The 72,089-nt window shown below is 37.1% G+C and overlaps 1 protein-coding gene across 4 annotated transcripts; it reads right to left on the reverse strand.

Annotated features, from left to right (window-relative positions):
• Positions 1 to 30,127: 30,127 nt before the first annotated feature.
• On the reverse strand, positions 30,128 to 57,611 carry Manea (mannosidase endo-alpha). 4 transcript variants are annotated; one of them, XM_006979243.4, is made up of 5 exons: positions 57,474 to 57,611; positions 50,070 to 50,651; positions 46,273 to 46,382; positions 34,919 to 34,995; positions 30,128 to 34,144 (listed from the first exon to the last, which is right to left on the reverse strand). In XM_006979243.4, the coding sequence occupies exons 2-5, from the start codon at positions 50,611 to 50,613 to the stop codon at positions 33,487 to 33,489; spliced, it is 1,389 nt and encodes a 462-aa protein (XP_006979305.1). In that variant the 5' UTR covers positions 50,614 to 50,651; positions 57,474 to 57,611; the 3' UTR covers positions 30,128 to 33,486. The 4 variants fall into 4 exon arrangements, with proteins under 4 accessions (XP_006979305.1, XP_076420131.1, XP_015853400.1 ...); XM_076564016.1 differs by having other exon boundaries at positions 50,262 to 50,651; positions 57,474 to 57,602; XM_015997914.3 differs by having other exon boundaries at positions 57,293 to 57,589.
• Positions 57,612 to 72,089: the final 14,478 nt, after the last annotated feature.

Raw genomic sequence — 72,089 nt, forward strand, 5'->3', positions numbered from 1 at the left:
GAGGTGAAATTAATAAATTAGAAACTAAGAGAATAATACAAAAAATTAATGAAACAAAGAGTTGGTTCTTTGAGAAAATCAACAAGATAGACAAGCCCTTATCCAAACTAACCAAAAGACAGAGAGAGAAAATCCAAATCAACAAAATCAGAAATGAAAAGGGGGACATAACAACAGACATTGAGGAAATCCAGAGAATTATAAGGTCATATTTCAAAAACCTCTACTCCACAAAACTGGAAAACCTAAAAGAAATGGACATTTTTCTGGATAGATACCACATACCTAAGTTAAATCAAGACCAGATAAACTATTTAAATAGTCCAATAACCCCTAAGGAAATAGAAACAGTCATTAAAGGTCTCCCAACCAAAAAAAGCCCAGGACCAGATGGTTTCAGCGCAGAATTCTACCAGATCTTCAAAGAAGAGTTAATACCAATACTCTCTAAATTGTTCCACATAATAGAAACAGAAGGAACATTACCAAACTCCTTCTATGAGGCTACAATTACCCTGATTCCTAAACCAAACAAGGATGCAACAAAGAAAGAGAACTACAGACTGAACTCCCTCATGAACATTGATGCAAAAATACTCAATAAAATACTGGCAAACAGACTCCAAGAACACATCAGAACAATTATCCACCATGATCAAGTAGGCTTCATCCCAGGGATGCAAGGGTGGTTCAACATACGAAAGTCCATCAATGTAATACACCATATAAACAAACTCAAAGAAAAAAACCACATGATCATCTCACTAGATGCAGAAAAGGCATTTGAGAAAATCCAACACCCCTTCATGATAAAAGTCTTGGAGCAATCAGGAATACAGGGAACATACCTAAACATAATAAAGGCAATATATAGCAAACCAACAGCCAACATCAAATTAAATGGAGAGAAACTCAAAGCAATTCCACTAAAATCAGGAACGAGACAAGGCTGTCCACTCTCCCCATACTTATTCAATATAGTACTTGAAGTTCTAGCCAGAGCAATAAGACAACATAAGGAGATTAAGGGGATTCAAATTGGAAAGGAAGAAGTCAAGCTTTCCCTATTTGCAGACGACATGATAGTATACTTGAGTGACCCCAAAGATTCCACCCAGGAATTGATAAAGCTTATAAACACCTTCAGCAACATAGCAGGATACAAGATCAACTCAAAAAAATCAGTAGCCCTCCTACATACAATGGACAAAGAAGCTGAGAAGGCAATTAGAGATACATCACCCTTTACAATAGCCAAAAATGACATAAAATACCTTGGGGTAACACTAACCAAGCAAGTGAAGGACCTATATGACAAGAACTTTAAGTCCCTGAAAAAAAGAAATTGAAGAAGATCTCAGAAAATGGAAAGATCTCCCATGCTCATGGATAGGCAGGGTTAACATAGTAAAAATGGCAATCTTACCAAAAGCAATTTACAGATTCAATGCAATCCCCATCAAAATACCAACACAATTCTTCACAGACCTGGAAAGAACAATACTCAACTTCATATGGAAAAACAAAAAACCCAGGATAGCTAAAAGAAACCTGTACAATAAAACAACTTCTGGAGGCATCACAATCCCCGACTTCAAGCTCTACTATAGAGCTACAGTAATAAAAACAGCCTGGTATTGGCATAAAAACTGACATGTGGGCCGGGCGGTGGTGGCGCACGCCTTTAATCCCAGCACTCGGGAGGCAGAGCCAGGTGGATCTCTGTGAGTTCGAGGCCAGCCTGGACTACCAAGTGAGTCCCAGGAAAGGCGCAAAGCTACACAGAGAAACCCTGTCTCGAAAAAAAACCAAAAAAAAAAAAAAAAAAAAAAAAAAAAAAAAAAACTGACATGTGGACCAATGGAATTGAATTGAAGACCCTGACATTAACCCACACACCTATGGACATATAATTTTTGACAAAGAAGCCAAAAGTGTACCATGGAAAAAAGAAAGCATCTTCAACAAATGGTGCTGGCATAACTGGATATCAGCGTGTAGAAGGCTGCAAATAGATCCATATCTGTCACCGTGCACAAAACTTAAGTCCAAGTGGATCAAAGACCTCAACATAAATACAGCTACTCTGAACCTGCTAGAAGAGAAAGTAGGAAATAGTCTTGAACGCCTTGGCATAGGAGATCACTTCCTAAATATAACATCAGTAGCGCAGATACTGAGACAAACAATCAATCAATGGGACCTCTTGAAACTGAGAAGCTTTTTTAGAGCAAAGGATACGGTCAACAAGGCAAAGCGACAGCCTACAGAATGGGAAAAGATCTTCACCAACCCCACATCTGACAGAGGACTGATATCCAGAATATATAAGGAACTCAAGAAATTAGACATCAAAAGGACCAACAGTCCAATTGAGAAATGGGCTTTAGAACTAAACAGAGAATTCTCAACAGAGGAATCCCAAATGGCTGAAAGACATTTAAGGAATTGCTCAACTTCCCTAATCATCAGGGAAATGCAAATCAAGACAACTCTGAGATATCACCTTACGCCTGTCAGAGTGGCTAAGATCAAAAACACTGAAGACACTTTATGCTGGAGAGGATGTGGAACTAGGGGAACTCTCCTCCACTGCTGGTGGGAATGCAAGCTTGTACAACCACTTTGGAAATCAATATGGCGCTTTCTTAGAAAATTGGGAATCAATCTCCCCCAAGATCCAGCTATACCACTCCTGGGCATATACCCAAGAAATGCTCAATCATACCACAAGAGCACTTGCTCAGCTATGTTCATATCAGCATTGTTTGTAATAGCCAAAACCTGGAAACAACCTAGATGCCCTTCAACTGAAGAATGGATAAATAAATTGTGGCACATATACACAATGGAATACTACTCAGCAGAAAAAAACAATGACATCACACGGTTTGCAGGCAAATGGATGGATCTAGAAAAAATCATCCTGAGTGAGGTAACCCAGACTCAGAAAGACAAATATGGTATGTACTCACTCATAGGAAGATGCTAGATGTGGAACAATGATTACTGGACTGCTACTCACATCACCAGTGAGGCTACCTGGAAAACGGGACCCCCAAAAAAAGACACGGAGAAATGGACGAGGTCTACATGAACAGCCTGGTCATGAGTGGGAACAATGAAGGGCGACAGTCGAGGGAAAGAGAGTGGGAGATCCTAACTGGATCAAGAAAAGAGAGGGAGAACAAGGAATAGGAGACCATGGTAAATGAAGATCACATGAGAAGGTGAGAAGGGGAGGAAGCAGAGAGCTAGGGAGGCCCACGGAGACCCACAAAGATACCCCCACAAAAGACTGCTGGCAATGGTCGCGAGACGGCAGGAACTGACCTACTCTGGTGATGGGATGGCCAGACACCCAGATAGTGGTGCCATAAACCCCATCCAAGGACTGAGGAATCTGAAGGCAGACATCCACAGCTGGGCCCCTGGTGGAGCACTGGGAGTCTAATTAGTGAGAAAGAAGAGGGTTTATATGAGTGAGAATTGTTGAAGCCAAGGTTGGATAAAGCTCCAGGACAAATAACCAAATGAATGGAAGCACAGGATCTATGAACCAAAGGCTGAGGGGCCCCCAACTGGATCAGGCCCCCTGAACGGGTGAGACAGTCATTTGGCTTGATCTGTTTGGGAGGCAGCTGTGCATTGGTGCCAGGTCCTGGGCTCGTTGCATGAGTTGGCTGTTTGAATCCTGGGACTTAAGCAGGGACACTTGGCTCGGTCTGGGAGGGGGGAATGGACCTGCCTGGACTGAGTCTACCAGGTCCACCCCGTTCCTCGAGGGAGACCTTGATCTGGAGTAGGTGGGAATGGGGGGTGGGCTGGGGGGAGGGGAGGGCGAGAGGGGGAGAACAGGGGAATCTGTGGCTATTATGTTGAACTGAATGGTGTTGTAAAATAATAATAATAAAAAAAAGAAAATAAATAAATAAATAACTAAAGGATATATAGGAAAAAAAAAAAGCACCTGGGATCACTTCCTGTAGTAATCGATATCTTTAATGACAATACTGTGATTGGAAAATTGCTATCACTTATTAAACTCTTTTAAACATGTAAAAAAAAATAAAAAAATAAAAGGAAGACATTGCGGTGGTTCATTTCACTGAAACCTGAGAAAAGTCTTCTTCAAGGAGCACCTGATCAGCTCTTTCCCTGTTTGGAGTTTAAACAGAAGATAATAGTCTGGTGGTCATTAGGAGTCTTCAGAAGACACTCTCAGTGTAATAGTGAGGAAAGATCAATAAAAATAAATGTAAAATAGCCAGAAATCTATGAGCTATACAGCAATAAGGTTTACCATTATGTTCTGGAAGGGTAACCAATAGAATTGACCATACCCTGTAAATATTTGAAGGTCTATGGCAAGTAACTAAAACTACAAATTTTTAACCCATTCGTTGCACTAGGCTTTTAATTCATTAGCCCTGGTGCCTAGTATGCTAATTGTACACACACACACACACACACACACACACACACACACACACACACACAAACACATCCTACATCTATCTATAATAAATATAAATATATAATATTTGTATATTTATATGTACAGAAGGATGTTTCCATATGACTTTTTTGAAAGATCTTTGGTGTTATTTATCATTCCTCATATATTCCCATCTTCCTTCACCTTCTGATCATCCACCTTATTGGCAAAGACCATATACTTGAGTAATAGAATATGAAGAAATCAATCTGGTATTCATTTAGTATCTTCATGCCTACTGATTAGCTCCCATAGTACTGGAAGGCTCTATGCACAGTGCCTGAGGGAAAAAGTCATCATCAACCTTATCCAGCTGTGAACCCTGTGAGTTATAACAGTAACTGGCTTGGCAAAACATTCCATCAGTGCAATAGTGGCACAAATTTGATAACTTTTTATTGGACTTAAAGTCTTCTCCAGTAGATGGAGCCCATACATGCCACTGTCATAGGGGACAATAACCTGTGGCTAAGCAAGTCATTGGCTTTGGGGGACAATGTACCACTAATAATCTGCTAAATGGTTATAGTATTAAACTGACTCTTAACTTATCCTTATACCCATGAATTAGCATATCTCTCAGTCTTATCTTTTATTTGCAGTGATTCATCCAGAGAACCTGAACTAGTCAAAGTATAGAGAATAAGAGATTGAGGAATTTTCAGTCATAAATGGGATGTCTATATCACTCCCCCTCCTATCAGAGCTGAGGGATCATTGCAGAAGAGGGGTTCGTAAGAGAGTAACAACTATGGACAATAAAAGATTACAAAGAAAAAACGTATTCCAGTCAGACACAACAGTATAGTGGCACATATGGCCTCAAAGCAGCTGTGACATCATGTATAAGTAAACAGTTAATTCAACCCAAGTCCCAACACAGAGAGGGAACATGTAATAAAGTTCTACCCCTAGCAGAGGAGCTAATAGCAATTGGTAGATGTGGGAGAGAGTCCATTTTCTTTAAGGATGAAATGGCCCTTGGGTTCTGCAGTAAAGGCCACATAATGAAGTGCAAATTATGTCTGATGAGACTAAAGAAAAAAGAAAATACAAAGTTACGTAGAGTAGGGAAAGGCAGATGGATGTACAGGAGGAGCTCGATGCAACAAAAATTGTAGGAAACTCACAAAGAACATGTAGTCATGTGTGTGTGTGTGTGTGTGTGTGTGTGTGTGTGTGTGTGTGTGTGTGTGTGTGTGTGTGTGAGTGCGTGCACGCGCTGATATATGATTGGATTTGTGGGTATACAAGTAAAAGTTTGTAAAACATCTAAAATCTTGCAGGGCATCATTAAAGATGATCAATGCTCTCTGTGTTATGTTAATAATATATTATTTCAGAATGCTGAACACAAAGAAGCAGCTGCCAATTAATGAAAGATGCCTTAATTAAAGGGGAAAAAGGTCAGGCATTTCTTTAGCTATAGAGATGGCTGAGCAACTTACGGCACTATGATCACATTTGCAGTAAGTCAGATAGTTGAATAAAATGAATGGATTATTCTATAGGCAGACTAAGTCAAAGTTAAAGGATACTTAGTACATTGAAAAAAATTACATCAACTAGTGTGAGGTGCTATTAGTTTTTGGGAAGCAAGTCAAAATGTTCTAAAATTCACTCAAAGCTGTCAGTTTTCACAGGAATGCCTCAACATTTGCTGCTTGTACCATTTGTAAATTGATAAAATTTCTGTATTATCAAAACAAAACTACTAAAAAGGCATCACTTAAAATGTTTCTCCATTATTTTTTCCTTGTTTAAGTTGAAATTTGGAAACATCCCAGTTCTGACTCCACATTTCAGAAACAACAGAAGAAATACTGATTATCATAAACATCTGTACATTCTTGTACTGCTCCATTCAGGTGTTAGAAGCCCACTGAATCCAGTTAAAGTTTTTCATATATGTTTAGAAATGACCTCTTGGGATTGGATAACGTGTCAGGTGGCTTGGCCCATGGAGCAAACTAATTCTCCCTCTTTCAGCAGCTGTTGACTAAATTCTATTTAGTATTGAGTATGTCTCTTAAGTGTTTATCCTACTCTTCATCCACAGTGTCTTAGATAAAATCCAAGACACAGTATTCTTTCTCGTGATCCATTATAATACCTCAACTATTTCATTGTACCTACATCATTGCCTAATTCAAAGTGCTCTTTAACGCAGAATCTATGTCATTCCCTTGCTTCAAGCTCCTTCAGTGACTACCAAGTACCCACAGAATAAAGCAAGTAGCTTCAGGGGACATGCTCTCGAGTATGATTGTACATATATACCATTCTTCTTCCTCTTCAACTTTGCTGCAAAAATAGTATCTGATTCTCTACAACTCACCAACATGTTCATGTTACAACAATATGAAGATTTCTTGTGTAGTGTCATCATATCTTTCCACTGCTCTTCAGTTTATTTATTTCTATTGCAAAGAGAAAAACAGTAACATATGAACCAAGGGAAGAAATGAAATGAGAATTTTAACAGGTACAGTTTATGTATATCAAATAGGACATTAGGTATCATACACATTATTTCACTATGATGACTTTTTTGTTTGTTTTAAAGCCAGGGAAATCATACATAGTAATTTATCAAAGGACTATGGTTCAGACAGGAAATATTTGAACAAACTATGCTCTTACACTACCAGATTAACTTATAGAGAACTTTTTTTCTACAGGTACCCTTCTTTGATGACATCACAGACAACCGGAGTAAACAATGCTTTAAAACTCATCAGTACTTTGCAGTGAGATAGACATTATTTATGGACATACCCATTTCAAATCTAAACACTAAGATCATTACTTTTGATCCATATTCCTTGTGTTAAGGGAGGGTTAAAAGGCGTGTGTGAGTGTGTGTGTGTGTGTGTGTGTGTGTGTGTGTGTGTGTGTGTGTGAAGTCACAAAGGTGTGGCAGTGCTCTGGTGCAAGTCAGAAGACAATTTGCAAAGTTAGTTCTCCCCTTTCTACTATATGAGTCCCAGTGATCAAGCTCAGGTCATTTGGCTTGTGAGCAAGTGGCTCTCTCCACTGCACCATCTTCCGAGCCTGTACCTTTTTAAATAGGGACCCAACACCAATTTTAATAGACTGCACCTTGAAAACCTGGCTACAACTAGTGACAATGTCATCCACCTGATATTCTCAGTGCATGAAGCAGAACAGGTTATAGATTAAATGCATGTTGAAGTGAAGAAGGAGTCATATAATACTTTACATATAAAAAATGTCACACAGAAGATTCTTTATTGGTATTTTTACTGTTATCTCCTTAATTTTTAGCTAAGTATAAGTGTATTCTGTATGAATTCCATGATTTAATGTTTCTAGTTAACTGCTACACTGCATGGACATTTTCTTTTTATATCTGTTTACTAAAATATTAAAAATAAAAGTAGTCTTATAGAGCCGGGCGGTGGTGGCGCACGCCTTTAATCCCAGCACGCGGGAGGCAGAGCCAGGCGGATCTCTGTGAGTTCGAGGCCAGCCTGGGCTACCAAGTGAGTCCCAGGAAAGGCGCAAAGCTACACAGAGAAACCCTGTCTCGAAAAACAAAAAAAAAAAGTGGTCTTATTTCATGAGTTTTCTTAATGGGCCTTCCATATAAAGTCAATACCAAGAAAAGAAGGTTCTGTAGATAAAATAAACAGACAAAGAAAAAGCACAAATATCATTGCATTTTTGACAATAAGCCAATTATGTTGAGTTAGGATCCAAGTTATATAAACTCTGGGAGCAGTCCCTTATTTAAGCTACTTTTAATCAGTCATACACTGAGTTACTTACTCAGATCCTGTGCTCTGTTTATGCACACTTTTGGTAACTTTAGTAAAGCTATTAGAATAACATGTGCCAGAGACCCTTTTTTTTTAACAACCATTATGTTTATTTTATGTGTATGGATGTTTTTCTTGAAGGTATTCTGTGTGCCATGTATGTGTCTGGTACTCAGGGAGGCTAGAAAAAAGGGGGTAGATCCCCTTGAATTGAAGTTATAGACAGTTACTAGTTGCCACATAGTTTCTGGTAATGGGATCTGGATCCTTTGGAAAAGTAGCCAGTGCTCTTAACTGCTGAGTCGTCTCTCTAGCCAACTTTTAAAAGTCAGTATAAATGTTTCAGTCAACATTTTGTGGAATATTAGCTTCATTTCTCCATAATGACCATCTTTTAGCAATCAATATTTTGAATAGAAGAAAAAATCCTTTCTTGTTGATGACAGATTCCATAACTACTACTCACAATATTTGTATTTGATAACGGGATGGCAACGGGTTGGATAAACCATTATCTTTAATGCTTAGAAACCACACAAATTTTAAGCACTTACTTAACATCAAAAAAGTGTGTTCTTTCCTATCTATTTTGTTCCCTTTCCCATTTGCTGAAGCCCGAACATCCTTGTCCTCAGTTCTCTCATCTAGCTGATAATCTTGCTGCCTACTTAACTGAGAAAGCTGAAGTAACTGGAGATGGCACACTACAAGCCAGGCTTCTGTACATCCCCATCACATGCTGGGCAAGAAAAAAAAACTTTAAGCAAAAAGTGAATAATCCTGGGAGGTGAGGTCTGTAAAAGTGTCATAGGCATTAAAGATTGAAAATAAGTCTTTCCTTCTAGCTTTAAAGGAATGGGCTAACGATACTACTGTAGTTTAGGGGAAAGTGTTCTATCGACACCAGTGTAGGCTTGGAAAGAGGACTACACCAGTCACTACGAGCCGAAAAATCACCTGAGAAGAATAATTCAGAATGGGAAAAAATTTTAATTTGGTTCATTGCTTTAGAGCCACTGGCTCCCTTCTTGTAAAACAGGATGTCATGACAGAACCGATGTGATGTAGCAGAGCTTATCAGATTACAGCCAAGGAACAGAAGGGACTAGGGACAAAATATACCTTCTCAGTACCTTCCCTCAGTGACCTACTTCCTTCATCCAGGCTTGACTTACTCATTTCTACCATTTTTTAATAATTCCATTAAATAGTAAATGCGTATATGGATGAATTTGTTGTTGAAATCAGGCCCCTTCCTGCATGATCTAATCCCTTCCCCCAAACTCCACCTATCACTTATGGATGTTGCTGCATTGGCAACTAAAGCCTTCAATATATCATCTTTTGGGGAGAATTCATGTGGAAATCATGCACTTTTCTGAAGTCATTAGTACTTGCTGATATCAGAAGTATTGTCATGTAAGATCATCAGCAGAAGATTCAGTTGAGCCAGACCTGGATACATGGAAACTTTGAAAAGATAAACATACATTGATCAAAGTTGTTCAAATTGTAATAATTTGTAACTCATACATAAGACAAAGGAAAAGGCATTCAAAGCACTCCTTGTGTTTTCTCCCATGGTCTGTATTCATGTGCTCTGCAAGCCTTCCTTCTCTGTGAATGAACAGTCTATTTTCATCCAGAAGCAAGACCTCCCCCTGGGTTCTAAATCCTATTTCCTCTTTTCTGCTTGAAAGCATTTTGTCCTCTCTCACTCTATCATTAAGTCACCTTTCTCTGGTGAACAATTCTTACCAGAAACAAGATTTGTTTTCTCCTGCCTTCGTATAGCCTAGCCAAGTTCTCTCTCTCTCTCTCTCTCTCTCTCTCTCTCTCTCTCTCTCTCTCTCTCTCTCTCTCTCTCTCTTTTAAGATTTCCTGCTGTAATACTCTTCCCCAAACACAAATAAAACAAAAGCAAATGAAAACTTCAGTCTAGTTACACTCAAAATAAAATAGAATATTCAAATTAATGAATGTTCCAGAATTGGTCTAAAACAAGTGCACAAAAATATCCAGATCCCATATTAAAGATAGCTTGAAAAATGGTCATAGACTAGCTTTAAGCTATAATTGGTCTCCTGACTTAGGGCATGGTGTTATATGGTTTCTGTGTATTGATCATAAGCAACCAAAAGCCAGTAAAGGAAAGATGCTGGTATCTGAATAAAATCTTAATGATTAATGTTGGCTTACTAGTCTTAATTTGCCAGAGTAAACCAGCACTTTCCCCAGGTGTTTGCATAATTTCCTTGAATCTTTTATGGTCACTGGATCTGAAATAGTTAGTGTTTCTATTGCAGTAATAAAACATCATTGATCAAAGCAACTATAGCTTATAGTCCATCATCTGTGGATGTCAGGGCAGGATATAAGACATGAATCTGGAGGCCATGGTAGAGAAAAGTGCTGCTTATTGGTTTACACTCCATGACTTAATAAGCCTGTTTTCTTATACTATCCAGTACTATCATCCCCCTTAGTGGGCAGGGCCCACCCACATCAATCATTAATTAAGAAAATGGGCTGAGGGCTTGCTTACTGGAAAATCTAATAAGGGTATTTCCTCAGTTGACATTCGCAATTCCCAAATGACTGTAGCTTATGACAAGTTTACATGAAACTAACAAGCACAATTGATGCCTTGTCCACTTGACACACAAACACATCGCTATTCAATTATAACCTTTCATTTCTCAGTTGCTCCCAATGTGATATGTTTATATTTATAACACTATATAAGACATTGTAACTTTTCAAAGACATGGATTTCTAAAAATCCAAATACATGTAAAGTTCAGTCTTTTTAAAAAACATTCAAAATCTCTTTCAAAGTTAAGAGCCTCTCTAAAATATCCAAATTCTCTCTAAAATTGAAAAAAAATCCCTAAAATTTCAAAGTATTTTTCAAAGTTCAAAGTCTGTCAAGTGTGGGCTCCTATAAAATCTAACTAAATAAATTAGATACTTTCTTATTCTAAGAAGGAATAACTAGGGCACAGTCACATTCAAATCAAAGAAAACATGTAGTCCAGCAGTATAAATAACTGTGTCCAACATCTGGAATTCACTCATGAAAGGGCTTGGGCATCTGACTTATCTAGGTCTGCCATTTACAGCATACAAACATAGCTTATTCCATAGGCTCAGGCAAGCTCCTCTCCATTGAGGCTTCTGTACTAAGTGGTCATTCTATGGTGTTAGCATCTCCAAAATGCTGAGGTCTCTACTGCAACTGGGTAGCAACTTCACCAATGGCCTCTCCTAGGTTTTCTCTGGGACTCTAACCCTGCCACATGGTTCCAGGCCTCAATTTCTTTTCATTATCTCTTCAGTGTGGAGCCTGTACTGTAACTTTAGCTGCCCCTTCACCAATGAACTCTCCTGGTCTGTCATGCTGCCAAGTCCCATCTGGTTTCCATGATCCCTTCAGACCTTCAAAACCAGTACCATGTGAGTAATTCTTACACATTAGCAAGTTGTGCTGCTCTCATGAGGTACAGCCTTAGCCACCTCTGGAACAAAGCTGTGTGCTGATCCTCTGGAAACTGTTGCCAGAAAATTTTCCCTCAATGCTGCTCTCATCTTATTCACAACTGATTATTAAATCCCAGCTGTCAAGAAACACAGATTATTCAAAATATTAAATGGCCCCAAAAGAATCTTTATGGTACTCTCAAAACTTCCCCCTGAAGCATCACAAGACATGCCTCCATCTGTGATGCTCTGGGTGTTATCTTCCAAGGTCCTACAAAAGCTCATAATCTCAGACCATCCAACAGCTTTTCCAGCCAAAAGTTCCAAACTCTGTCCACAGTCACCCCTCAACATAACATGGAGCCTTTACTTTCATTTAACAAGTAAATTAAACACATTGTGTTCATTTTTTGGAGTTTTAAGTTTAAATACAATATTTTCTTTGTGAGGTATCTATTGGTGTTGTTTATTAAATGTCTCCTAGCACTTTGACACACACACACACACACACACACACACACACACACACACACACACACAGAGAGAGAGAGAGAGAGAGACAGACAGACAGACAGACAGACAGACAGACAGACAGACAGAGATCTTTTAACTTTTGCGGAATCACATTTCTCAATTCAGTGAGATGGTTGGGTTTGTTAAGCCTATGTCCTTGGGTTTGGTGCACAACTGTCTGACAAATTGCCCCACTCCCTTTGTTGTGGAATGGAATCATGGTTCAGCCTGAAAAATCAAGCCTCACTTGAAGCATTTCACAGACACTTTCATCTAACATAGAGACCAAACCCCAGAGGGAGACAAAAGCATGAGGGAAAGAGTTGAAGCTTTGATGGCATATTTTGAACACTCACGTTCTGTCCTGAATATGTGTGTCCTTGGGAATTTCTATTTAACCAGTAAACTTTTCTTTTGATGAAGCTAATAGGAGTTGGGTTTGTGCCCTGGAACTCAGACAGTTGTGATTAATTAGGTGTCTGTGAGGACACATGACAAACAAAGGAACATGGCAGTTACAGAAATATTCTGAGTGCCAGACACTATCTCAATTCTACATACATTATGGAATAGGGTGTAACATTACTTCCAGTGTCCTGCTTCAGAGAAAGCAGTTAAGATCTAGGCCAAGTCAACCCCTGAGAATTCCAGTCTTGCCAACTTTACCCATTATGCTTTTTCCAGAGAAGCTATTTGAGAGCTACTTGCCATTGTGTGCTAAGATCTCATTACACTAATGTCCAAATTCTTACCACAGACTGAGATTTCTTACAAATGGATGTAATTGAGGCCTGAAGCCTTCTTACTTGGGTCTAATGAAGATAAAGAATGTTCTAAAGATCAAAGAATAAAACAGAAATATGACATAGTTTAGAACAGAAGGAGCTATTTAATTTACCCTCTGAAGGGTCCTAAGACCTGAATGGAGCAATCATTACTGAATGTGCACATCATACACAAATAATTAGGAGAATCAAGTATTTCTTCTTGTGTTTCCAAAATATGGGGTGAGAACTTGGGTATTAATCATAATTTTAACCTTACTATGGAAAGTATAATGGAGAAATGTTTGGCTGGTACATTTTTAGTAGTTTGGTTTTGAGTAATAAAAAAAATTTTACAAGTGATATATTAATTTTTATAAAGACAAGCAACAAATGTTGAAAGGTGAATCCTACTACAAAAGCTGACAAATTTGAGAGAATTCTAGAACATTTTTACTTGCTTCCAAAAACTAATGGTACCTCATACTAGTTGATATAGATATTTTCTTTTTCCCCCTTTATTGAAAGTAATTCTTTTCTCATACAATATATACATTCTGATTATATTTTCCCTCACCCTGTTCTTTCAGTTCCTCTTCACCTCCCACTACCTCTAGATTGGCTCCCTTTCTATCTCTCATTTCAAAAGAACATACTTTTAAGCAATAACAACCAAATATGACAAAACAAAACATAGTAAATGAAGCCAAAACTATCATATTGAAGTTGGACACTGCAGCCCAACAGGAGGAAAAGAGTCCCGAGAACAGGTACAAGAGTCAGAGACCCACTTGTTCTCACAGTCAGGAGTCCCATAGAAATACTAAGCTTATAGCTATAATATATACATGAAGGACCTGGTGCAGATGCATGTGGGCTCTGTGATTGCTGCTTCAGTCTCTGTGCATCCATATGCACCTTGTTTAGTTGATTCACAGGGCCTTGATTCCTTTGTGTCCTCCATCCTCTCTGACTTTTAAAAATCTTACCTCCACTACTTCCTCCAGTTTCCCTGAGCTCTGTGCAGAGGGATTTGATGGAGACCACCAATTTATACTTTCTCTTTGGGTAATGTCTGGATGTGGGTCCCTGCACTGGTTCCCATCTGCTGCCAGAGGTAACCTCTCTGATGTTGACTGGATAAAGCACTCATCTCATCTACCAGTACAGAAGAATATTATTAGGAATATATCTATATCCACCTATTTCATTCTCTTTTTCCGTGTGTGTGTGTGTGTGTGTGTGTGTGTGTGTGTGTGTGTGTGTGCCTGTATCAATAGTGTTTAGTTTTACCTAGGTCTCTGGGTAGTTCTCTATTATGGTCTCTGCTCTTAGTTACCCAAGACATGTATGTATGGGGGGTATGGTTCCTTCATGTATAGTGATCCTTAAGTAAAATCATATATTGGTTGGCTACTCCTACAAGTTCTGTACCACCACTGACCTAGCATATTTATAAGCATTGTATGTCAAAGGTTTTATGGCTGGGTTGGTGTCCATATTCCTCTTTTGGTAGCCTTTAGAGTACATTCATGAACCAAAAAGACAAAACTGTAAGGATAAAGATTCAGTGTAAGCATGAGCTTTGACTTCTCTATGTTCAATTAGTTGTATGGTGTTGTCCTTGGTAATGGGGCCCAAGTGTTGGTTTGTGGAGAACAATCCTTTGTCTTAGCAACAGCCTGGGTTCTTTGGAAATTTCCATGGGACCCCTTTGGCCAATAATTCAATTGAATGTAAATCCATTCTATCATTAGAAGCCTTGCCTAGCAACAAGAGGTGGCCAGTTAAAACTCCATATCCCCTATTAATAGAAGTCCTCATTAGGATCACCTTCATATATTGCAGAACATTTCCACTACACTATTTCCACACTGCACCCCAGATAAAGCCGAATTCTAGTCATCTCTTCCATATTATCTCCCTACACTCTATTTTCCCTGGCACCAGATTCCACCCCACTGTTTCTCCTTTCCACACCCTATCCCAATATGCCCATAAAAATCTATTCTATTTTCAACTGCTAGCAAGATCCATGTGTCCCCCTCAGATTACTCCTCCTTACATAACTTCTCTAGGTCTATGAATTTTAGTTTGGTTGTCTTTTCCTTAATGGCTAATATCTGTTTAAACCAAATACATACCACATTTATATTTCTGAGTCTGGACTACCTCACACATGATGATTTTTTGTAGTTCCGTCCATTTGCCTACAAATTTCATGATGTCCTTTTTTTTTTTTTAGCAGCTGAGTACCATTCCATCATTCCATTGTATAAAGTACATTCTCTTTATCCATTCATCAATTGAGTGACATCTAGGTTGTTTCCAGTTTCTGGCTATTATGAATAAAGCTGCAATGAACATGTTTGAACAAGAGTCCTTGTGGTAGGAAGAAGCATCCTTTGAGAATATTCCCAAGAGTGGTATAGCTGGGTACTGAGGTAGATCAATTCCCAGTTTTCTGGAAAACTGTCATTATTGATTTCCATAGTATCTGTACATGTTTCTACTCCCACCAGCAATGAAAGAGTGTTGCCCTTGCTCCATACCCTCACCAGGGATGAGTTATCACTTGTGTTATTAATCTCAGCCATTCTGACAGGTGTAAGATAGAATCTCAAAGTAATTTTGATTTTCATTTCCTTAAAGGCTAAAGATATTGAACCTTTCTCTAAGTGTTTCTCAGCCATTTGAGTTTCTTCTATTGATATATTTCTGTTTAGAGATGAACCACATTTTTAAATTTGATTATTTGGGGTTTTTTGATATCTAATTTCTTCAGTTCTTTATATATTTTGGATACTAGTTCCCTACATAATATGGAATTGATAAAAAAAATCTTTTCCCATTTTGTGGGCTGCTACTTTGTCCAAATGTCTCTGTTCTTTGCTTTGTAGAAGTTGTTCAGTTTGATGAGGTCCCATTTATTGATTGTTGATATTAGTACCTGAACTAATTGTATTCTATTCAGGAAGTCTTCTTTGCCAATGAGTTCAAGAATATTCTCCTCTCCCTTCTATTAGCTTTAGTGTATCTGATTATATGTTGAGGTCTATGATCCATTTGGGTTTGAGGTTTGTACAGAGTGATTAGTTTGGATTTATTTGCATTCTTCTAGAAGTAGACATCCAGTTTGACCAGCACTGTTTTCTGAAGATGCTATCTGTTTTTTCCAGTGTGTATTTCTGGAATCTTTATAAAAAAATAGATGTTCATAAGATGTGTGGATTTATATTTGTATCATCAACTAAGTTCCATTCATCATGCTTGTTTTATGATAATACCATACTGGTTTTATTAGTATACCTCTGTAGTACAACTTCAAATATGGAATGATGAAACCTGCAATTCTCTTAATGTTCAGTATTGTTTTGGCTCTCCTGTTTTTTTTTTCTCCTACCAACTTGAGGTTTTTCTTTTCAAAGTCTCTGGAGAAATGTGTTAGAATTTTTATGGGGATTAAATTAAATCTGTGGGTTACTTTTGGTAGGATGGTCATTTTTACTATTCCTACCAACCATGAACATGGAAGTTCTTTCTATCTTCTAATATCTTCTTTAATTTCTTTCTTCAATGACATGAAGTTTGTATCACACATGTCTTTCACTTGCTTTGTTAAAGTTACGGAAAGATATTTGTATTATTTGAGCCTGTTGTGAGGGTGTTGTTTCCATGATTTCTTTCTCAGTCTGTCATTGATATATAGGAGGGATATAGATTTTTTTAGTTAATTTTCTATTCTACTATTTTGCTAAAAGTGCTTATTAGCTCTATAGCTTCCCTGGTAGAATATTTAGGGTCACTTCTGCGTGCCATCACATCATCTGCAAATAATAATACTTAGAAAGTCTGGTAGACTTCTTTGGTTTCAATTTTTATCCCTTTGATGTCCTTCAATTGTCTTATTTTTCTATGTAAGACTTCAAGTACTTAGCTATAGAAAATAGATACAGAGAGGGTGGAAAACCTTGTCTTGTTCTTGATTTTAGTTGAATTGTTTTGAGTCTCTCTACATTGAATTTGATGTTGGTTATAGGCTTGCTGTAAACTGCCTTTATTATGTTGAAGTGTGACCCTTATATCCCTAATGTTTCCATGATGTTTTTCACAAAGGAATATTGGATTTTGTGAAAAGCTTTTTCTGCATCTAACTAGATTATCCCTTTTTTCTGTCAGTTTGTTTATATGGTGATTTATATTGACTAATTTTCATATGTTGAATGATCTCTGCATTTCTGGGATGAAGTCTACCTGATCTTTTTGTTGTGTTCTTGGATTCAGTTTGCAAGTGTTGCATTGAGTCATTTTGTATCTTTGTTCTTAAGAGAAATTGGTCTTTAATTGTCTTTCTTTGTAAAGTCTTTATGTGGTTTGTGTATCAGGGTAAATGTGTCTTCATACAATGAATTGGGAAATGCTTCCTTCTGTTTCTATTGTGTGGAATAATTTGAGGAATGTTGACATTAACTTCTCTTTGAACGTCTGGTGGAACTCTATGCTCAAACCATCTGTCCATGGGTATTATTTTTTTATTTTTTTGACTAAGAAACTTTTAATGTCTGCTTTTATTTTACTAGAGGTTATAGATCTATTTAAGTTGTTTATCTGATCTCAATTTAACATTGATAAGTGTTATCTATTGAGAAAATTATCCATTCACTTTAGATTTTTCAAATTTGGTGAGGTCTTGTATTTTCTTGGTGTTCCTTGCTATTTACCCTGTTCTTTTCTAATTTTTTTACTTTGGATATTCTCTCTACTTTCCAGTTAGTTTGGATAATTTTTTTTTATATTTTGTTGACTTACTCAAAGAACCAACTATTCCTTTTATTGATTCTTTGTATTGTTCTGTTTCTATTTTATTAATTTCAGCTTTCAGTTTGATTATTTCTCCCTATCTACTCCTCTTGGATATGATTACTTCTCTTTGTTTTAGAGCTTTGAAGTGTGCCATTAAGTTGCTGGCATAAGAACTCTCATTTTTTTCATTTATTCTTCTCCAGTTTTATATATATATATATATATATATATATATATATATATATATATATATATATATATAGGCACATAGTGCAATGACCTTTCCTCTTAGCACTGCTTTCATTGTGTCACGTGAAGTTGGATATGCTGTATATTCATTTTCATTCAATTTTAGAAAGTCTTTAATTTCGTTACTTCTGTCTTAATCCATTTTTCATTCAGTAGATAGTTGCTCATCTTCCAAGAGTTTGTAAGCTTTCTATTTTTTTTCTGTCAGTTTTGATGTCTAGCTTTATCCCATGGATATCTGATAGGATAAAGGGAGTCATTTCCATTTTCTTGTATTTGTTTTTTGTCCAGTTATGTGTTAAATTTGGGAGAAAGTTCCTTGAGATTCAGAGAAGAAGGTATATTCTTTTATATCTAGGTGAAATGTTCTATAAATATCTGTTAGGTCCATTTGGTTTATAACATCTTTTAGCTCTAGTATTTCTGTTTAGTTTTTGTCTAGATGACCTATCAGTGAGGGTGGGTATTGAAGACTCTAATTTTCAGTGAGTGTCAATATATAATTTAAGGTATAGTGACATTTCTTTTAAAAACTTAGGTAACCTTGTGTTTGAGACATAGATGTTAAGAATTGAAATGCCATCTTGGTACATTTTTCCTTTGATGTATATGTTCTTCCCCTCCTCTTTTGATTAGTTTTAGATTGAATTATATTTTGTTAGATATTAAAATGGCTATTCCAGCTTTCTTCTACTGTCAATTTGCTTGGAATATCATTTTCCAACCCTTTATTTACCCTGAGGTAATGTTCTATTCTTGATGTTGAGGTATGTTCTTGGATTCAGCAGAAAGATACATCCTGGTTTTTTATCCATCCACTTAGTCTGTGGTTTTTAATTGGGTGATTGAGACCATTGATATTGAGAGATATCATTGACCAATTACTGTTGATTTCTCTTATCTTGTTGTCCTTGTTAGTGGTGTGTGTAAAAGTGTATGTGTGTGTTTGCCTGTATGTGTGTGCCTTCCATTTTCTTTTTCTTTTTCTTTCTTTCTTTTTTTTTTTTTTTTGCTTTTGCTGTGTGAGGTTATTTATTTCCTGTGTTTTCAAGGGTATAGTTATCTTCCTTAGCTTAGAGTTTTCCTTCTAGCATTTTCCATAGATAGATACTTGTAAATAGGATGTATAGATAGAAAATTTTCAAATTTGATTTCATAATGGATTACCTTGTTTTCTCTATCTGTGGTGACTGAATGATTTTGCTGTGTATAATAGCCTGGGCTGGTATCTTTGAACTCTAGAGTCTATAGAACATCTCTCCATTTCCTTTTGGCTTTTAGTCTCCATTGAGAAATTAAGTATAGTTCTAATAGGTCTGCTTTTAGATAGATTTTTTTCCCCTGGATTTCTTTAGGGAATTATTCATTTCCTCTGCAAGGTTCTCTGTCATCTTCATACAGGTTGTTTTAGCATCTTTTTCTTGTGCTTCAACTGTATTGGAATATTCAGGGTCCGCTGTCATAGTGCTCTGATGGTGCCATATTGCCATGGCTGCTGATTGTGTTTTTATGCTGGTATTGAGGCTTCAGGCTTCTGGTTTGGGGATGATTACAAGTTTTGCTGTTTATTTCTCAGTTTGTCTTTGTTGGGTGGGTGTTATAATTTCTTGGTTTCTGTTTCTTTGAGTGTGATAGCTGTGTGTTGCCTGTTTCCCTGGCTTGCTCAGCTGCTGTGTTTACATGAAATGCCTACTGGTGTTGGAGGCTGGGATACTCAGATGAGTTCTAAGAAGGAAGGCTGGGGAAGATCTTTGTGATCCACTGGGGATGGGCTCAGAGAGGAAAGGGGAATTGCAATGGGTTTAATACAACAGATTTGAGGACAAAACTAGGCCTCAGGAGTAGTAGGAGACGTGTGGGTCCACCTTTAGCATACTTGTTACCCTGGGAAAAGCAGCCCATAGGTTAGTAGGGTGTTCCTCTTTGGGTTGATGGCTGGGATAAAGTGACTGACAGGGGATGGTAGGATAGAAAGGGATGGATTTCTTGGGGTCCTGTTTTCCAGGTAGCCTCACTGGTGATGTGAGTAGCAGTCCAGTCATCCTTGTTCCACATCTAATATCCTCCTATGAGTGAGTACATACCATATTTGTCTTTCTGAGTCTGGGTTACCTCACTCAGGATGATTTTTTTCTAGATCCATCCATTTGCCTGCAAACCTCATGATGTCACTGTTTTTCTCTGCTGAGTAGTATTCCATTGTGTATATGTGCCACAATTTATTTATCCATTCTTCAGTTGAAGGGCATCTAGGTTGTTTCCAGGTTTTGGCTATTACAAAAATGCTGATATAAACATAGCTGAGCAAGTGCTCTTGTGGTATGATTGAGCATTTCTTGGGTATATGCCCAAGAGTGGTATAGCTGGATCTTGGGGGAGATTGATTCCCAATTTTCTATGGATGAAATCTACATGAACAGCCTGGACATGAGTGGGAGCAATGAATGGTGAGGGTCGAGGGAAAGAGAGCGGGAGATCCCACCTGGATCAAGAACAGAGAGGGAGAACAAGGAATAGGAGACCATGGTAAATGAAGACCACATGAGAAAAGGAAGAATCAAAGTGCTACAGAGGCCCACAGAAATCCACAAAGATACCCCCAACAATAGACGGCTGGCAATGGCCGAGAGACAGCCGGGACTGATCTACTCTGGTGATGGGCCAGAAACCCCATCCAAGGACTGAGGAATCTGGATGCAGACATCCACAGCTAGGCCCCCGGGTGGTGCGCTGGGAGTCTAATTAGCGAGAAAGAGGAGGGTTTATATGAGCGAGAATTGTTGAAACCAAGGTTGGATAAAGCACAGGGACAAATATCCAAACGAATGGAAACACATGAACTATGAACCAAAGGCTGAGGGGCCCCCAACTGGATCAGGCCCTCTGAATAGGTGAGACAGTTGATTGGCTTGATCTGTTTGGGAGGCATCTAGGCAGTGGTACCAGGTCCTGGGCTCGCTGCGTGAGATAGCTGTTTGAAACCTGGGACTTATACAGGGACGTTTGGCTCAGTCTGGAAGGAGGGGGCTGGACCTGCCTGGACTGAGTCTATCAGGTCGATCTCAGTCCTCGGGGGTGGCCTTGATCTGGAGGTGGTCGGAATGGGGGGTGGGCTGGGGGAAAGGGGAGGGGGACAGGGAGGGGGAGAACAAGGGAATCTGTGGTTGTTATGTAGAACTGAATAATATTGTAAAATAAAATAAAATAAAATAAAATAAAATAAAATAAAATAAAGGAATGGATTGTGGGATCCACAGATGTGAGCAGTGGGGAACAAAGACTGCAGTTGCTGTTCTGTTTCAGCCCTGGAGATGAGACTGTGTGATTGGATCTGGGGGAACTGAGAGGTGGCCTGCAGTCAGTCTACCTTGTTTCCTGAGATATATAATTTTCAATGTACTAAATATACTTTAATTTTTATTGCAATCAGTATTCTGCTTATAGATAAGCTGTTCATTTCATTCAAATATCTGATTTATTGCAAATGTGATTATAATGACTTAAGTTGCTTGGTCATCTCTTTATCATTAATGGAATGCCCAGAAATTTTTCTTTCTTTAAGGCATCTTTCATTAATTGGCAGCTGCTCCTTTGTTTTCAGGATTCTGAAATCCAATATTATTAACATAACACAGACAGCATTAATCATCTTTAATGGTGTCCTGCAAAATTTTATAAGTTTTGCAAACTTTTATAAGATTTTTTTTACAAAAAAAATTTTTTTATAAATCCAATCATATATCAAGTGAAATATTTCTTTTTATTGTACCCCAATTTCTAAGAATTCTAGAGTAATATGTTTACATTACAATTTGGAAACCTCACGTGCCTTGTCCAGTCATCATCAGAGAGGCCTCCCCCGGCAGCAGATGTGAGCAGGTGAAGAGTTCCACAGCCAGATATTATACAGAGAGAGAGTCTAAACTGGAGGTCTCTATCAATTTATTCCCCTCAGATTGAGGAACCCCACAGAAAAGGGGCAGGGAAGATTATGGGATTAAGGGGAGATGAAGGACACTAGGAGAACATGGTCTACTGAATCAACTAAACAGTCCTCACATGGTCTCACAGAAATGAAATGGGCAAGCACAGGGCCCGTGTGGGTTTGTACCAGGTCCTCTTTATATAAGTTATGGCTGTTAGTGTTTTTGTGGGACTCCTCACAGTGAACAATTTTTTCTTTGACTCCTTTGCAGGCTCTGGAGACTCGTTTCCTTCTTTGGGGTTTCCTTGTGTAGCTTCCATATGAGGGCTTTTGACTTGTTTTATTGTATCTTGTTTTGTCCTCTTTTCTGTGGTCTCTTAGATGCCTTCTTTTTTTTTGAAGAGGAAATGAAGGGGGAGTGGATATAGGGGAGAGGAGAGGTGAGGGGGGGCTTGGAAGGAGTAGAGGGAGTGGGAACTATGGTTGGGATGTATTTATGAAAAAAGAATCTATTTTTAATAAAAGTAAAATTAATTAAAAAATGAATATTATTCACAATGATCAAGTCAACTTGAACCCAGTGATGCAGGGACAGTTTAACATATATAAATGAATAAATATCATCCATCATATAAATAGACCAATAGGCAGAAACTACATGATCAACTCATTAGATACAGAATAGGCCTTTGAAAAATCCAGATCGTGGTGGCCTTTAATTTCAGTACTCAGGAGGCAGAGGCAGGTGAATCCCTGTGTTTTTGTGAGTTCAAGGCCAGTCTGGTCTACAGAGAGAGTTCTAGGACAGCCAGGGCTATACAGAGAAATCCTGTCTTGAAAAAATTTTAAGAAAAAGAAAAAAGGAAAAATCCAACACCCATTCATGATCAAAGTTCTAGAAAAAGGAGTAATATTTCTACATAATAAAGATATTGTAAAGGAAGACCACAGCCAACATTATTTTAAATGTAGAAAACGTCAGTGCATCTCCACTGAAATCAGTAATAAAGCAAGAATGTTCACCCCACACCACCTCTGTCTTGTTCAGCTTAGTACTTGATGTCTGTGCTAGATCAATAAGCAAAGTAAGTGAAGGACTGAAGGGGATAAAACAGGAATGGAAAAAGCAAAACATCTTTATTTGCAGATGATGTGATATCCCACTAAGGTACCCTAAAGATACCACCAGGAAACTCTTGAAGCCAGTAAAAACCTTCAGCATATTAGTAGGATGCAGAATTAAAACACAAGCATCATAGCCTCATAATATATTAGTGATGCATAAAACAAAAAAGAAATCAAGCATCCATAGACATACATAAATAAAAATTAAAACTACTTTAAGGTTTAACCTTAAATCAGATTTACCCTTAAGGCCAAATTTTCTAAGACAAAAATCAAAACAAACAAAATTAAAGCAAAGCAAAAGAAAACACAACAACAACAACAAAAAGCCCAAATGACAACAAATGTTGACATGGATTTGGGACAAAGAGAACACTCACTGACTTCTGGTGGATGTGGAAACTTGCATACCATTATGGAAGTCAGTGTAGAAATACCTTAAAAAGTATGGAAATGTATTTACCACAGAATACAACTATACCATTTTTGGGAATGTACTCAAATCCATGTTCATTGTTGCACTATTCATGGAAACCACTTAGATGTCCTTCAACTGATGCATGGATTTTAAGTAATAGAATATTATTCAGCTGTTAAGAGAAAGACAAAATTTTGAATCATCAGTTAAATAGATGGAGCTGGAAACAAACATTCTGAGTGAGATAACCCAGAGCCAGAAAGACAAACATTACATGTTTTCTTTCATTTGTTGGTGTTAGTTTTGATCTTCAGTGGTACATAATGTAAAAGAGGAATAATGGATCAGAGAAGGTAAAATTGATGTGGGTGATGGGACGGAAGGAATGATGGGAGAAATAGATAACACTAACTATCTTACCAAAATGTCATATGGAAATCTAATACATTAGAAGCTTCCTAAAATACTTATATATACACATGAAAAGCAACTAAAATGAAGTTATCTTATAATTGGGGGCGGGGGGGGGAAGGCAATGACCTTACTAGGCATCAGAGGCTTACAAATCCAGGCTTAGTGCCAGGATTAAGTTACTTCTTTTGAAGCTGCTGGCTAGTGAGGTCCCATAAGTCCCCAAACATAACAAATTATTGCTAATGCTATTGGTTACTCCTACAACTTGATGGTAAGTCCTATAAGTCACTACATACTTGACTTGTAAAACACTGAGAATTCAAGCTGATAGTGACTTGGAAGTTTCATCACTACTGGTTAGCTTTCATAATGCTGGAAGGTCTCTGCATGTTATCAGAAGGGAAAGGCAATGATCAGCCCAGCAACCAACCGTGTGATCTACAATGCTGACCTGTCTGTAAGGCATGCTGGTGGAAACATTGTGGAAGAAACCAATGACTGTCTGGATATAAGGCCCAACCCAAGTGATATAACCCATGTCTGATCCTGTTGGCAAGGCCAAGAATTTCAGACTGGATGGGCAGGGTCCTAGGGAGATAACTAGTATGATTGTTCTATTAAAGAAAGGCATCAATACAATAACTACTGGTGACATTCTGATTCATACCTAAAGATCAGTTCATTGCAAATCCATCATTATAGAAGCTTCCTCTTGCAACTGATGGAATTAACACAGAGACCCACAAGGGGACAATGTTCAGAGAGGGAGAGATTTTGGAACTCAGAACTAAATGGGATGTCTCCATTAAACCCCTCCCCTCAGGGCTCAGGGAACTATGCAGAAGAGGAGGAAGAAAGACTGTAGGAGCCAGAGGGGAGGGATTGTTTAAAAGAAACAGTTCTTCAAGATGCAATAAAGGTTTCATGCACATATGAACTTGCATAAACAGTAGCAGCATGCACAGGACCTGCTCAAGTTCAAGCTAGAGGGCCCCAGTGCTGAGTGGGGAGGGAGTAGATAAGAGCTCACCTTCCTCACTAAGAAGCTTTCTGCAACTGATACCAGTTTGCAAAGAACAGTTAGCTTTCTCCAATGGCATCTCACTGGGTATATTAACCACACTTCAGGGTAGCCCTAATATCCAATAGTTGTTGGCCAACAGAAAACAAACTCAATGAATATTTTTGTAGATTTTCTGTATCATTTTTCTTTGTTTAAGCATGTTTTGTCTTATGGGTATTTTGCTGGTATATCTTGGTTTCCCTTTTTGTGAGTTTTTATCTGTGTGCTTCTTGTTTTTTGCTTTGTTTTGTTTATTTTTAAAGAGAGAGAAGAGAAAGGGAATGGAATTAGGTGTGTTGGGAGGTGGAGAGGATCCAGGAGGAGCTGATAGAGGGGAAAGGAATAATCAGAATATATTTTTATGAAAAATAAAATTTTCAGCAAAAATAAAAAGATATTAAAAACTTTAGCACTGACACACTGAGACATCATTCATCCCAAAAGACTTTGTGATCACCTACCATATTTCTATAACACTTGGTATTCTAAATATAGCTTGTTATTTTAAAGGTCATATAAATAAAAAAAACATTTGGTGTATTGAATTTTGTCACTATGCAAACACCTATCATTCATTCATATTATTGTTTGTCTTATTGGTTTGATATTGGTTTGTTTGTAAAGGTCTTAACACAGCCCAGTTTGGCTCTGAACATTTTGCGCAGGTGAAGATAACCTGACCACATAATCATTTTACCTCTCAACTCACTTCTGGGATGACAGGCGTGTCCCACGATGCTCATCTCAGCTTATTTTATTGTTATGCAGTTTTCCATTGCATATCAGAAGTCATTCATCTGTTCATCCATTGAAAGATATGTGCTTTAAAATGATAATAGCAACATTTATTGAAGAATATCACTGCTGGGAGGTTTTAGATCTTCTTCTATTTTTGTTAACGTATTTAATAACCACAACAATGGTATTTAAGAGCTAGAGATTAGAGAAATGATTTCTGATCGAATTAGACGTGTGATTCTCACTTGGTATGATATTACTGAATTTATTATTAATTTACTAAAATTACTTTATAAATATATATGGGTAGGGGGCATTTGTTTGTACAAGTATGCTTTTGTATATGGGTACATATGCATGTACTTTCATGTAGAGGCCAGTGGACAACCTCATCTGTCATTCCTCTAATGTCATCTACATAGTTTTTGAGAATCTCTCGCTAGCTAGCTTGGAACTCTTCAAGTAAGTCCCTGCCTCCCTGGCACTGGGAATTCAAATGTGCATCACCATGCACAGATTGTTTTTACTGGGGTTCTAGTGTTCAAACTCAGGTCCTCATGCTTGTAAGGCAACCAATCCTTTACCAACTGAGCTGTCACTGAAAGTTGGCCCTAGTGGATTTTAGGACACTTTATAGGAATAATGTCCAACCCCCCCCCCCCCGATTCCACTTTTTGTATCAATAGCAATAAAAATGATTTAGCATTAAATAACAGTCTCAAAAGATATCCAATTCATTCTCCTCATATTAAAAAGTTAGAAAGCATCCAGTTCTGAGTCCATATTGTGGCTTCCAGACAAAGGATGAGTTCCAGCTAAGAGGTCCTTTCAGCAAGTGTAAACTATTTGAAGTATAACAGTCTAAGCAGTACATCAAACTTCATGTTCCTGAAGTACTGAGCACTACATCTAAGTTCATGTTCCTCTGTGGAACTAGAATATATTTGTCCTACTTGCTCTTCGTCTCGATTATTTATGAATATTCTGATACAATCATAAGTAATCAAAAGAAGCATGCATAAACTAGAACATAATACTTTCCTGATTAAAAAAAACAAAACTATAACCATATTGAAAGCAGAGAGCCAGTGTCACATCCACTACCAAACTCAAAATCCCAAGACACGTGTTTGCATTATCACATTATCAATGAGCACTCCACTACTTATCACCATCATCTATTATCTACATCATCTACTTATCTATCTGAAATCTATCATTTGCCATCTCTAAGGATGTATGCATTATTGTGAATAATATATTACTTAGTTTTATTTGAAACAAATTTTGTTATAGTATCGTCATGAAAATCCTCAAGGGCCCAGGTAGATGGATTGATTGGTAAAACGATTGCTCCATTCCCCAGAACCATGTAAAAAGCCAGATGTGGTTGTATCTGTACCTGTAAATGTTGGTGAGGTCGATACAAGGATTCCTAGAGTTTGCTATCCAGCTAGTCTTGCTGAATTAGTGAGCTCTTGGTTGAGTGGGCAGTCCTTTCTTGGGCCAGCAAGGTATGGGGGAAGACACTTGACATTGACCTCTGGTCAACACATGCACACATACAATTACATGTGCCTCTACTTGTACATGAGCATGCATACACACACACACACACACACACACACACACACACACACACACTAGCTAGCTAGCTAGATACATAGATACATAGATACATACATAGATACACACACACACAAAGACTTGATTCAGAAGAAATTCTCTATTGACAAGGGACTCACATCATTCTTGGTAATTTCTCCTATAGCTGTAAAAATTGTTCAATGCATGAATTACATTTTTCATACTAGCTATGCAAGTTTAGAAGATTTTGTGACCATCAATTAACATCGTATTACAATAGAGCCGACTTTTTATATTGGATTCAAAATGCATCTTCCTATTATTTTCCTGTTTCTGAGACCAGATAGCCATGTCCTATGCATTTTAATGAATCATTGACGTGTTTCTAAAACAAAGAGCATTGAAAAAAAATCCAGTTAGGCTAAGACTAAGAAAGAAAGACAGGTAAAGGTGTGGGCAGGAAGTGACTGGTGATGCAAGATTCCAAGTAGGTTGCAAAAGTGAGGCTAAAATGAAATGTGTATGTCTTGTTTATCTCCTTGCATCTTGCAAAAATAGGTGTATATCAGATTGCATGTTGTATATAAACATGTAACAAAACCATGCCACATGATCCTCAGTTGAACAAAAACTTAAAACCAGCTCCCCAAGTCAAAATTGTGAGGGATATTAGAGAATTAGAGACTGATAAGATATATAAACCTAGCTAATTTGTTTTAATTTCTGAAAGTACATCAGGTTAGCACTTGGGCAGGCTATAATAAATGCAGAACCCTTCTTGAATTCTGGACTTTTCTTCTATTGCTATGTCTAAATTATCACTTTAAGTGATCAGTCTTTGGGAACTGGTGAGTACTATGTATTGATGTGTGTGTGTGTGTGTGTGTGTGTGTGTGTGTGTGTGTGTGTGTGTATGTTTAAATTGCTCAATAATCTTAAGCATGCATTAGTGGCACACATACCTAGGTGGTAACCAACAGGTCTCTAATAGAATTTAAGACTCGCTCAACAAAAGGATGATGATGAAAGATACTGGAAACCTATCCAATTACTCAGTGCTAGTCTAGTCATTGTTACTGAAGAATCTACAACCACTAATTTATGACCTTTCCTTAGAATTTTCACTTAATTTCCTTCAAAAGCAACAGATATACACATATGATGTGTTACAGAATACATAATATACATTGAAATATGAGCATTATCATCCCATGGCAATCCTTGCTTTGAATCATGAGGTATTTGTTTCAAAGCATTTTCTAAAGGCCATTTAACTTTATAGTTGAATTATACTAGCTTTATGTAATCTGTGCAACCTGAAGTTTATTTTATATTTTAAAATAAAATCTAGAACATGCACTTTGCAAATGCCATTATATATTGATTTTAGTAAATTTTAAACTCATGACTTGCTTTTATCTTTGTATCATAATTTAAATAGTAATTATATAACAACAAAATCCTCAGTTATGTTGAAAAATGCTCCTCCTTTCATTGGTGGACTAGAACAGGGCTTAGCTCATTGATTTGCCTAAAGCTGAGTCTCTATAAAGTAGTAAATGAAAACAGAGCCTGCATTCTTAAGGATTAAAAAAAATAGATTAAGCTCAAGAATAATATTTAGACTTTAAGTAACTATACAGCAAAGTGGTTTTAAATTTAATTTGAAGTACATTTTTCTTTCAAAGGAATGCACTAAACCATGAAGACCTTTTGCCTGTACTTAAGTAATTTTATTCTAAAATAGTATTATATAAATACATTTTTGCTGGATTTAAGTAAAATGGTACTTTTCTACATAATGAGACTAATTTTCTACATAATGCCTGTTAATTAAAAACCCCAGCATCTCTGTATTTATTAAACATAGTAAGGTAGTTTCATCTAAACATGAGTCAAGAGAAAGCATATACAAATTGAAAATTAAACCGCCACCATGGGCACATGGAATGATACAGAGGTGACTCTTTTCCTGCTAACTCTACCCAGAACTGCTGGAATACATAAACCCAGCAGTTGTGGGACTTGATGTTAACATACAAAACCAGTACTGTTTCTACATGGCAGTACTGAATTATCTGAAAAAGAAATTAAGAAAGCAAGTTTATTTACTACAGCTACCATATTTTGACAATTTTTGTTTGTTTGTTTGGTTGATTTTTTGAGACAGGGTTTCATTGTGTAGTTTTGGCACCTTCCCCAGAACTCACTCTGTTGCCCAGGGTGGCCTCAAACTCACAGAGATCTGCCTACCTCTGCCTCCCAAGTGCTGGGATTAAAGGCGTGCTCTTATAGAGATTGTAAAGTCACCATTATTAAAATGAGTACCTGTCACCAATTTACAAAGCCTATGGCTATAGGTGTGGTCATTCTTTGGAGGCCTATTACTTCACTATTTTAGATTAGTTTTCATCAGAGGCATTGTATTATTATACTGAAGCAAAAATTACAGAATTTTTAAATTTTGCAATAAAATTTTAAAACTTAAGTTTTTAAAATTTTGTAAGAATGTAAAAAATTAAATTTTGTAATAAAATTTAAACATTTTGTAATGAAACTTAAAAATTTTAATTTTGTAATAAATTTTTTAATTTTGCAATAAAATTCTAAAATTTTTAAAATTTAAAAAGTCACATCTCCACAATTAGACAAAATTTGGCAATTATGTGAATATGAAGCAAAGTTAAATATGCCTAACTTGTAACTGAGGAAATATTACCTTTCCTATATTAATAAGAAATTAAATAAAAGAGATCACAAGTTACAGATTTTCAGTTAAGAATATTATTTATTTTTCATTTATGTTTTTATTAAACAAAATTAACATATTACAAATCATTTTCCAAATTACACACATAAATAAAAGAAACAATATATAACTCAGATAAACATTAATAAGAGCAGCCTTTTACAATTATGTCTTAAAAGCAGAAATAGACCTGGTTCTTCTTTACAATTTAAACAATTAGATGGGCTAATTCACAAAAACAAATACCTTATAAAAGAAGATTTACAATATTATAATCCAAACATTACACATATTATATCTCTTTAAGTTTACTGAATTCAAACATTCAGATTTTTTAAAGTAAAAACTGTATCGTTTGATTAAATTTACTTGTGATCATTGCAATCCCAGCTGTGTTTTCAGTAAGACAGCAGAGGTAGCCCTAAGGAACATCTGTGGGGTGGAAGATGCTCTGAAGGCTTTCCTCTAACAAGCATTAGCAATAACTGCTAATATAGCCGTCCCTCGGAACTAGTGTGGAACTGGCTCCATGACCCAGAGATAAAATGACTGAAAATGCTCAGGTCCTTTGAAAAAGTGGAACAGTATTTGAATATACCCTAGAATGACCCTCAGCTACACACCTAATCCTCTCAGCTTATTTATAATACATAGAATAATGAAAATTGTGGTTATACTGTATGGCTTACATGAATAAAACACCCTGAACATGGTTGTTATATACAAATGGATTTTATTTTCTCATAGAGTATTTCTGTTCTTAGTTGGTTGAAACCAGAGGGGTGACTCTGGTTATTTATATAATTATATAATTGTCAACTAGTAAGTTTTATAGAAGGATACTTCAGTCATTTGTTAGAGAGTGATTCTGTTGAGAATTTAATTTTTTTTTTTTTTTTCGAGACAGGGTTTCTCTGTGTAGCTTTGCGCCTTTCCTGGGACTCACTTGGTAGCCCAGGCTGGCCTTGAACTCACAGAGATCCGTCTGGCTCTGCCTCCCGAGTGCTGGGATTAAAGGCGTGCGCCACCACCGCCCGGCCGAGAATTTAATTTTAAATTAAATCCCGACTGGGTGCTATCGATGGGTGGCGATGGACCGGCAACATTAGGAGCTAGAGTAAGCTGTCCCGAGTGGGAGTTGAACTCTTACTGACAATTGTTTGGCTTTAATTCTGTACTTTCCATTAATCTCAGAATTGTTTATAAAATTCATTTTCTATCATGGCAGATTCAAATATAAAATGCAACATAAGGAATGAAGAAAACAACATATAATTCATTTCTAATGTAGCAGAAAAAAACTGCAGGTTTTATTTCTGTTTATTCCAATGGAGAAACCTGGTAATATTAAATATTACTATATTATTATTCTTAGAATTTATCCTGGAAAATATCAGATTATTCTCATAATTTTCTATGGGCTAATAATCAATAGAAATTTTTAATTTTATACATAAGGTTACTATAACTCTTCAAAGAGTTTATTCCAAAAGCATTATTTAAAAAATAAGTTTAACACATTTCTATGTGTCTGCAAACATTGCTAAGTAACTGTGGGACTAAATGTGACATGGAGTGGCTCCATGGAGTGTGTTGATCCTTCCTCCCACCATTTTTGATCAGGCTCTTGTTTCTGCTGGCTCCCACACTTTAGGGCTCTTTCCTGTGGACACTGTCTAGCTCTCTGCAGGAGCAGTGGAACCGAACACATATGCTATCTTCATGTGAGTGCTGGGTGTGCAGATGCAGGGCCTCATGCTTACAGAGCAAGCACTTTACTCCCCCATTCGTCTCCCTCACCCGAAAAATGTCTCCTCTCTGCTACATATTCTATGATAACTTCCAGAAGCAATCTGTTTCTGAATGTCTTTATGCTCTGGAGATTGGGTGTGCATTACTTGTTAACATGACTCAACTGACTCTCTCAGGAGAACTAAGATTTGTGTAAAACTAGGTAGACTAGCTGTTTTTCTATTACAATTATAAATTGTATTAGAAATATTGAATTCAGCCGATTTTCACTCTTTTTCATTTTTAAAATAATTTATTTTTAGCATGAAAGTTATCAATTTGTAACCCTATGACAGTGATGGATCGCTGATAATTTCTTTTTAACCCAATAGACAACATAAAAGTGTAAGACTTTCATATGAGCACATAACTCAAAAAACATGGTGTTACTTTAAAAATAATTTTTGATCTATCTCTAGTTTTGAAGTGGTAAGTAAATTTTCTCTATTATTTACAATAAAATTAAAAGGAAAACAATTCTAATATTAACATTATCCTTTCTTAGTTCAGTAGTCTCTGGTGAACATTTAATTTTAAGATATGAATAAGAAAACGAGACCTAGAAAGACTGACAAAATGCCCTCAAAACGGAGTATGTAAAAACAATAAACCTTATGACTGAGAAACAATGGTTCCTCATAGCTGAGAAGCAGTCATTAACATTTACCAAGCTTCCTCCTAAGGCTCCTAGTCTTTAATTCAGCAGAGCGAACCATGGGCATTAAACACGCAAAGGCACTCTGCACCGTAGGCACCTGAGTCTTCAAAAGATGACACTTACAAATGCTGTGCACAAGGCCAGTCTTTAACAGAACACGGCTAACAGTCAGAATAGAAAAACATAATAAAATAGCCTGTAATTTAAACAAGTCTGTGCTCACAAGAAACTTGAGAAGTGAACTTGATCACCAGGGGAAGCCAGCCAGAATCTAAATACTAACAAATTTCCTAGTCACTGAAGTGTTCAGAAATGAAGCACATCTGTCCTTTGTCCTTAGGTTTGTATTTTTTTTTTTTCTGGCTTTTTGAGACATGGGTTCTCTGGTTCTCTGTGTAACTTTGGAGCCTGTCTTGGAACTTGCTCTGTAGACCAGGCTGGCCTCGAACTCAGAGATCCGCTTGCCTCTCCCTCCCGAGTGCTGGGATTAAAGGTGTGCGCCACCACCGCTCAGCTGTAGGTTTGTATTTTTGTTGTCAGATGTACCTGACATGTATGCACTCCTTGGTCTTTGGACCCAGAATACAAGTACAGCTGACCTGTATGTTAGATGCTTCATGTAATGCAAGCATTTTCTTTACTGTGAAACAAAAACCTAAAGGCAATCCCATTAAAACTTCAATTGCAGTCAGAAATTCAGAAAATTATGCCATCAGGAATGTTACCAACATGACTTTTTTCATCAAATGTTTTCTTTGGACAGTACCATCCATTGTAGAACAAGTAATATCATCTTTTAAAGAGTAAAAATGAAATAGTCGATAAAGGTAAGAGTAGCAAGTGCTTGTTGATTTTGACAGTTTTCCTTCCGTAACATAAAACACAAGGCGTTGACTGAAGCTGGGCGCTTTGCTAAACTGAGTGAGACATCACGAGGCAGGTGGCTGTTGATCCAATGCATACGTCATCCTTTCCTTACTGTACTTCTCAGACCACTTCCGTGTTAGCTCTAGATAGTAGCTTGGTTGATGAGGCCGGTAATCCAGGAACACTGTGTTAGTGGTTCTTTTGGGGACAGCCTTTTCAATTTGAGTTCCTTCATGCCACTCATTGAAAGAGGTGATGGAAATTAAACTGGGGTGGGTCTGGAGTGCAGCACTTAGACCAACTTCATAATACTTCCCGTTGATGCGGTTCCTAGTGTTTTGAGTGTTCCATGGACGGATGCTTGTATCTATGTATCCTGGGCCTACACTGGGGATAAATATCAAGTTGTTCTTATCACAAAATGATTTCAGGTTAGCCCAATTCTGATGTGATGAGCCATATGTAAAACCATTTGTAGCAAAGTATGTGTAAATTCCATCAAATCCACTTTGAAGAATATCATCTTTATGCTTTTCTTCTACTAAAAGTGCAATAAACAATCCATCATAAGGAGAATTGCGAACACTCTGAGATCCTGAAGGTGTTAACAGATTGGCCCATACTTTAGGCTTTGTGATATAGGAATCATAGACATAAAACATAGGCAGAGAATGCCCAGTCCTTGTCTTGTATCTATAAAAGGCTGGATGGCTTCCATATCTACAAAAGAGACACATTGGAAAGTGAGATGAACACTCAAAATATGTCAGGATAAAACTATGCACTGGAATTGAAAATGATTCGTGAAGCTGAAACACATTGTTCCCAATCTTCAGTGAGTCAGTTATGTAAGAATAATAATGCTAATGCAAACATACTTTTAATATTGTACATTATGCGACACTGGTATACTACCAAACAGGTTAATTATCTTATGCCAAAGTTAACAAATGGAGATTAAAACCATGAAAGTCTATTATGCGCTGCACAAACAGAAAAACCAGTTTATCTTACCAGTGGCAGGTATCTATTTGCTGCTGACATGATTCTTTGTAAAATGAAATACCTCAGAGTATCTTATCATTAAAATATTTCATCAGAATTAAACTAATTATAAAATTCTTTATTTTAGTCATTCTAGAAACAAATGATGACAGATATGGAAACACTGCTATGAACACATTCATTTCATCTGAACCTTCCTTTAAAAGACAAAAATGTATACTCATAAGATTTTAAAAACAGAAATGTAAAATGAATATGAAAGGAAATCATAAGTAGCCTTTAAAGTATAAAAAATTAGCAAAAAGCAGCAACATTTATTCATGTAAAAACTGAACTGTAAGAAATCTGAGAATGTTCTTCAGCTTACTTGTGGTAAAATTATCAGAAATGACAGATCATAAACCAACTCTCAGTTATCACATCAATGTACTCATAACAGTGGTTATCACTAAATCATACAGTATAACTATGAACATTGAAGAAACTCACTTGTCTATAATATATTTGACATTTTTATGCATGTTTTGATCATCTCGATTGCTATATGGCTCTATGTGAAAAGTGACCTAAAAAAAGAAGAAAAAATCAATTAAAGAAAGCATAATCTATGAAACTATACTTTGCATAGTTAATAAGTTGCCAATTCAACAAAATTAAGATGAATATTTAGAGAGCCCAGTGATTACAAAATAAATCTTAGTAGATAACACTGACTTTCCTGTACTAAATGTAAGGGAAGCATTTCATATGCATTAACTCAGCCTCCTTTACTACATTAGGTAGCCACTGACTCCATTTTCTAAAGAAAGAAGTGGGCACAGGTCTAGTAAATTGCCAATAACTCCCCAGTTTGTTGGATACAATGTGTGGTAAGGACTGAAAGCTTGTCTAGGAGATTATTTTTCATGACATAGATTGCAAAGGCTATATTCTTTATAAGACATAAGAATATACTCTGTATTCAGACATAGCTTTCTAAAAAAAAAAAAAGAGGGGGAACTTCAAAATGCCCAGGTTTCAAATTAATATGTAATTTATTCTTATGTATGTGACCATTACATTTATACTTATATAGAAACAACAAAATATCCAATTAATTGATAGCTTACTATCATTGGAAGGGCATCTTGTGAGTAAGTATTCTTTTAATATTCAAAGAATTTATACAAAAATATTTAGAAAATTATATCTAAAAGCTTTACAGAGCACAGTGATTTTCATATTGCTACTGTTAAGGCCCATCTATAACTACTGTAAATAGTAGAAATCACAAAATATCATACACAGATTTAAAATTCCTACCTAAAAATACTAGTTGTACATAATCAAGTTTACAAATTATGTCTAATAAACACTTTGCTTTATACTCTGTCTCCAACTACTAAGATATACAGCATAGGGAATAAAGTAACTTACGTGATGCTCATAAAAAATTATTCTTAAATTCACTGTTATCGATATCAAGTACATTTTATTGCTAATCTAATAAAATCAATTACTGTTTGAATCTTACATTTTAAGTGTGATATTGCCTGTTTGACGAGACTTCTAAGCACTGCAGCTTAAATCTTGTTTTTTTGTCAATTACTCAATTAAAGCAAAATGTATTTTCATTAATTAATTTACACAATTAATTTTCAAGTTGGGTCATTTAGTAAATCAATCATTGTCTGCTTTTGAGAGCACAATGATATAAGGTTCTGTCAGTAACAAACTCAGGTCAAGACATCCTTACAATCTGCTTCCAAAACTGCAGGCCATAAATGATCAGCTTCTAACATCAAGTGCAGATCCACATACTGCAGCAAATTCAAAGTCATATACTTAGAACTTCTCAACTAATCAACTCAATTTATATTTTATTTTTAATTAATGACAGGATTTGGTCACTATTTCTCTCTTCCTTTCAGAAATTCTATTACATTAACATTAAAATGACACAATTTGATGCATAAAATTAAATGTGTGCATTACTTTTTGAGAAAGTGAGTCATGCTAAGAATTCCATCTCACCCTTCTGATTTTGTCTTTACCACAACTCTTCTGAACCCTGTAGCCAAACACTTTCTTCTTTAATTCCCACACCCCTTGACTTCACCAGGTACCACGCTTTATGTCGTACACGAGTGAGGTAATTCCCCCTATACCTGGTAGTGTCAAATATTTTGCAACTTTCTCCTTCTACAACTCACTTGTTTGGTTTTGGCCTTTAGTAGACTGCAAATTGTCTTAATATGGACATCAAATCTGTTTCTTTCTTTTCTGTTTTATTTTGATATGGTTGGCTTTGAAGCCTGTTCCTCTTGCCCTACCTTCCACCTAAGATTACAGGTGTGTACAAACATGTCCAGCTCTCTTTCTGAATTCTGTTCATACATAGAACAGAACCTGCTAAAGAGTACACACTGCATGAGTATCTGTAAGCATGAATTAACAAGTTCTATGCAAAACTACCCAACAGTCAAGTTAAACTCTAAGTGGTCTACTTACACCCCATTAAGGCAAGATCTGCCAAGTTCTCACTGTGAACGCATACTCCGCATTTAAGAAACGTAACTGCTTTCAAACCATATGCAAAGGTCATAAAACTTGTTATTTTAAAATAAAATGTTAAATGTATTGAAATACAAAGTAATCAACAACTAGGGTGTTCATTTTCCTTATAATTGTGGAAGAAAGAACTGTTGGCTCCAACTGATTTTATGTTGTTAGGTCTTTGCTTTCTTTGAGATCTGATACTGTGATGATGATGTCTAACCCACACCTCCACAACTGTTAACTTTCAATTGTATTTGATGCACATGAAGTCTCTGTATTACTGTGATGACTTTGCTCTAAGCTGTGGATCAAGTTTAAGTAAGTCCCACAGTTTGGTTCATTTGGGACCTAGGGAAGGGTGCAGTTTCTTCTCATATGAAAACAAACAAACAAAAGAGAAGCACAACCATGAATGCATGTAGCATCCTTAGTGGAAGCAGGCCAGGCAGAAAACCTGACACCAACTGGACAGGAAACATTCATACTCTCTAAGAAGGAAAAGAGAATGGGACTGTGCTCAACAGTGGCAGCATCTACCAATCAGCTCCACCACATGTCCTATAAAGGGCTGCTTGAATGCTTTTTTCTTAGGATGTTACATAGAGAAGAGCTGAAAGGATCCAGCTCTGATCCTTATAACTGTGGCTTAAGTAGCCTCTGGAATGACAGTTACAAGTGCGTCAAGTGTATGCTCCAAGAAACAATACAAATATATATATACAAAACTTTATCTTTGAAAAAACAAGTCACCACTTAGATTTTACTGATTTGAGGAAGAACTTTCAACCTTTGCAAACAGTAATGCAAAAGAAGTCACTAATTCTTCATACATGTTTTATTGACTTTGCTTCTTTGTTTACAATTAAAAACTCTCACCTAAAATTGCTTTTAGTTTAATTAATCAAAATTTCAGTTACAAAGTATTTAGTGACTAGTAATCAAAACTAGTAGGCTATAGCAAAAGCTTAACTGTAAGGCAAAGCAATGACCTAGAAACTATTTCTAAACAAGTAATAACAAAAGTGAAGGAAATCTCCTTTTACAGCTGCAAAATTAACCCAACCAAAAAAGTCAGAAACATATTTGTAAAGGATAACATCAAATTAATATAGCATAATTATTTTCAAAATAAGTTTGGTAAGTTTAAGAGCTACTGAGGGTAAGCAATCATTATTCACTGGAAAATCTGAACATTTGCAAGAAAAAAATGGAGAACAATATTTTATCAAATTCCATCTCTACTGATCATTAAATATCAAATCTAAAGTATGGAGAAAACACATATGTTGCTCATATTTACAGAGACAATTAATGGCCAAGGTCTTTGCTACTTTTCTGTTTCATTTTCAGTAGAATTAAAAGCAGTCTATTTTCATGCAGCTTGATATTTTTAACTACTTTACCTTTAAAAACCCCATTAAAAGAAAATGTCTAGTTTTAATACCTCCCACTACAGAACTGGGGCACAGAGGTTTTGGATTTACTTTGCGTGAAATATATCAATGACTTATTCAACCTCAGCTGTGGTTCCAGAACTTGAAGATTTGACTATCTGCAGACTCCAAATGCCTATGAGAACTCAATGAATGGTACTGTGGAGCATGTTATATGGCAGTTCCTGTCAGTTCATTTGAGAGATAATATCTCAAGACTCTCTTTAGGGCTACAGAAATATTCAAATTAGTTTTATACAAAAAAAATTGCCAGACTGTAATATAAACTACAAAAGAAAATCCTTCCTCCTACTACTTTGGATCCACAAAAAGGTAAATTTCCAGAAGCAAAGACAGAAAAAAATTTTTTTAAAAGGACAGACCAACAAACTGCATGAAGCAATTACCTTGGCCTCTAACCTAAGATCTCACATATTATGTTGGAGCAAGAAGGGAGAAGGCATAAGCAATTAAATATATTGCTAGGAAGCAGAGAAAACAGTACATACCCATGTCTCCAAACTCCAACCCCAAGAGAGGAGACCCAGAGAACCTCAGAACCCCTCATGGGAGTTCATCTGATCTAAAACTCTGTGGAACAAACAAAGTCATATTAAGGCCACTGACACAGGCAGGCTGAGCCTCAGTAGGATGAACATTGGTAGCCGGAAAGGGACACGGGAATGGGGTGGGACAGGCAGCACTGAAATCCATGCAAGGTTAGTGAGACCACCACTCACACTTGGAAAAAGGGAACTGCCTTGGGCAGCAACATCCCATGTCAAGGGTTGGAAGACATCGGAGGCAGGCTGAACTTCGCTTTTGAAACTAAGGCAGAAATTCAACCCCACAGGTAAACTTATGAATTCCCCACTGATGAGACCCTGCACAGTCAGATAAGAACTGCACATAAATGTAAAGAGCGCTCTCACCAGCAAAGTTAAATTAATAAGACTTCTCAGGCAGGAGAGGGCTTTTCCTGATGCTCTACTCAAGGAAGCAATTTAAACTGGTATTTTAATTTAATTTAAATTATTTTGAAATCTTCATTCTTGCATAAATAATTGTCTTTTATATTGCTCTATTAGATTTCACACTATTTCCACTGTGTCCTTTCAAGTATTTCCCTAACCTACAACCCATATACTTTCCCTCTGATTCCTACTTCGTTTTGTCTTTTTCTCTCTCCCACCCCCTCCTCTAAAATTGCAACTTTCTAATGTCAATAATCTTTAGGGTCTCTGTTAACTAACACTTTCCCAATTCCTCTATTTACTATTTTATATGAATTCCTAGTAATACTCAATGTATTGTCTTCCCACACCTATGTTTAGTAGGTAATATTTTAGCAAATACTTATTATCCTTGTTCCTTTATTCCCTAATGATCACTGGACTTAAAGGAGAGAGTTGTATTTAACTATTAGTGAGTTTTCAGAGTATGTCACCCCACTAGTGGAGTTTCTCCTGAAATAGTCCATTAGAGTTGAGCTGGATATTATCCTTACTGCCTCCTGAAAACGTGAGTTATATTACAAGCCTAATACATGAGATAGGAGGGGAAGGCATCTTAACCCTGCTACAAGCTAGTCCCAGAAGAAAACTGCCTAAAGAATTTTAAATTTCCATGCAAAAAACAAAGGAGATATAACAAACACCCACAATGACCAGATGTGCAAATATTAACAAAGAAACAGGGCAATGAAAAACCATGAAATGGAATCCTTCCAAAATGACCAATTCTACAGTATTAAATTTTCTAAAGAGAGTGACCAGAATGAAATAGCAGAAAAGAATTCAAGAGAATGATACAAAAGAAGACCAAATAAGTTCTAAAAGGACATGAGTAAGTTCTGGAAAGAATCAAAAGAGAATGTAAATGAATACCTGGATAAAGTAAGGAAATCAATGCATGACATGAACACAAATTTAATACAGACAAAAAATACTTTAAATAAAAATGAGTATCTGGAAAAAGCTCACTTAAAAAATCCAGTGGAAAACTGTTGCTGAGGACACTTGCATAGTTCATTGAACATGGAAAAGTTGAGCTGGTGCCTAACTAGAGGCTTGACTCCTGAGTGTTCATGGGATTGGGAGGTACTCTGCACACTACCAGAGGAGAAAGCGAAAAACCAACCCAGCTACAAACCCTGCAATCTATAATGATGACCATCTGCAAGACACACTAATACAACAGTGACCCAAGCACTGTGGGAGTAACTCACCACTCTTACTGGATTTAAGGTCCACTCCAAGAGCTGGAACCCATGCCAGGCATTTCCTGCATGGCCTAGAACCTGAGACTGGATAGTCCATGGGTCTAAAGGAAAACCAAGCACTACTGTTCTGCTATAAGGAGCATAGTAATAAAATGATTTCTAACAAGATTTTGCTAAACCCACAGATCAGTGTCTCAGCCATCATCAGAGAAGTTTCCTCTTGCAGTAGATGGGAACTAACATAGAGACCCACAACTTGATAATGTAAAAAGAGTAAGAAATTTTGAGATACTCAGTACTAAATGAGATGTTTCATCAAATCCCTCCACTCAACCTCAGGGAGCTACACATAAGAGGAGATGAAGGACAGTCAGAATGAAAGAAGATGGATGACTCCAAGGACACATTGTCTTCCAGTCATAATAGGCATGGTATACATGGTATACATATAAATTCACAGAGACTATGACACCGCACACAGGTTCAATCAGAGTGTGTTCCATTGATGAATGGTGTAAGTGGATGTGAGTCCCCACATCTATCCAAGAAACTATCTGCAGCTGACACCCACTTGCAAAGGAAAAAATTAAGTTTTCTCACTGAGTATATTAACCACACTTCAGGTTGGCCACATACCCAGCAGAAGATGGCCAATACAAAACAAACTCAAAGCTGCTTTTATAGACTTTTCATCTCATATTGTTCTGTTTGAATAATATTTGTCTAATTGGTCATTTGTATGCATATTATTGTTTCAGATTGTGTGGTTTTGTGTGTTTATATATGTGTAGAAGTTTCTTTTTTTGTTTCTCCTCTTTTTCTTTTGTTTGTGTGTTTGTTTTCTAAAGAGATAAAGAAAAGACATGGAGTTGGAGAGGTGAGGAGGATCTGGAAGAAGTGGGGAGGGCAAAGCATGATGAGAATATATTGTATGAAAGAAAATTTTTCAATGAATAAAGAAATAAAATGAAAGATTTTAAAAAAATCTCTTACAGAGATCACATAACCCCCAAAACCTAAAATATTTGGCCCATTTTAGAAACTGTTTGTCAATCTATTATGTGGATTTTAATATAAAAATAAAATATGAGAAAGAACTAAAAAAAAAAAAATTCAGTGGAAATTGTTACCAAAGAATGGATCAAGAAAAACCCAGATCAAGACTTGAAGATTACATAGATAAACAAGAACATTCAGGTATCAGTGAAGATAAAATAAAAAGAAAGTATGAGCGAAGTATGTGAGGTACATTAGTATATAATTAAAAGATCTATTTACAAATCTAGGGCATAGAAAAAGGTGAAAAAAACTAAAAGGTCTGTTTAATAAAATTTCAAATTTCCTAAATCTAGGAAAAGATGCAGGAAATATTTAGAATTTCAAACAGACAAGACTAAAAAAGAATCTGTCATTTAATATTACTAAATACATAGAACAAAGGAGTGTTGAAGTGACATACAGAAGATGTCAGGGCATATTTTCAAAAATATGTTCCAATACTTTGGATAATTTTGAAATAATAGATACATTTATAGGAACATATGTACTCCTAAAATTAAAACAAGAGGATATAAATATCATTAACAGATCTATACACACAATAAAATTAGTTGCTGAACTGAGTGTTCAACATCATGAGAGGAAATATTAATGGTCATATAGAGTATTAACTAATTCTAGAAAAAGGGCTTAAATTGGCTGTCTATACATGTCTTTGTGTTCGAGTCTCTATCAGTTTTCTGCAGGAAATCATGACCAGGCCTAATATCAAATCTGAAGTCTCCAGGAAGAAGATGGGGCCCCATAACATCAACAATTCCACCTGGACAATAATACCACTAAGCTGACAAAAATCATCTACAGATCAGCTTTGGACTACAAACTGCTCAGAGCAATTTTGAGATGGCTAGCTGAGATGATCCAGTTTCACAGACTACTTGAATACTTGAGATAAGCCCTGAACTTTGGCATTATGCACAGACTGGACAACAAAGGATATAGCTACCTTTCCTAGAATTTGACAATTAACCCAAAATTTTTCTTTTCAGAATAAAGATGCCTTTGCCCATATCCAGGAAGCAATTTTAAGACCATGATGCTCACATTCCCAAAGAGGTGGTGTGGGGCAGGTGGTTTTTGGTCTTTTAATGGGTTTGAGGTCTGGGATAATTTTCATTGTTTAGGAGGGTTGGTTACAAGTTGTTGTTAAGGGTCATAAAGAAACGAAAGTTAGTAGTTAGACATTACAATAGAACTGGTAGTCATATTAGGTATGTTTTCAAGATTGAGCAGATATATTTTAGACAGACAGGTCTTCTTCAAACCCTTCAGAGATCTATAGAATGTGGCATTTAAAATGTTTTAATAACTTAGAAATGTTTTTCTTTTTTTCAATGACTATGAGACATGTCGGCTCCTGGCAGCACCAATCTATTTCAGAGAAGATATGGGCATTGAAGAAACTACATATAGAGTTAACTTTCACTATGGCAAAAGTTAGCCACTGGACAACAAAGTGTCCTCACTTCGACTGCTGACAAACAGGACAAAATGGACAGACAGGACACGAAACAAAGGACTACCGATTCTTGCTAAGACAAGTGTGATTGTGGCTTCAGCAATGGGCATCCTCTGAGGCCAGGACAATACGGCACAATCCCTGAAGTGGCCTTTGTAATCCGGAAAAGGTACAGTGCCCCTTTCTTCGAAGGCAGCTGAACAGAGAGTGGAACGATAGCTTCTGATGTGCAGTGGAACAATAGCTGAAACAGTTATTCTTTAAAGAGTAATTAGGTTGATGGAGTCTAACCTCTCAATGGTAGACTGACATTTAATAAAAGAGATGAAGCCACCCACAAGCCGAGAAGAATGGGATACAGAGAAGAATGGGATGCCGAGATGAAGCCACCCACAAGCCAAAAAAAATGGACAGCTGAATTCCAAAAACATCAACAATTTCCAGAACTTAAAAGTCCTTAATCATGACAGGACACTAGTGGAATTCAGGTGTTTCTGGTACATGGACTGCTCTCACTGAATGTGAGGTCAAACTGTAGGCCTTATGTACATCTTACTTCACAAAAACTGAAGACACAGCTAAAAATTCCCAATTAATTTGGAAAAAAAGAAAAAGAAATATCAACCCTAGATGTATGTTCACTGATGAAATCTACCAGACTTTAGAGACCTAGCTCTAATGCTTTCAAATTATTCCAAAAAATAGAAAGCAAAACAATGCTACCAGACCCATTTTATGAATCCAGTATTACATGAATATTCAAGCCAAATGAAGACACAAGAGAAAAAAATTAAAAGGCAATTTTCTGTTGCATATGGATGCAAATATTCTTAATAAAATATGAACAAACCAAATTCTACAACATATCTAGAAGATCATTCTCATGATCAAGTTGACTTAATTCCAAGGGTGCAAGATAGTTCAAACCATGCAAATCAACAAACGTAAGGAATTAATTATATAACTAAGTTCAAGGATAAAAATCATATGACCATATAAATAAACACAGAAAAAGCCCAACATTCTTTCATAATAAAAGCAAAGAACAAAAACAATCCTCCAAATCCCTAGGAATAGAAGGTACCTACTTCAACATAATATGACATATTTATACCCAACATCATACTAAATGAGAAAGATTCAAAGCCTAACCATAAAAATCATGAATGAGACAAGGGTGCCCCACCCGTTTTTTCCATGCTGAAATCAATAGAGAACTTTAAACCTTAGCTATAGAAATGAAAGATATAAAGGGGAAATATTATACTATCTGAAGAAAAACCAGAGCCAGGCAGTGGTGATGCATGCCTTTAATCCCAGCACTCGGGAGGCAAAGGCAGGTAGATCATTGTGAATTCGAGGCCAGCACTGACTATAGTATGAGTGAGGTCTAGGACAGCCAAGCTACACAAAGAAAGCCTATATTGAAAAACAAAACAAAGCAAAGCAAAAAGACAGGCATAAACAACTGAGAAAAAATTGTTTAAAATGTTGAACTAATGACAATACTCTTTTGTTCTTCCTTACTCCCAAGACCCTGTCTATAACATTCTACTGTTGAAGACACTACAAACTTGAGTTGTAGAACATGGAGAAATCAAGGTGGTACTAATCTGGAAGCTTTGTCCCTACTAAATAGCTTTAATAGTGCTGGGAGTTGCTACACACACTACTGATTGACACAAGAATCTTACCTATGAACCCTGTGAGCTACAATAATAACCAGCCTGAAAACATATAACCACTGGTAGAATAGTAGCATAAATGCTATGAGAGAACCAACTGTGATATAAGGCCCACTCTTTAAGATTAAAGCCATACCTAGAACCTTTATGTAGCCAAGAACCTATAGCTAAATAGATCATAGGCCCTAGAAGAGAACTTAATACTATTATTCTGCTAAATGGACATAATATTAAGCCAAACTCCTAATAATTTATTGTTATACCCATAGATTAGTTCATCTCTCAACCCTCAGAGATAATTGTTTCTGCAGTATATGATGAAGTGGTCAAGATGCAAAGAATAAGACACTGCAGAAATGCTGAGCACTACATGGATGTCTGTATCATACATGTCTTCACTAGGACAAAGGATCCATGCAGGAAAGGAAGTAGAAGGATTCTAAGAATCAGAGCACAGAATTACTGTAAGGAAACAGTATTTTCTGGATACACCCAGGTAGCTGCACATATGAACTCACCACAACTGTAACAACACTCATGAGATGTGTGAAAGCTCAAGCCAGACAAAACCCCAGCATGGAGAGGGTAGATGGATCAAGTTCTACCCCTGGCTGAAGAACTACTTGCAGGAGACAGCTTCTGGGAGAGTTAGAGTCAGTTTTCTTTAAGAGTATGGGCCCTAGTAGGCCAATCAAACTCCAGAGGAAGGCCAAACATCCAAGAATATATAAACAGTACAAACTGGACTTGGTGGGATAATTAGAGAGAGAGAGGACACAAAATTGAGTGGGTAGGGAAAGGGGGTGGTGGATCTGATAGGAGATACGGTGAATAGTAACAAAATGCACTGTACAAAATTCTCAAAGAAATATTTTAAAATTTCAAAAATGAAAATTACTTGGACCGAAATTTATTTTCTATTTTTTAAAGATGTAAAATTATATAGTTAAACATGGTCTTTTTTTTTTGACAATTAGAGGATATTCAGACATTAATTTCACTAACTCCTATATTCTGTTCACAAAGGAACCTGTCAACTCTTTCTCTTCCTAGTAAACACATAGGAAAGGCCAGACAATGTGGTACATATCTTTAATCACAACACCTGAGAGGCGGAGGCCAGAGGATTACTATGAGCTCAACATCAACTTGGTCTACATAATAAATTCCAAGTCAGTCAGAGCTACATAGTGAGTCCGTGTTTAAAAAACAACACAAAATGTAATAGATGGATATAAAACATTATTAGATAAAACAGTAAGGGGTGTCTTATAATTGGATAACTTTTAACATTTAAATAATTAAAACAAACTTTTATTAAATACTATTACTTCAAATTATTTCTACATATATACAATTTTAATTAAAATGAGTACATAAAATAGTATTAATATCAAAAGGTAAGAGGATTAACAGTGATACAAATAGTTTGAAGACAAATTACATACCTTCAGATTATACTTATGAGCTTTATCCAAAATAGTTGGTACCAAGTGGTCAGTAGCTTCTCCGTTCTCATCACTGGAATCAGGTGGGTACCAAGAAAGGGCCAGGACTCCTAATAGAAAAGCATAACAAAGAACAAAAAGCAACAAGGCATCATCAAGAGGGACTGCTGGTGTCAGAAAATGGGAATATGAGTGCCAAGTACATTCTAAAGGGTATTACAGTTATTTACAAGCTATTTTAAGCAATTGATACCTTTTAAAATGAGCATACTACACATTTTAGCATATAAGTCTCTCAGTAAGGAAGCACGGAGTCCTTACATACTGTCTCCTATCTGTCACAACCATCTTTTCACATATTTGTATGCAATATTTACTATGTTTGATGGACAGTGCCATCATAATATTGTTAACTAATAACCATGGCTTTTATTAATGTCAAGCAGTTCTGTGGATTTTAACAAAAGCATGAGTTCATAAGCTAAGCATTACAGTACCAGACAGATAGCTTTACTATAGACATTAGTCTCCCACCTATTTACCCCTTCTCCCTTCTGTTTACAGTAACTGATTTTTTTTCTTTTTTCTTTTCTTTTATTTTACAATACTATACAGTTCTACATAACAACCACAGATAGCACGGTTCGCCCATCGGTTTGCGACGAGAGTACAGTAACTGATTTTTCACTCTCTATAATTCTGTCATTGCCAGAATATCATATAGCTTTAATCATAAAGTATTTAGCTCTCCACAACTGGACTCATTTGCTTACCTACTTGTATTTTAGGTCTTTTACGACTTTGTATGACTCAATAAGTTGTAGTTTTTTTCTGCTGCATATCCATTGTGTAGATATTTATTCACTTTCCTATTAAATGATATACCAGTCGCTTTTAATTTTGGGCAACTATGAAAAAAACTTCTATAACCACCCATATGCTAGGGTTTTTTTTTTTATTTTTAAACACATAGATATCATTTAATACGAGATTTAACAGTGGCAAAATGTAGTTCTTCCCCATAGTACCTATTTATTTCTGCACTAAGAAATTACACTATACGTATTAGAAACACCAGTCTACAGGGAAATCATTAACTACAGAGAAAATATTTAAGACAAACACTGCAAACCTTCAAATATAAATAAAGAAATGCAGGTCACTGGAGAGACAGCATGGATATCTCAATGAATCAATACTTTTTTTTAATAGAGGGAAAGAAATAATAGTGTTATATAGAGGAAAGCTTGTAGAAATTATGAAATCAAATCAGCCAAAATTCCACCATGAATGGGGGCAGGGCTAATCCAGTGCCACCATTAGCTGAGGAATTACTGGCAATTTGAAGGCTCTTGGTGGAGCAAGAGTCAGTTTTCTACAGGGATGTGTCCCTAAGTGGTGACCCATGGTCCAGTAGATGGTCCTATCACGCACATATAAGCTCTACTATAACTGGACTCAGTAGGTTTGTAAACAGAGCACATAAGGTTGAAAAGGAAAAGTGGTGGTGGCTGGGGGGGGGGGGGAAGAATTCGAGGGGAGGGAATGGGGACTAGATTTTATTAATACACAGTAAATACATGGATTCTTAAAAGTAAAGAAAAAGACACTGCTGGAGAGCTAGAATGTTAACACTTATATTTTCTGAGAGTCCTAATATGTAGAAAAGAATTCTAGCTAGAGGAACACAGTGGTCATTTCATTAAAGCTAATAGGGGAAAATGCTATCTTTGTGTGCTATGCATAGAATAGCAAAAAAAAAAAAAAGGCAAAAACATGTAAGACAGAACAAAGAACTAATAGTGGACAGGGATCTAGGGAAGTTACAACTATTGAAGAAGGGAGTGCACCTAGATACGATTGTTGGTAAAAACAAAAGCTGGGAGAAAACCGATCAACATTTAAGCAGCCCTCTAGCCCAACTTGTAACAGCATCAAGAGCAACAATAAACATTTTCTCAGCACACAGCCTAGGAAAGAAATTTCCATCTCACAAAATGCAATGAAAATAAACAAACATAAGGGTAACATTACATGTCAAAAAGCCACAAAGTACGTGAGCACTGTAAAGAATGCATTCTTCCACATAATTCAAACCACGATTCTATTTCTAATAATCATGCAATAATTTCTAATAGCTATTGGTCTAATAGCAGAACAACATCAAACATGGGCAACAAGAACTGCCATGAAGACAAAAGCCTTCTTCGTAAATAAGCAGGTGCTAGCAGAGTGAGTAAGCTGGTAATGACAGTGCTCCTGGAAGTCAGCTTCTGCAGCTGTGCCTGGCAGGAGGGAAGCAGCTCTAGGAAGTGGCACTTTCTCTGCAGCCTGGCTTTCAATGCCCATGGCTCCGCTGTGCTTTATGCAGATATTTAGGTGAGCCAGCATCTGCATTCCCAACAGCAAAGACAAAGCAAAGTCACTCAGGAAGCTATCTTCTTCCTGAGCTCAAAAGCATGTTACAAAGAATAATGAATAAAACACAAGCAAACATGATTTTAAAATAACCTAAGGAAAGAAAGCATCAGGCTTTATTAAGGGATGTCAAAGACAACAGGCCTATGTGGACCCTTCAGACACTGGCTCTAGAGACATTTCTCAGACACTAGATAATATACTGTCATTTGAAGATTTTTTTTTTTTTTTTTTTTTTTGGTTTTTCGAGACAGGGTTTCTCTGTGTAGCTTTGCGCCTTTCCTGGAATTCACTTAGCCCAGATTGGCCTGGAACTCACAGAGATCCACCTGCCTCTGCCTCCCGAGTGCTGGGATTAAAGGCGTGCACCACCACTGCCCGGCTCATTTGAAGATTTTATGACTAAAGCCCCATGTACCTGGAAATCACACACAGGACAGAGAAAGATGAGGGGCATCGGTGACATGAGAATAATCATGATTAACCACTTTTCACCACATAAGTTAAAGGTATACACTGCAATGCTACAGCAATTTTAAAAATAAATAAGAAGAATAACTATGTACTAGGCCAAAAGAGACTACAGGATAGAGTAATTCACACATTCAATGTCAGATACAGCATGTAAAAGATGAAGGAAAGATCATAAACAGGGCAAGTGGAAATGCAAAATAGAACACTGAAAACCACATTACATTAAATAAAAGTGAAATTGACACAGAAATTGAAAAGGAATAGTTAAAAAAATAGAGTCAAATTGTATACTACAGAGAGGAAGGAACAGCTGAAATGTCCAACCCATGGCTGCAGAAAGCAAACACCCTCAATCATAAAAGGAAATACAATCACCAGTAAAAATGACAAAAACCGATATTCTTACAAGAGGTGAATCACAAAATTCTGTGCTATACACATTAAGACAAGCAAACAGGATAGCGAACTCATTTTGCGCTCATAAAGGAACAAAACAATCATAACTTCACAGTGACAGAAATCAGACAGAGTTGCAGCAGTGACGTCAAGGTCAGCAGTAAATAGGGCAATGATGATGACAATATCAGGGCAGGCAGAAAGGCCCTGCTGAAATGAACTCAGGACCCTTTTCCCTCAGCTTTCTAAGTGCTACAAGTGCAGGCATGCTCCACCATGCATAGCTCAGGTGTAGAGAGAGGGGTGGCCTAGCACAAATAAAGTCATCAGTTCAATTACCAGTACTGCAAAAACAAAAACAAACCACAACAACAGAACAGGACACAAATGCAGTCTAAACCAGGGATATGAATTAAGACTGTAATTACTAAAAGTATGAAAACTGATTAGTAATTTAATTGTCCACCCAAATTATTTATATATGTAAATAAAATAAACTAATTACCAACCAATTGAGGCTGAGCACATCTGTTTCATGTGAGTTTCTATGACAGAAGGGTCCCGAGAGCTGTAACTTCCTAACTCAGGATAAAAGTTGGAGCCAATGTCATCTGGAGGAGTATGTCTCCCTTGTGGATAGTTCTTGGCTATTCTAGGGTCCCAGTGCTCCAGGACTGGATGATTCCAGTGAATATATTTACCATCAAATTGTGGATTTCCATACCAACTGTAATAAAATACATGTAAAAAATAATTCAGAGGAGGCAGTTCCTCCAGGTTCCCTTCAGAGGTTTTGGGTGGTCTCACAGTCATGCCAGCAGCTTCGAAATTCTTGGTATTTGTTTCCATGTTGATTCTATCACTCTTCTGGAAGTCAACTTTGTTTCCCAAGGGGGCCTTCGGTGGATGAAGTTCTGGAAGAAGGTCAAGCCCAAAAGGAGTTCCAAAGGATGCTGTATTCGGCCTTAGCATCTTTAAGCCCATCATCAGAGAGAAAATAAATAGAATAAAAAGTGACAAAATGATGCAAGTCTTTCTTCGAAATTTTGCCATGATGACATGCTTTAAACTCCAAAATAGTGAATGTTTTGCTGCAATTCATTGAAAAAAAAAGATCATTAGTAAGTGATAGCTACATATTTTCTACAGTATTTAAAATGAAAACTAAAATTCAGTGACATTAAAAAATAAACAAAATATAACAAACCACCAAATACTGTTAAATAAAAGGACATGCTTATGTGCACACACATGTACATACACACACACACACACACACACACACACACACACACACATACAAACATACACACACACAGACTGGCAAATACACATACTCAAGAGGTACTGATTTGGAAACAACACTATGTACATGCCAACAACATTTAGTCAGGTGAAACTCAGGAATCTGTTTAATAAAATAAAATATATTTTTCATCATGTGAATAAGTTTTGTGTATACAGAATATACAAAGTCAATAATTCACATATATGGACTAAATTTTAAAATGGTAGTTAATGAAAGGAAATGCTTATGAGTCTTCTAAGTAAAAACATTCAAGTCCAGTGATAAAGTTTTAAAAACGGTCCTTAAACTGAAAAAAAATAATAAATATTACAAAGGGGAATGACTACACATTTTAATTTTGAAGGGGGAATGGAATAGAGTCAGATAAAACTTTCTAATGATAGCAGTAGGGGAAAAACGTTAGATATTCTGGCAACAACCATTCACCACTGAATGACTGTGTCCCCCCACACCCATGAGTCAGAAACTTATTAACTCCTAACTCACATTGTTGAGAGGCAGACTCAGTGGGAGTTGATGAATCCATCTATCATGAATATTTTTTTCAACTTGTATTAAAATTTTACAATTGTAGATACTGTGTTAGGTTTCCTGATGGCTCTTTCAAGTGGATTTGGTTTTAATGGAGCTCTAGCTCTTCCTCTTCCTCGTCCCCCAGTCCCTATTCAAACCCTTGCGTCTTTGCCACCCCAGCTAGCTTCCTCCCACTACCATGCTACCTGTGGCCTGCTATCCTCACCTCCTCGTTCAACACCTTTCCCACACTTGAATCTTCCTTTGACATTTCGTAACCTGTACCATGCTTTCGCACCTCCTTCTACACATACATACAAACATATCTTGAAGATCTGTATGAGAGAGAACGTGTGATTTCTGACTTGAGTTTCATCCTTTAATATCATTTCCTGATACCTCAATTTTCCTGAAAATTTCCTTATTTCATTTTTCTTAAAGGCTTAACAAAACTCAGGTGTATACATATACCACATCAGGAATGAATTAATGAGGCTGTCAGGTCAGTTTCCTCTCGTGAGCTCCTCGCATTCAGAGGATACAGCATCTAGACACCATCAGACAGCATCCATCCCCAGACATATGATCCTGTCAAGTCTTGATTTTAGAAATCCCACTGTCAGAGCTGTGAGAAATACATTTCTCTTCTATATAAATCATCTAGTTTTCTGAACCTTGTTATAGCAACACATAATGGACAAATATACAAAGCAACAGGCAAGAATCATGTTCAAGTTTGATGGGACACAGGATAGCTACATATTGGTATTTCATAAAGACATACTTCATAAAATGGAAAGCATAAAGTTTTGAACAAGTGATCAAGATTAATATGGGGCACATTTGACAATAGTTTTTTTAGAAAGGATATACTGAAAATGATGAAATAATCACTGCTGGGGAATTTTGTTCAGAAATTAACTTCATGAAGAAACTTATAAAAGCATATTAGGACATACACAAGCAGAAACATGCACATATATTTGTACACACATATATACACATACTTATCCACTATATATAGTCTTCTCTCTATATCAGAGTTCTGCATCCATGGTTTAAGTGACCATGGATGGCTTCTGACAAAGAAATTTAGACCTATACCAAATATATACAGATTTTTTTCTTGGCATTATTTTCTAAACAACACACAATACTGACTACTTAGACAACACTGATAGTGAATTTTATCATCTAGAGATACGAAAAACACAAAGGAAGGATGTAGGTTATATTCAATATCTCATATAAATGAACATCCTTGAATTTTGCTTCCCAGGAAATTCCCAGAACCAGTCTCCTCAACCTGCTTAGAGACTAGCTCTGTGTGTGTGTGTGTGTGTGTGTGTGTGTGTGTGTGTGTACACACATACATATATATGTATATAACAGTGTAATTATATGTAATTGTACATATTAACATGATTGAAACTGTCGGAAAACTAAAGAAATTGAAATGCTCATACTATTTTGGCAACATTTTTAATGTCGAAACATTTTTTAAAAAGAATGAAACCAAAAATAAAGAATCCCACTAGACAAGTATAGGGTGAGAATGAAATTTTAACACAACCTCTGCTCATTCTGGGAAGGAACAATTCTATAGTCCTCCAGGCTCAGCACTGCACGCCAGGAAGTGAAAGCTCTGCTGTGGGAATGTGACAGGCCTATTCACTGGACAGCAATAAAGGAACTGACTGACCACTTCGGTTGCTGCGATAACTTGCTGTCCTGAAATTTCCAAGCTATTGATGTAAAACATATCCTTCCTTCCCTTCAATTAAAGAATATGATAATTTTGACCAGACAAGAAGCAGAAAAAATTATTTTGGGATATTATCTCATCTATATTAATCAAACACAAAATGGAAATATGTTCAAAGCATGTACAGTTGCTATTTCTAAATCTGTTCTGTGGACAATGCAAGGTAATGTTGGCAAATGAAAAAAAAAGAGAAGTGTTTAAATTAATTACTGAATATTACTTAAGATTTAAAGTAAATGAGGAAAGAAACATAAAAAGAACACAAAAGATCTGTGTGTACGTGCATGTGTGATTTCTGGTTCATTTCTTAAATAGATCCCAAAATTTGCATTTATGGACACTGCCTATGTTTTTCCCCCATTCTTATTGTTTATAAATTCAATTTCTTAAGCTGCACCATTATTTAATTTACTCATTTCAAATGACTACTATATCATTGCAAACCATCAATTTCATCTTTAAGATCACCCATGAAGGGTATTCCAACCTTTTTAATTAACAAGTCACTTTAATCACTGTGTTTAAAAGTCTGAATTCTGCCCTTGCTAGGTATCTTTCACAGTGCTGGAAGATGCTCTTAAGGTGGCTGGGGTAGGAAAGATATCAGTGGTCTTACCCAGTGCTAAATTCTGCATGCTACAATACTGACATGCCAGATATGCCTACTGGTAGCTAAGACTATTCATGTGAGTAACCAACTACTCTCTGGATTAGATGTAAAGCCTGTTCTACAGGGAGGTTTCATGCCTGCTAACTATAAACATGGTCGAAAACCATGACTACGGAAGTCATAGGTCCCAGGAGAGAATGTATTGATGTTTTTGTCAATGATCACATGGTCAAACTTCTAAATATTTCTATATCCATAGATTTGTGACGCTCTTGGCCAGAGAAGCTTCTTACTGCCATTAATAGTGGTTAATGAAGAGATTCATTCCTGATCAAATTGCTAAGAATAAAAGAATGACAGCTTAGCTGGAGATGGAATGTCTCTATTATCTCCTTGCCCCTACAACACCAGAACATGGAACATTGCTGGAGGAGAGCAAAGAGAATCTAAGAGCTGGAGGATTGACAGGAATTCTGGGAACGCTGTTCTCTGGACATGACCCAGCTGTTGCACACATGAACTCATAGCAGCTGTGCTGAGCTGCACAAAAACTAGAGAATTAAAAGTTTCAGCATGGAGCAGTGCACCCAAGACCCAAAAGCCAGCTGAGGACTACTGGTAATTGATGACTGATTGGAGAAGGACAGAATCACATTTTCTTGGGGGTGTGGCCACCCCTACATTGTTCATACCACAGGAGATGACCCCACACTCATGTGTTCTTGTGCAGCACTAAGTAAAATACTTTATTAATCAATTATGGAGGACATAAAGTTGGGAGATGGGAAGGTGGAATTCTGAGAACTTGGAGTGCGGAGGAGAGGGTATATAAGAGTTAAAATACATTATATATACACATAAAAGTTTCAAAGTATAGGTAAAAACTATTATTTAAAAAAAAATTTTGAGCTCTGTAGTCATAACAAGTTAAGTCCAGATCTCATCTTTTCCTTACGCAGTCTGATGTTTCTATACTTCTTTTCTCCACTGCCGTTATCTCCCTCATAGGATTCATGGCAGGATGAAGACTTATTTCACATCTGATAATGTATCACTAAGTAATTATGAGCCATGAGCAATTATTCATGATGATAATGATAAAAAGATGGGTGGCATGAAAACACTCCATAAGTAGCAATATGGTAGCCAGATGTGGTGACACACCTTTAATCCTAGAACCTGTGAAACAGAGGCTGCCAGAGCTCTATGAGTTTCCAGGTCACCCTGGAACTTCCACCCCAGCCTGGGCTATAAAATGAGGCTCCACTTCAAAATTAATTAATTAATTAATCAAATTAATGAATAGGCTCTGCCTCAACATAAATAAATATACTAACAATAATGAAATCAACCCAGCATATGGAACTAAGCATGTAGTTCAGTAGTTAAAACATATGTCTAGCATGAACAATTCCTTGGGTTCTGGGTTTGACCCTTAACCCTGCAGAAAACAAACAAACAAATACAGCATATGCCTTATTCTCTCTAAAATGACATTCAAGGTTCCAGACAAAGCAGAGGTCTGCCTCCTCTTCCTGATACCTCTCCTAAAGACTCCTTAGTAGCACTGTTCTCCTTTAATGGTAGTATTTCTAACACTGTACACCGCACTAAACTTTATGCGTACAAATTTTCTATCCCCTAGAAATGGAGAACACTTATACTCTAGTAGATCCCAACAAATATTATGGTCACTCATCATTATTCAGCGTCCTTAAGCTTTGGCCCTCCTGTTTCTGACACTGGCATGTGTTTGGGCAATATGTCTATAACACATTCAACTGTACATATGCAGACCAGATCTTTGTAGATTCTATAATCAACAACACTGTAAAAGAAAACTCACGAAGATTCAATAATTTTAAAGTCCATCTAAACAAACTACTATCTTAGTATCTGTGACAACACAGTACCTTGGGCGCCTAAAACAAGCACTGCTCTTGCCGGAGACAGGCGAAGGAACTATTTACCTAGTTTTAACTAAAGAAAGGTTTCAGAAGTTCCTTGTGAGAAAATCAGAAACAAAAGAACCTCTACAAGTCACCTAGAGGTGTGTGTGTAGAGGTTCTCAATGCAGGAAACTCAAAGTACTGTCTACTGACAATGTGTCCTCATCAAACGGAAGTTTTCGTGACCCAGGGTTACACAACTGATTCATCGGAAACCATGCTATTTTTATGTTTGGTGCTTTTAACCTTTTAAAATAATACTTAATGTGGAAGTCTAGTTATTTCTAATAAAAGGTATTACATACTTAAGTAGCTGGGATCTAAATGATGATTTTAAGAGTATTTTGCTCATATATAACTCGAAAAGTCAGTTTCCATTTTAAGATAATCAATTAAATTATAAAGATTCCTCCTACTTATTCTTTTGTGTTCATACTGCTTTCTTTTAATTTTATGCTAGAGGAAGTACCTAGAGACAGAGAAAACTAAAGCTAAGAACACATATTTGGAATTTTCAGAATCTTGCCCAGGTCAGTTTTACTGCAAACACGGGCAACCTTTTGCACAGAAGTTCCGTCAGGCCTAACCTCTGTCTTGCATTTTTATCTTTACAACCATCTATGAAGCAGAACTTTACAGATGATGGAACTGAGTAGATGAGTTTTTCCAAGCTTTTGGGGTAGCTGGCAAACAGCCAAGTAACCTGCCACTGAGCACCTTGCAAGGGCAAAATATAGTGCTGTAACTTAGGCTCCCGGCTCCGGCCTATGTGGCCTCAAGTGTAGAAGGCATACTACAATGACTTTTTTTTTTGCACCATGGAAGCTGACTTAGAAGAAATGACCAATGGTTCCCTCCTCCTTGAACTGTGGCCCACACTTACTGAGAAGGCAGCTCATGATCACACACTAGTTACTTATTATAGGGATAAGAGCAGCAGCTTTGCATGTTACACAGACTAAAAGCTATAAAAATTGTTTTTCGTGGATTACAAGCAGCTCACAGAGTGCAGTAATGTATTGCATGAAAGTGATTTACAAACCTGAATTCGTTTTAGCAAAACCTACATTCACTTTTCATTTTCTTTCAAGCTGACGCCTACACACTGTAATGTGAAGAGACAACCCTCCGGTCTCATTTCTTATTTGTATTTCTAAGCTCATCCAGATCCACATTAGTGCTCATGTAAGCCTCCTCTGAATGAGTTAACTTTTAGTACTTCTCCAGCTTCCACTCTATTATCCGTAGGTCCTTGACACAACAAAACGAAAACTTTTAACCGCTTGTACCCAACTTGTTCCTCGGCAAATGGAAGAGGAACCAACCCCCCTCGTCCAGCGAGGGGAAATCCAGCATACTGAGCCATGGGTGTTAAAAGGGGTCAGAACAAAGAGCTCGGAGGGCGGACTTGAACCGTGCAAGCTGGGCTGGGAGACGGGCTCCGCGACCGCCAGGGGCTTCCGGACCCACTCCAAGGTTCCGAGCTCAAGGTGGAGGCGTGGGGAACCGCCTCGGGGCACACTTCCACCTCGCGGGGAGCGGGGCAGCCGGGCCAGGCCGGACTCGGATGCGCTGGGGACACTAACCTAGCGGGAACCGGCAGGGAAGCCGGCGTCCGGGCCCAGCGGGTCGGGATTCCCGGGCGCCGGGGCGCAGGGTCAAAGGGCGCAGCAGGAAGGAGGCCTGCGATTGGCTGGCGGGCCAGCGCGCAGGCGCTAGCTGTGCAGTCTGTGCAGGCCGCAGCTTAGGGATCCCGCAGCGACTCACCTGGGTCTGGGGCCCTGCCACCAGCCGGGACTCACCGACCGACCGGAGAGAAGGTGCCCTGAGTCCTCCCAGGCCTGACAGCCCCGGCCGCGGCCGCCTAGTCCCGCCTCCCTCCCAGAGGACAGCGCGGGGCGCGGCACGGGGGCGGGGCTATGGGCGGGGCTCAGGGCGGGGCTTCGAGTCTCCGAGCCCTGGCCTGGCCTGTAGCAGGGTCATGGTGCAGGGTGCAGGAAGAGATATGTCAGGCTGAATTCCCATCATTTCTCTCTTAAGGAAGCTCTCTTACACTTCAGCCTTTAAGGCTAAGCCTTGCACCTGGTCAAGGGTGTTTTGTTTTTCACTTTTTAAAAATTCATTCAAATGTTTCGTATTTATAATCCATGGGATATTTCCAAAATTTTAAAGTTAAAAATGTGTTTTAATTTATAAATGGGTCTTTATTTGCAAGCCAGAAGTAGACAGACAAAGATGATATGTGAAAATGAAAGGTCTACTAGAAATCATGTGTGTACAATTACAATAAAAATAGAGAATAAGTCAGATGCAAAAAAAGAAGAATTTTTGCGAGGCTGCAGCTGGGGTTTCCATCTTGCATCAGCCTCAGACACCAAGAGGATTCTGTGTTTTGTTTTGGTTACATGGTAACAAAGAAACCTTGACTCAAAGTGAAACTTGCAGGTGTGAGGTATTGTAAAGTCTCCCCTTTTTAAAAAAAAAATGGATTTTTAAAGAGATTTGAAATATAGATACATATTTTTAAAAAAAGAATAAAAAATATGCCCTAGTACTTACTGCAAAAGCTTAAGACTAAAAATTTATTATTTTCCTATCACCATTAGGCACTATTTTGTGTTTTTTATTGTCTTGCTTTTTTGAAAATAGGTTTTTGAAAATATGTAGTTTCCTAAAAAACCTATCTCCCTGGCTTTTCATGTTTTATAAGTGAAATATGCTTTGGTTTTCTATGCTAACATGTTTTACTATGTGTTTACGTTTTGAAATTCCTAAACATACAAATCAATTTTACATCAATTAGCTTGCTTCACCAGTGTAAAAACTGTTTTTTAAGGGTTGGCAAGATGACTCAGCAGTTAAGAGCACTTATTGCTCTTCCAGAAGACCCAGGTTCAATTCCCAGCACCCATATGGCAGCTCACAACTGTCTGTAACTTGTAGGTGGAAGTTTTCTTGTGTCCCACCCGATTTGCAACAGACCCAAATAAACACACAGAGGCTTACATTAATTAAAACTGCTTGGCCATTTGCTCAGGCCTACCACTGACTAGCTCTTACACTTAAACTTGGCCCATTTTTGTTAATCTATATGTCACAATGTTTTCCGTGGCTTTACCTGTGTGTCATTACATGCTGCTCCCTGGATGGTGGGATGGCACCTCCTGACTCAGTCTTCCTCTTCCCAGAATTCTCCTTGTTTACTTATCCCGCCTATACTTCCTGCCTGGCTACTGGCCAATCAGTATTTTATTTATCAACCAATTAGAGCAACACATATTCACAGCATAGAGTGACATCACCCATCAGTAACTCCAGTTCCTAGTAATTTTACACCCTCAAACAGGCATCCAGGCAAAACACAAATGCCCAAAAAATAAAAATAAATAAGTCATTTAAGAAAAACTTCATTTTTGCTTGAAAATGTTATCTAATTGAAGTTCCTTTAATTTGTGTGTTGCCTCTCCATCATGGAAATATGCACCTGTTTAGATTAATGTGGATATTAGGGCTTTGGGGAAAATGCCTGTTCTCAGTCTAGTTTCATTTTATTTTGGATTGTTTGGGGTTTTTTTTAATTAATTTATATGTGAATAAATAAATTTAACTTATGGGTTACAAATACCTTCTTCACTGCATTCACTCTTGTGGTATCTTGATAATCAAAATCCTTAAAGCTTAGTATACTGCTTGGTGCATTTAAGAACTCGGGAGGCAAAGGCAGGCAGATCTTTGTGAGTTTGAGGCTAGCCTGGTCTACGGAGCAAGATCCAGGAAAGGCTCAAAGCTACACAGAGAAACCCTGTCTCGAAAAAAAACAAACAAAAAGTAATATTGTAATTGCATAATCTTACATTTACATCAGACACTAAAATTCATGGCAAAACTTTAATAGTGTTAACTAATGTTAAGGACATGATAAAAATGTTAGTAGGTCCATTCAACATGATTTTGAAGGCCATCTTATTGTATCATTTTCAAAATAATCATAATCTATTTTCTTTCGCTTCTAAATTTTGTAAGTTCAGTTATGAGATATATTAGGCACAAAAAAATGAACATGAACAATATTGACAATAACTAATGAACACCTGTGCACGAAACTATATGTACCTATGAATTTTTGCAACTTCGTTTTTTTTTTTTTTTTTTTTAATTTATTTATTTTTATTTCATGTACATTGGTGTTTTGCCATGGGTGTTGGGTCTCAGGAACTGGAGTTACAGACAGTTGTGAGCTGCCATGTGGGTGCTGGGAATTGAACCAGGGTCCTCTGGAAGAGCAGTCAGTGCTCTTAACCACTAAGCCATCTCTCCAGCCCAACTTCGTTTTTCTTATTGATGTTATTTGAATTTTGTTAGCTAAGATGGGGTCTTTATTCATTTTTGCAAATTTTAAAATAAACCAGGCAAGATCCATTAAAATATTCTCTTTGGATATTGATTGTGCTTTAATGAAATTTGAGAAATAAATTTATAGATTTTTATAGTTTTGAGAAATAACTTTTGTGAACATGTTATGTTTATACATTTATATTTGGGTTTGGTATGTTCTGTAATGCTTTTTTAATTCATACTATTAAAATTTGTGCAGGTTTTTATTACATAGATTCCTCACATTTATTGCTAATATTAGACATAACTTTCTTTAAATTACATATTCTATAGTCTAATGCCATGATAAGTGGTAAAATGCATGAGACCCTGAGATTAATTTCAAGTACTGCAAAATGAAATTCCAGCAGATTATTAGCATTATTAGCATGAGAGGGTATTGGTCTTATATGTGCCTCACTCATGTCTACAAGATGTGCTCATGTTTTGTGTGTTTTCTTTACTTCTGGTTACATATCCAGTCTATGCAGACAATTGTTTCATTTATAAATCTGACTTTTTTTCACTTTTAAAGTCATCTTTAACATACATTAACGCAACCTTTAGTGCAATGTCTTATGTCCTAGTGACAGCATTATTATACTTTCCTAGGTTAATACAATACCATTAAAATTTTATCATGAATTTTGAGGAGTGATGTTGGCTTTTCATTACATAATTAATTGCTTTGAATCAATCAGCTTACTAAGTATCCTATTTCCAACTTTAGTATGAATACTTGCTTAGTTGATCAAATTAACTTTAACATCAATTGAGATAGTCATAGTTTTCTAATACATTCATGGATGTTAATAGATTTTTCTGATGTTGAATGCAAGGGAAAAACTTTATTTTATAAATATGTGTATTTATGCCCATGTTAAAACAGTCATTTACTACTGCCGTGGCAAATCAATTAGAATGGATTCACATTGGATCACCCTGTGGTTCTAAGATTTGGGGAATAGTGTTTTAAAAAGTGACTTGGAGTTACATATAATGTGATTTTCTGTAATGCTGACCACTGAGTTTCTCCCCTGCTGTACCTAGGAAGGTAGAGATGGATGGATGAAGCCAACATTGCCAGCATTCTTTTTTGTCCATATCAGTTTACAACTTATTTTATACAGATTATATATTTATTTGTCTTTCTTGTATCCCTAGTGCTTCCTTTTATTATCATGGATGAAACATTCTTATATGCCACATTTTAGCATTTTTCAAATATTTGGTGATCATAGTTACTGCAAATTCTAATTTTCTGTATCATGTAATTTTAAATAGTACAGAATTTGGTTGGTACTTTTCTAAATATCAATTAGAAAAAAATCTCTAAAATGAACAAATAACTAGTAATTGATAGTTAATGAAAGTTCTTTTATAAAAAGTTTGTGTGTGTGCATGTAAACACATACAAAATATCTGAGAAGATGTGTTCATTGTGATCTATTGTGACTCTTGTTTATTTGTCCTTCTTTCCTTCCTTCCATTTTTCTTTTGTCATCACATATTTTGTTGTTAACACCACAGTACTGAAAGAATGTGTCATATATTTAATAGGTGAATTACATTAAGAAAACAGAGCTGTACATGCATTGGTTTAAGTGTAATGCATCAACTGTGATCAGTCATTGAGAAACTCAATAAGAAATATTACAAAGAGGTAAGGATGAAGGGAAGTAATTCATATATTTTCTTCATGAATTATTTTTATGAACTAGCCTAACACAATAGCCTGCTAGATGAACTCATCAACCCATGAGCAGCCTTTGATTTCTACTGTCATTTTATTACTATAATAGTTCCCACACCATAAGATGCCTGTGGTTTCACTTATCCCATTACTGAAAGACCAGCAGCCATTATTTTCCTTTGAGCGTTAGAAATGAATAGCCTTCTTATTTCCCACACCTAGCCCCATGTTTGCATTTTCTGTCATCATTTTTCCTCCTTATTTCAATGAGTTTTGTCACCTGAATATCATATATCTCTCACCCCCTGCTTCTTCCAAGTTAGCACAAAGTGTAATTTTAATAACTTTCCTCTCATCTGGAAAGCAAGCTCACAGATCACAGGAAAGCATGTAGACTAAAGTACAGTGTGCAGGTGAAGGCTTGTATTTTAAGTAGTGACAATGACCCCAAAAGGGCTTCACACAAGAGTACTGTAGATGTAACCAACCATCTTATTAAATAAGAAACACAGAACCAATGTAAAAGAGAAAGCCAAGAGGTCAGAGCTCAGAGCTAAAATCTCACCCTTCCTCCTGTGGTGGTCCTAGCTTCCTGAAAGAGACCTAATTCCTGTGTGTATGTCTTTTCATAGTCTTTTGTTCTGTCTTCTCATTGGTTGTAAACCCAAACATGTGACTGCCTCGTCACTGTCTGTATGTACAGCCCCCCAGGTCTTAAAGGCGCATGTCTCCAATGCTGGCTGTATCCCTGAACACACAGAGATCTACCTAGCTCTTCTACCAAGTGCTGGGATTAAAGGCATGTGCCACCACCGCCACACTCTTGCTATGGCTCTAGTAGCTCTGACCCCTAGGCAATTTTATTTATTAACATACAATCAAAATCACATTTCAGTACAATTAGAATACCACCACAGAGTACACTTAGGATCTTTCTCTTTTTTTTTTTTTTTTTTTTTGGTTTTTCGAGACAGGGTTTCTCTGTGTAGCTTTGTGCCTTTTCCTGGAACTCACTTGGTAGCCCAGGCTGGCCTCGAACTCACAGAGATCCACCTGGCTCTGCCTCCCGAATGCTGGGATTAAAGGCGTGCGCCACCACCGCCCGGCAATCTTTCTCTTTTTTGGGTGAGTTCTCAATACGGTCGATCTGCTCTTAATAACTTGACTTCCTCTGAATATTCTGCAATCTTCAGAATTCTATTTCTTGTTGTTGTTGTTGAGAAAATCTTGATGACTACCGATGTCTAACCTGTTAACCAGTACTTCTTTAGTTTTCCCAGAGTAGAAGCCACTTAGGAAATTCTTACTAATAAGTAGCAACAAAAACAAAACAATACAAAGTAAAAAGGTAAATCACTAAGGAAAAGCCTGGTTCTTTTTCAATCACAATATACTTTTTGATGCTCTTGTCTAGTTTTTTTTTATTTTTTATTTTTATTTTTTATTTGTCCATGTGTGCTATTATAAACAGTTTGATGCCTTTAATCACAGTTTCACTTAGTTTGGCAACTAGTTATATTTTTGTTCTGTTTCTTTGTATCCTATTTTGCTTCATAAATATATGATTAAAGAGTCCTGTGATAGACTTCTGCATATATGACTCTAAGAAGTCCCTGAGTAGAGTTCCACACTTTCTACTGGATGCCAGTGGAGCTCTTTCCACTATTTCAGTCCTTTGTTGTCTGTACGAGGCAATGTGGAGGGATGAGCAATATTCTGGCCACAAGGAATCCAATGTAACTCCAAGAATATGTACTCACAAATGCTGATGGGATCAAAGAGGATGCTGGCCTTTGAAAGTCATGACTGAAAGCAATAAGTGAGGTAAATTTACAGCTTTTATAGTACCCACAATTAGGTAACATTTTAGCCAAAGAGTTAAGCTTTTCTAAGAATAGACTCAAACCTGAGGATCAAACTCAATATAGGTAGCTCATAACTATAAAGGTCAAGGCTTTCTAGTAAACATTCTGTGACTTGTGCATTTACCCAGAGCCTCTCAGCATTTGAAGGAATGAAGTTTCATGTACTATTATCCTACAAAAGTGCCCTGCCATATTCAACCAAGTTGCAGATGTTATACTACTTAAAATACAGATTTTGTCTTCTTAATGCCATATGATTGGTGTTTCTTCCTCCTCAAGGGATCATGGATTATGGACTCAAATGCCTTACCCTATCTTCTGTGATGAAAGAGAATAAATTTATAAAGTCAGGGAAAGCAAAACAAGCCTCATTATTTCTCAAAATAGATGAACTCCCTTGTGCTCTGTTTCTAAAACAGAGACCATAGGCAATTTGTCTCAAGACACAAATGCTTCATGATGATTTTTCTGGATCTGCTCATTTGAACAGGTAGTTTATAATTCATTATATTAAAATAGAAAATGAAAAATATGTAGATTTATTTGCTGATATTTTTTTGTTAAAGAATCTTGTCAAAATGCACATAGCTCTACATTGTGTACCTTTAAAAGAAAATCTATAATGTCAAGCTCCATGAGTACTTGTAGAGAAACTGGTTCATGGCTCCTCCAAAAACCAGGTCCTAGTAAGTGCTTATCATAAGGTGATCAAATATACTCAGTTCATAATCTCTTTAGCCTATAAATGTTCCTTTTTCAAAAGGGACATTTTCCACATGATTGCTAACCTTCAGATGCTCTGTCGGGAGCTCTTAAAAGAAGGTTATTTTTATATGTATGAATGTTTTGCCTACATGCTTGACTGTCCATGGCTGGTGCCCACAGAAGCCAGATAAAGCACTGAATCTGGAGTTACAGATGGCTGTTAGCAGTCATCTGTGTGCTGGAGTAAAATCACTGAGCCATCTCCCTCCAGCCCCAACAGAAGGATAACATAAAGAGTAAACAAGGTAATCACTGCAGTGAAACATCATGACCCTTGCTTTGAGCACTAGGAACAGGACAAGGAATGTGGAAAGTATAGTCTCTCTTGGCTGTAGCAGGGGTTATGAGCACCAGAGGCCGCAGCAAGCTTCCTGGATGCAGAGGCTCATCCATCAGGCATCCCAGTCCACTCATCTCCAGCTTTCTGTCCATGTGTCCATCTGTTTGTCATCATTCATTCTCTCACATTCCTAGTCAGGCCAAGTTTCTGGGAGTGATGTAAACAGCTGGCAATTGGTGCCCAAACAAGGACAGAGACCTTATACTAGCTATGGGGAACTCTTGTTGGTCAGATATGGGAATGCTGTTGGGAGAAGCATGCTTATATAGGTAAAGAAAGGAATAGGGAAAATGAAAAAATATAGGGAAAGGAATAAACAAAGGCAAAAAAGAAAGAAAGAAAAGGGGAACAAACAGAGAGATAGAGTGAGCACAGTTTAAAGCAATAAGTGGAAAATATGGGACAAGTACAATCTAGAGATATGTAGTTATCTGTTGGTGCTAGGAAAAATTTGGGGAAACCTCAGAAGAAGGCTGAGGGCACTACATTTTTATAGGGACCCGGCCTGTGCTCAAATGGCATGCCCTGGATTTTCAGGGAAGGTGGTGTGAACGTGGCTACTGGAATAATAGGAGAAACACTTAGAGATGCCATGCCTGCTTTCAGTTTAACTATTTTCATGTTACATTTGGCAACAACCAAGCAGTACACGAGGGGCAGATGCATGATGGTAGAGCTCTAGTTGGGGTGGCTGTGTGGGCTGTCGGCCGGCTCCTCAATTTGGCCCTTTTCAGAAGCCTCTACTGGTAAGCAGGATCTCCAGAGCCTAGGCCTGATCATGGAGGTGATGGTGACGTAGGCAGATAGGGGGCTCAAGCTGGTGCCTATGCTGTCCCAGCACCACTGTGCCAGCAAACAACAGTAGCTGCACGCCACTGGCGAGCAGGTGCTGATGTTTCTCCACCAGAGTCCAGTTCACTCAATCCCAGTTTTTCCGTATGTGAGTCCATCCGTCTGTCTACTTCATAACCTTGCTGTCCTAATGAGGTCTGTTCCTGAAGCCATGCTAGATGTGAGAAATGCTGATGTGACTTGGGGAAAGTAGAACATTTCTTCACTATTGGCAGAAGTGAAAACAGGTATAGATAGCCATTATGGAAATCAATGTGGAAGTTCCTCAAAAGCTAGAAGTGGATCTACCACTTGATACAGCTATAGAATTCTTTAGAACTCAGAAAAAAAAAAAACTTGCTCATTCATGTTAGTTGCTGCCCTTTTCACAATAGCTAGGCAGTGGAAACAGGTTCAATGTCCATCAGCTGATGAATGGCTAACAGAAATGTGGGGTACATTTACATAATGTAATTTTTTTTCTGCTGTTCAGGAAAAAAGAATTACAAATTTTCAGATAAATGGAAAGAACTAGAAACAACCATCCTGAGTGAGGTAACTCAGACCTAGAAAGACAAATTCACATTTTCTGTCATTTGTGGACATTAACTTTGACTATGCACACACACACACACACACACACACACACACACACACACACACACACACAGTCTTCATTTGAAATACTCACATAGTCCAGGAAATTAATAATGGGCCAATGAGGTGACCAGAAGGTTACAAGGAAGGAAGGAAGAACACAATTATAAAATGGGGGAATAAAATATTAGAACAGGGGGATTTAATGAAATGGGGCTTTGAAGGAAATGCTAAAAACTTTTGTAAAAGTCATCTGAAAAACTGCTACTGAAGAGACTTTCTAAATATATATACATGCAAACATATACAAAGATTTTAACGGAGTTGCCCTATTATAGAACAGCAGTGACACCACAAGATGACAAATAGAACCATGGACTGGTTGCCTCTTTTTCAGTTGTTGACCAGGGAGGTCCCACCGAGTCCCAAGTATTACAAGCTTTTACAAGCCCTTGCTTTTGTTGACACCTCAGAACGTGACCAGTAAGATCCTGTTTCTGAATATCACACACTTCTTTCATAAGCCATTGAAAAAGAATCCAACTGGTACTAACCTAGAAGCTTTATCCCTACTGACTTTCAAAGTAGTAGAACTGTCCACACCACTGAGGAGAAAGGTACCCATTAAGTTTACCTCACAAAATGTACCCAGTGAACCATATGAACTACAATAATGACCCACCCCACAAGCCCACTGGGTCAATAGCAGCGTGAATTTTGTAGGAGTAGCCAATCACTTTCTGATGGCTAAGATCTGCTCCACAAGACAGAGCCCATACCTGGCCCCAAGGACAGGCCAAGAACTTGTGGCTAGATAGGTCATAGATTCTAGGATACAGCCAACTATTATTACTGTGCTAAGGAGACATAGTATTAAACCAACTCCTATTCCTGATGACTTATTATCAAACCATAGATAACTACATCTTTCAATCCTCATCAAATAAGCTTCTTTTTTGAATAAACGACACCTAGTTATTACAGAGCCCCACAATTGCACAAGATACAGAGAATAATGCACTGCAGAGTACTCATTGCTAAATGGAACATCTGTAACACACGTCTCCCTTGAAAGGCTCAAGGATCATGGCTAAAGAACAAATGGGAATATTTTAAGAGCCAGCATGTGTCTATTACAAGGAATCAACATTTTCCGGACACAAGAGAAGGAGTTGCACAAATGAAATCAGTGTTTGTAAAAGCATGCACAAGACCCATGCAAGCTCAAACTAGAAAAATCCCAGCATAGAAGTGGGAAGTGGTCATGAAGTACCACTCCTCGCTCAGGAGCTCTTAGTAATTAGTAGTTGCCAGGATAGGAAGAGGGTGTTTTCTTTAAGAATATGTCCCCTGATAAGTAGAATTGAAATGAGCTCCAGTAAATGTATACACAGAAAAGTATGTGGTCAGCAAAAATTTGACAGCATGAGTCTTACTTAAAATGAGCTCAAAGCAAGGTGGGTAAAGAATGGGGGTGAACCTGAGATAAGTTGGTACAGGGAGGTATGATCAAGTATGTACAAATATCTCAAATAAATATTAAAATATTCTTAAGTGGGAACACAATATTAGAAGTGGAATAAGGAGTAAATGCGGGAAGATTTGAGGGGTGGTGAGCATGATGAAAATGTATATTACCAAGGAATTAAAAAAAATTATGTGTCAATCTTTGATTTTAAAAAAGGTGATGTAGAAATGAATTCTAAGCTCTAGAAGCTGGAGAAGAGGGAATAGATTGGGACCTGAGCTCGTAAGCAGGGCGATACAGGAGGCATTCCCGTTCAGCCCAGGAAACTAGGCCAGGTTTCTGGCCCCAAAACTACAAGAGAATAACTAAATTTCATGATATTAAATTTTTGCTAATCTGTAGTATCACATAGAAGAGAACATAGTTTAATAAATACATCTTGAATTAATGAAAAAACACACAGTAATGACTCACTAAATATTTTATTCACTGTAAGATGGTGAGCCTCACCTGAAAGTATGTGAGAAGAAAGACTATTGTAGTGTATGTTCTTTCTATTAAAACATTTTTACAAAATGCTTTAAGAACTTATTCATTCATTTTGTTTTATGTGCATGAGTGTTTCTACTGCATGTATGTATGTGTGTGCACCACGTGTGTGTGCCTCATGTCCTCAGAGGTGAGAGGAGAACATCAGATTCCCCTGAAATTGGAATTATGGATTAGTAACTATATGGGTGCTGGGAACTGAACCCGAGTCTTCTGTAAAAACTGCAAGTGTTGGGAACCAATGAACAATCTTCACAACCCCTTAAAAACTGCAGTGGGTGAGAAAAATATATCCCAATGTCTTAATAGGGAGTGCGTTTAAATAAGCTGGGGTTTCATTTATATTTATTCTGGCTGTTTCATTTGCTTTTGGTTTGTAGATACTGTTACCAAGAGCAACAGAGGCATCCCCTAAAGGAGTCTGGAGACTTCCCTTTTCTCTTAGCATACCCATTCAAGCAAAACTAAGATTCAAAGCTTCACCACAGAAAATAACTTCAGGAGGAACCAGTATGAAGGAAAGTCACAACTGTAAAGATATTTTTAATATAAATCTTAAGCAAAGAGTCTAATATAGAAAGTACAACCCAAGGAAAGAATAATACATACCAACCTATGAATATGGGATTATCAAGGGAGAGTCTCAAGTAGGTGTCTTTATGAAAAGTGTATATAGGGTTTTGTGGCTTTCAAGTTACATCTCTATTGGATGTGAAGAGCCTCTCTCTTTTTATCATGGCACAAAGAATGTTGGCTACAACTTCCTTCTTTACATGGGGTTGTATGGTGGATTTATGGAAGGCATTGTTAGATGTGCTGGAAATTTGAGTGTATACATCATTTTGGCCCTGAGTAAGCATAAGAATTCTTTTGGAAAAAACATATATTGTCTCCATGGGCAATTTGGGCTTTATTAGTGCTATAAAAAGTTTTAGCCTTTCTCAGGAGAAAAAGCAGAACACATCTTGAGAGAAGAGCCATTTTCCTCTCAGCATGCTTTTCAGCCCATACCACCGAAAGTCCCTATCTTTCTATCCTATTTCAAGATGAATTAATATACTAACTTTAAGATAATTGGTTTCTTTTTGTTATGTATGTTTTTTTTTTTAATTTGGGGACACCTACTGTTAGACTTTATTTGATTAGAATAAATTTCTGTATTCTAGAAGCTTGCCATCTTCCCCAAACTATACAGATTAACTGTGTGTTATTATTAATTATCCATATATCAATGTTTTGGTCATTTAATTATATTTGTATATGTCTAGATATTTGAAGAGCTTTTCATATTGGAAGATAGGTTTTTCTTCATTTATATGTATTTATTATGGCATGTAGAATAATTTCTTGCACACAGTAAGTCTTTAGAAATTTTTGATTAATGGAATGCATCTAGTTAACCAGAAATTTATTTTTTATTGCCTAAGTAAGGAACAAATTACTATGTGTGAAGGGGTGGGTGTGTCCCCCAGTTAGTTTTAACTGTCAAGGTGACAGCCTAGAGTCACCAGAGAAGGGAGTCTTAATTGAGGTACTGTCTAGATCAAAATGATCTGTAGGAATGCCTGTGGGGTGTTATCTTGATGGTTAATCATTGTGGGAGGGCTCAGGCCTCCCACAGTTCCTGCACAGTTCCCTGGGCAGATGGTCTTAGGCTGTATGAGTCAGCTAGCAAAGCATGGATCTGTAAGTGAATCAGCAATAGGTGTTCTTACTTGTTTTCTGCTTCGAGTCCCTGTTTGAGTTCCTGCCCCAACCTTCAATGATGACCTGGAACCTAGAAATGTAAGCCGAATAAATCTTTTCCTCCACTAAATTGTTTAACAGTTCAGAGTCTGTTATCACAGCAGTAGAGAGGAAGCTGAAACAGAAATTGGTTCCAAAAGTAGGCTGTTATTATGATTACCCAACCACATGTCTTTTTATGCCTTTTATGCTTTTGTGGGATGATTGTGAAATGTTTTATAACTTTGAGCTGGGAAAACCATGTAGTGCTCAGAGCTAAGTGACATTCTGTTAGAGCTTAGATGATCAGAATTCTGAGGGAAATAGACACAATAGGAGCTTGAACTGTGGGGTTTTAGAGGGAAGCAAAGACTCTATGGACATTTCGAATAGTGGCCATTTTGTGTTATTTAAGATTAATAATCTGTGCTTATCAGCTGAGGCTGAAGGAAAAGCTGTGATTAAAAAGAGTACTGGACACTGGTTCTAAATTGTCACTGATTCTGAGGGACCACAAAAAGTATATGATGTTCCAATTAAAGTAGGGGCTTATGGATTTCAGGTAATTGATATGTTTTGGCTAATGTCTCACTTACAGTGAGGCCTGAACTCATGGTCATTTCTCCAGTCCTAGAATATATAGTTGGAATAGATACACTTATAAGTTGGCAAATTCCCACATTCATTCTGTAACAAGTCCAGCAAGGGCTATTATTCTTTGAAGAGCCAAATGAAAGCCATTGGAGTTGCGTTTGCCAAGAATAATAGAGACCAAAAGAAAAAAAAATTATGGTGATTGGACCAAATGAGTATGAGGTAGCTGCTTTGAACTTCTCCCATGAAAGTATTGTTGAATAAAATCTTCTATGCTTCACTGGGACAGTAGTAAAGTATTTCCTCAAAATCACTGAACAGAGCTAATCTGGGAGAGGGCAGGTTGCATTTAAATCATGCCCAAATTTGGCAAAGAGTACATATGAGCTGTCAGGTGGTATTGGTTTTGATGACACGAAGAGGTCATAGACAGTAGCTGGAGCCTGGGGCCATATAGCAAGATCTGAGTCTTTGTGAAAAGGTCAGGAAAGGACATTGGTGAAGGTGCAGCCTGTGACTCAATGGAGACCCCAGGATTTTGGAAATGTCAAGACTGAACAGCAGTAGATGAGTACAGCTTTATTATCTCACATGGTGAGCCTAGATTTAAAGCTATGCATTTTGGGGCAAGGGAGGGCTCTTGGTGAGGGAGACAAATAAAACAATATATAATGACATATATATATAAACAACAACAACAACACAGTAATAAAACCCACTATGCTGTGTACTAACTTCATGTGTGTGTATTTGTATGTGTTGAGGGTTATCTGTCTAGGTGCATGCGCTATGTATCACATGTGTGGAGAAGCCAGTGGTCGACTTTGGATGTCATTCTTCAAGCGCTCTCTTTCTTTTTAAAGCGGGGTCTCCCATTGTCTTTGAACTTGATGTGCAGATTATGCGGGTTGTCCAGTAAGCCTAAGGGAGACTTGTCTCTGTCTTCACAGTAGTGGCATTACAAGTATGCATCATCCCATCTGGCCCTTTTTAATGTTCTAAACATCAAACTCTACTCCTCACACTTACACAACAAGTGCTTTACCAACTAAGCTCCTTTCCAGTCTCTTTATATACTAACTTAAAGATTAATAGAAAATGTATTCACTAATAAAGGTTCTTTAAAAATATAGTAAAATATAAGTAATAAGGTATTTTATATTTTGGTGATTTATATTTTATAATTGTCAAAGAATTTTCAATTGTATTATTTTTAAATTCCCCAAACACCTTAAATACTAAGTAAACAGAAAAAATAGCATTACCATAGCTTTAGAAAGAGGAATAGAAATATTCAGAAGATTGACGTAATCTTTGCTTTAGGTGCAATAGCTCAAAATTATGTACAAACAAAATATGTACTTAGACATTTTATATAACATACAAATTATTTCTGTGTGTATAAAGAGTTTAGAAAGGGGCATCAGGCATACATAGAGTCAGCCCTAGTGGACAAATTCTCATATATGCTTATTGTTATGCATTGTTATAACTTCTAAGAAAACATGACTGCTTAAGTATCAATGTATAAGGTAAATGTACTCAAATAAACAGTGTTTGGAATGACCTTTAGGTTACAACT

The sequence above is a fragment of the Peromyscus maniculatus genome, chromosome 2, assembly GCF_049852395.1.
Source record: "Peromyscus maniculatus bairdii isolate BWxNUB_F1_BW_parent chromosome 2, HU_Pman_BW_mat_3.1, whole genome shotgun sequence".
Classification (NCBI taxonomy): Eukaryota; Metazoa; Chordata; class Mammalia; order Rodentia; family Cricetidae; genus Peromyscus; species Peromyscus maniculatus.

What these genes read in the sequence shown, in the direction of transcription:
- Manea (XM_006979243.4), bottom strand. Translation starts at nt 50,613, where the DNA reads ATGGCAAAATTTCGAAGAAAGACTTGCATCATTTTGTCACTTTTTATT. An exon ending in CTCATAAGTATAATCTGAAG is followed by an intron (nt 34,996 to 46,272) that starts GTATGTAATTTG and finishes TTCTTTTTTTAG; the next exon opens with GTCACTTTTCACATAGAGCC. An exon ending in GTCAAATATATTATAGACAA is followed by an intron (nt 34,145 to 34,918) that starts GTGAGTTTCTTC and finishes TCTCTTTTGTAG; the next exon opens with ATATGGAAGCCATCCAGCCT.